This window comes from Syngnathoides biaculeatus, chromosome 19 (genome assembly GCF_019802595.1).
Source record: "Syngnathoides biaculeatus isolate LvHL_M chromosome 19, ASM1980259v1, whole genome shotgun sequence".
Lineage (NCBI taxonomy): Eukaryota > Metazoa > Chordata > Actinopteri > Syngnathiformes > Syngnathidae > Syngnathoides > Syngnathoides biaculeatus.
This window is the reverse complement of record NC_084658.1, coordinates 5,200,550-5,261,939: the sequence shown is the minus strand read 5'-3', so window position 1 is coordinate 5,261,939 and position 61,390 is coordinate 5,200,550. Positions and strand designations below refer to the sequence as shown.

Genomic DNA, 61,390 nt, shown 5'->3' with positions numbered 1-61,390 from the left:
GACTAACAGGTCTTTCTGGGTCTGAATTCCAGCTGATAGGTGTTCAAATACTTATTTGCAGCTGAATCACACAAATAAATAGTTAAAAAAAATCATACATTGTGATTGCTGGATTTTTCTCTGGATTATCACTCTCACAGTGGACATGCACCTACGATGAAAATTTCAGACCCCTCCATGATTTCTAAGTGGGAGAACTTGCAATATAGCAGCGTGTTCAAATACCTTTCTTGACTGTATGGCTGTGTAATATTTCAATTTTCTTTTTTAATCTCCAAATATTTCAACAATTCAAATTTTTTCCATCCATATGAGGTGCTGTGTGTACATTTTATGGGGGGGGTGGGGGGGAACTTGGAGGATTTTAGCAAATATCGACAATATATTAGAGTGAAAATTATAAGGGCTCTGAATACTTTCTGTACCGATTGTTGGCTTCTTCAGCAACATCATATCCACCTCCATCCAAATTTATTCCCATATCCATGTATAGAGTTTGCATTTTAGTTCATTCATTTATTTAATTAATTTATTTGAGTATGTTTTTATTGTACTCCATTTGATGTTTATTTTACTTAATTGAATAGGGAGTTTATTATTGTGATTATTATGAATACAGTATTCACAATGGCAGCATGGTGGACGACTTGTTAGCATGTCTGCCTAACTACGATGTGAATGTATGAATTTTTTTTCCTCCCTGCCCTGAGATTGGCTGGCAACCAGGTCAGCGTGTACCCTGCATCCTGCCAGAGGTTTGCTAGGATAGACTCCTGCACTCCTCGACCCTTTTGAGGATAAGTTGCACGGAAAATGGATGGATTGATGGGTGGATGGAATATCTCACAATTCTGGAAAAAAATGAAATGACCATAAGTATAAGTAACCAACATAGTGGTTCATAATAAAGGAGTGCTATGCCACCGCAAAATACAGCCACAATTGTAAACATATGGGTGACTCTGTCAATCAAAAACCAAACAATATATTTGTGGAAAGGAGTCGTTTTTTTTTTTTTCATTTGTTGGATGTACAGTATCTAACGTACTCAGTGTTAACGCCATGAAGGAGTCTGCAAGTGTGACACAAACAGAGATGGAAGGGTTTGAAAACTGATGACTAGTTTTGGGGGGAAAGACTAACAGTCGACTGCTGACTGGGAACGTGGAGGGGGAGGGAGGACAGACTCTGGCGCCCCGCCAACATTGACAAAGCTGCTTAGCCCACCCTGTTGCCATGGATACAGTGAGGAGTAGCACAGAAGGAGGGAGAGAGAGAGAGAGAGAGAGAGAGAGAGAGAGAGAGAGAAGCTGCAGGCAGCCGATAAAGACAGCCAGAGTGTGAGTGAAAGAGTTGTTGGAAGCAGAGTGGAGAGAGGGAGAGTGGTTGTGCGGTGAGAGAAAGCCCAAAGTGAGTAAGCAAAGTGCTAGTGGGAGACCATAGAGCGGGACGCGATAAAGCAACACAATGGAGGTGCAGATGGAGTGTGCAGATCCCGCTGCGGCCCCTCTGTGCGACCCCCAGCCCACCGGGAAGATCAACAAAGCTGCCTTCAAGCTCTTCGGAAAGCGACGTGCTGGCTCTGGAATGGCCAGCTTCTTCTCCTTCAGAAACAAAGGGGCCACGCTGAGCAGGACCAATGGGCACTCTGACACTGGGAATTCTCTGAATGGGAATGGTTCAATGTCATCAGTTGAGCTGGTGAGAAGCAAAACACATGATGGACTCACTGGATCCATCAATGATGCTGATGGACAGAGAACGGAGGGGTTGTTTGCTCTGGAGACAGGAACTGTGATGTCTCTGAGTAAATCGCTAAGTTTCTTCTCTCTACTGCGACGTGGGAGTATTAAGTCAAGTGAAAATGGTGCGGGACTTGTTCGAAGAGGGAGGGGCTTGAAGGGGTTTTTCAGTAGCATCCGCTGGCGACGTAAGGACAAAACAAACGAGCGAGATGGGGATGTGTTGGAACCCCAGAAGGAGAAGGACGTGGATGTTGCAGATCCTGTAATGGCAAAGGATGTCACCGTTACCCTTGACCCAACACCACATTACCACCAGGAGGATCATGGGAAGACAGAGGCAGAATGTAACCTGCAAGCAACCGAGGCTCATGCTACTCGTGTTTCATTGACACCCACACAGTGTGGGACCATTCCAGGCCCTTCTGGTGAGCCCGATTCTCTCTCTCCTTACACACCTAATGACTCCCCTTTGTACCCTGCCACCAGCAAAGCCAAAGCCTCTGTGTCTAGCCTCACTCCCTCACTCGCCACACCGCCTTTGGAGTGTTACAGCACAGCCGACCCCCCCTCGGAACCCTCGGTAGACCGTTTGTGCTCTCTTCTGTTCAATGACGTCACATCCCTCAAGAGCTTTGATTCTCTCACCGGCTGCGGGGACATCATTGCAGATCCAGATGAGGAGACAGCGGGTAATGGGGGCAGTGGTACTAGTAGTAGTAGCAGCGGTGGTGGTGGTGGGGGAGGGGTGAGTGTAGGAGGATCAGGTGTTGGGCGGCCACTCGGGGCCACCTGCGCCACAACTCGTGGCTCCCCTTCGAAGGCCCCTCTGTCTTCCACGCTGACACAACCCTTGTTTACCGCATCTTCTGGCCCGGCTTCATTTCCTGTTTGTTCAGCAGTGCCATCCTCCCCTCAGCCACCCCCAGTAGGCAGTGGGGTGGTGGCCTATATGGGTGGCGGGGAGGAAATGGCGAGTCCAGAGGGAGTTGATGATGCTGACATGCAAGGTCTTTGGCATATGCTGCCTTCGACTGGGGACAACTCCCCTGCTATACCCCGAGCACACCAACCCACCTGCACCACTCTCACTTCCACCTACCCCCTTCGCACCCCCAACTCCGCCAGCTGCCACCAACATTCAAGCAATGTATGTGTGGATCGTAAGACACTGCAGGTGAAATCTTTGGGCCTCAGTAAGATTCCAGTTGTTGGTGGAGCAGGAAGTCGGGTGACAAAGCCCCTGTTGCCTCATAGTCGTCATCCAATGTCACCTGGAGACAAAGAGCCACTCAGTGACGAAGGCTACTGGGATACACCCTCTGCAACTCCTACAGCAACACCTGAGGAAAGCGGGCTCCGGCAAAGGCATAATATGTCTCGTGATAGTTGCTCTGGTGACCACCTGTACGACCTCTACAATGACCCAGACGGTCCAGAAGGTGATGAAGACCAAAACAGTTCTTCCTCCGTGTCAACCGAATACAAACTCAGTCCTCCTTCCTCCTCCTCCTCTTCCTCATTCCGGTCAATAAAAGGCAGCGCCAGCCTTCCCCGGGAATCTAAGATCCCAGTCAGCGCCAGACAAACGACACCACCACAGTCAGCCAGCCAATCAGCGCTGTCGTCTGTCCTGGAGTGTGAATCGTCTGCGTCAAAGACCCAACCGCCTCCTCTGGCTCGCACCAGAATCCCCGTATCCAAGGTACCTGTGCGTCGTTCCACAAACAAACCGGGCACCATGACCAAGACCCCGAAGAAGTAGTCCCTCCTTATTCTCAGGCCTCTATGAACTTCAGAGGCTGACCCCTCTGTGCTGTTTTTTACAGAGCCAAAGGTTTTCCTAAGCCAAGAAAAATATTGCGCTGTCCAGTTAATGGTCCAAGAATTCCTTTTGAATCTTAACAGCTCTCCTTCCCAAAAGGCTACAATTGTGTAATGCGGGCTTCTTCACCTGAGAAAAGTCACAAGGAGCCTCCAAAAAAGCCTGGATTAACCTCTTGTAGTTCTCACTAGATCTTTGAATCTTGACCCTTGACAATCCATGAACTCTGAAAAGTCTACTTTTCAACTACCTGCAAAAAGGCCCGACTGCGAGTTGGAATTCGACGCTTCTATTCATGAGTGCATACAGCAAAAATAAGCTGCTTTTCTAAAATCTTTTGTGACCTTACACATTTAAATCAATTTCCTCTTGAAGATCACTTATTTCATCTCTAACCTTTGAATCTTCCCATTTTTGAGCCAAAGTATCATTCCTTACATGATTTAGAATAGACGAATGCCTTTTTTTAATCACCGATTTTGCACTCTGATTAAACATCTGCATGTGAAACAACAAGTAATTTCCCACATAGATCTGAAGGCTGTTGTTACATCTCTATTTTGAATCCCATACATGGGTCACTTAAAGTCACGCTTTAGCACATTCCATGCAAAGACTTTGATTGTGGATGGCTCCAATTCGACTTCTGCGTCACACCTTTCCTTAAACTGATTGCATCATGGGAAGTTCAAACAGACCAATCATTTTCCAAAACTAAAACACAAAATCACTGTACATTACTGGAAATGCCAGTGACTATTGCAATACTGTATATTGTTCAAACACTAGCATTACATTTTACTCCCTCTGCATTCAGGGCTGCACATGTGAAGCACAAAGTTCAGGGAACACACATGCATATAAATACATTCAAAATTTGTACTTAAATTCCACTGGATGTCTTTCTACACTAAGAGCACATGCTAAAGCTAATTTCTGCATGGAGTGCTTTTCTTTTAAACAGCTTTTTATATACTAACATATGGCACAGACTCAAACTATGACTTCTCCAGCTTTCCAATGTATCTCTTCTTTCTAATTAAAAAAAATCCAGAGACTGTTGTGAATGGTTTAAGGTTGGGAAAAATTGCTTCTGGAATATATGTCTACCAATGTTTTTTTTTTTTTTTTTTTTTTTAATGAGCTGCGACCCCCGAAAAGCAAAAATTAAAGGGTTTCAAATGAAGATGTACCGTATGTAATTACTGTACTTCTATGATTGGACTGATTTATTTTTAAGAAAAGCCATAGTGTATTGCTGAAAATGTAAACGCTGTAGAAATGAGGAGCTATTTCAGGTGTTAATGAAAACTGAATGTAGCTTGGCATCTTTGTAGATCAAGGATTAGTATATATTTTTGTGTGTCTGCAGCATTTTATAGGAGGAAGACAAATGACTGTACAGTTTTTAATCGCTCCCCCGTATCTTCAGTTGCTCAGCAAAGTTGTTCTCAACATGAACAATCCCCAAATGTATTTTAATAGTGAACACAGTGAAACACAGACCAGGTATTTCCAAGGCCTCTGTTCAAAAGAGGGACTTTTATATGCTAAGTCATTTGGGACTGTGCACATTTACTAACCTCAAAACAACAAGGCGGTCTTTCCCGGTAATAATAGCGCTTCCATCTCACTTGTGATTATTGATCCATGACACAGCTCTGGGTTCACATATCATTTACCTGGATGGTTAAATGTAACCTTATTCCAAGTTCACTAAAAGAGTTTGTTTTGTTGAGCTGAGGATAAAGAGGCTTAGTTTGCAAGCATTTTTCTTTTATGTGTTATTTGAGGGATGGTTAGGAAAGAAAGGGTGGTGATAACTTTGATTGATGCCAGTTGCCTGCTTTTTTTTTTTAATTTGTACTGAGATCAAACTACATATACACAAAAGAGACAAACATTTAATTTCCCTTCAAAGATGCCACATTAAACTGTGACTTTACAATGAGTACACTGTGGTATATATATTCATCTCCTCTCATTCTGGTATCACCTGGTTCTCTGTTTCCACTATGATACAGTATATGAAATACGGTGAAAGAACTGTTCAATGGAGTCTATTTTCTGTCCTCTTTCTTTACAAATGTGGTGATTATCCATTGCAATGAAAACCACATTAAGTTTCCCCTTTTTGTTTGTTTGACCATCTGTCAGCCAAGAGTCTGAATCTTTCCATTTTCATAGTTAACAAATAAACATGTGTTCTAATGCACAGGTTCCCTTTGCTCTTTACATTAGTGTTACTTTCAAGGCCCTCATTGTTTATAGTAGTAGTAATATCTCCTGCAGCATTTGTTCACAGTTCCTCAAGTGACTTTGTTGTTGTTGACATCATGCTTCCTGCTTGGCCTGTCAACATTAGGTTAACAATGTTTTTTATTGATCACTCCAATGAAGGTTTAACATTGGACATGTGACTCATGAATAATAATCAGATGGTGTGTGCTATCGTGAAAAAGTTTTTTGTTGTGGTGTAGCTGCAGCAGGAGTAAGAATTGGTGCAGTGCAAATCCCTTTTGTAATGGTGCAGCAATTCCTCATTCTCTGGCTCCCTCCCGCACTCGCTCTGTCTCAGCACACTGGGGTTTATGTAAAAAGCTTACTTACGTAAGACCATAACACTCACTTGTATAAGGACCATCAGATCAAAACTGATGTGAAGCTGACAGAGAGGACAGTGTGTGCGACACATTTGCCCACCAGCTACATCTCAATTGTTTTTTCCACAACTGCTTCCACTCTTGTTCTAGGTTGTGTTTGGGTCCGGAAGCTTTTAGGAACTATATATATATATATACACATACGTATATGAGATGCCATTAGATAAACAAACAAACAAATATGGAGACAGGAAAGGAAAGAAAATGTATTTGCATCGTGCATTTCATATACAAGGTAACTCAATGCACATTACATAATTAAAAGCATTCAAATACATAAATAAAAACATTAGAAAGTACAATTAAACCACATTTCTGTGCAAGAAATATCACTTAAAAGTGGAAGTACTTTAAAACGCCTGAGAAAAATGAACTTTTTCATCTGGATTTGAAAACACTCACGTGGGGCTGACGTCACCTCTGTTGGCAACTCATCCCATTTATTTTAAATTTTTTTTGCAGCATCATAGCTAAATGTTGCTTTTCCATGTTTGCTTTGGACTCTGCACTCCATTATTAGCCCTGAGTCAGTCGATCCATAAGCATTTCTTTCATGTATCCAGGGCCGAAACCATTTAGTGATTTACAATATAGAAAAGTAGCATTTGAAGACTGACTGGAAGCCAGTGTAAATACTTTAGAATTTGAGTTATAAAATACCAATAAAAGATTTGTAAATTGCTTAAAGTTGACATTTTCACTTTATTTTGTTCTTAATTGATGGTAATACTTTTTGAAGTACAAATCACCACCACTGTTGGATGAAAATTATAATTTTCATGTGAGATGGGTTTTATAAGCAGTGGTACTACCATTTCTCACGACATTCATTGTATCAAAGTGTAGAGTACGTAATAAATTTGATGACTTATTTGTAACTTTTAATCCTTTTTCCAATGAGTGAATCCTTTTTTTTTTAAAAGCCTTTGATAAGAATGAAAGATCTCTGAGTTGCTACTTGATACTGGGCTATCATCATTATGAAGAATTTACAATATTATTCAGTAAAGAGATGATGTAGATGCATCAGTAAACTACAATTCAACCCACCATCTGGTCTTGCTTGTTTTGAATTATGTTTTTAATCTCAATGTATAAAGGCAATGCTGATACAACAACAATGTCACAGTAGGTGTTGGGGTGTCCTTCCTCTAAGCTACTAGTGTGACGTCTGTCTGTGTGTGTACCATTCAAAATCTCTAGACCACATCTTGGACGGCAGTCCTTGCACATTGGTTCCCATAGTAACTGCACTAGGTCAACCAATGAAAAGCGAGGGCTGGGCAGGAAGAGGGCTGCAAGTGCTCATGCTGTGTGACAGTTGTTACTGGAGAGGCTTTCGGGTGTTGTTTTGTAACACACCCACCTGTCAATAATTCATTGACAGACGCGCTTGTGAACTTGAAACCTTGTCCTCACTGCCAGTGATGGTGTGATGCTAAATAAAACCCAAAGATACCGATAAATGGCACACATTTGCATCACGAGTACATTTAAAAGGTTTGTATGGTGCTTTAAAAATAAATAAATAAAAAAAGTAATAGGAGGTCAAATTATATGAATCTTATGTTACCAATAAATTACAATTTCCTGTTGATGTACAATCCTAATATCAATATCAATAATATGGACATCAACAATGTTAAGCAACGTGAGACCATCCCTCTTGCACAACAGATTGTCTTGCTGCTCTTTTAGTGGCGCAACACAACCTAAGGAGGGTTGGGCCATCCAGAAGGGGACTTGTGCACTCATGCTCATGTTGGCACCTTTTGAAATGTGATGAAGTAGTCAGGTATTTATTTCAGCCTCTATTATTCTAAACCTCACCAGTCCAGTGTATACTTTTCAAATGGGGAGATACAGAGACATCAAGGTCAAATCGTGCAGAAACAAAACAATTCAATAATTGAAATGTGACCATTTTCACAGGTTTTTGGACACTCACATCTAACGTGCAATTTGTGGTGTAGTAGTTACACATTTTATCTTGAAAGCATAGATGTCATTTACATGATTATGTTATATTATACTTCTGATGGACTCTATACTGAGTACTTTCAAGAATATTAACTTCCTGACTCAAAAGTAGACAAATGGATCTCTACATTTCATCTTCATTTAACTGATGGAGCATCAATGTCAACAGTGATAAAAGTATAGCCTGCATGCCTCTCAACGCCGCTGACTTGGTAATTAAGAGAGCTTAAACCATCTTGATTCATTGTCTTTTGGGTTTGTCCCACTTTGGCAGGATTCACTGGATTGACCTCATTGTGCAGGTCCCTGTCATGTTTAATCATCTTATACTTCCCTATCAGCATGTTTGGCCGAGAAATGGACATCCCTCGGTAGACGATTCGGTTATAGATATCGTCATCCTCGCCGCCCCAGCCCCAGAAAGTGTTTGGGAAGCCGTTAATCCGCAAGTATTGCTCCTTGGACAATGAGCAGACACCTCCAAAGTAGGTGTAGTAGGGTAAACTGTACTGGAATTTATCCATAGCCACCGCCAAATGCCTAGGATTGTCAAAGCATCTGTACAGGTTGCGATCATCCAGAGGCACCAGGTCCACATCGGAGAAGACAAAACAATTATAGTCGTAATACTTTAGGGCCTCTACAAAGCCTGCATTCAGCAGCTTGGCCCGGTTAAACACGCCCTCTCCGGCTTGGTTGATGACATACACGCCGTAGTCCAATTGCTGCCGCATCAGAATGGGATGCAGGTAATAAAGCCACTGTTTCAGGTGCTCGTCTCGGTTGCGGAAAGGGATGATTATTGCCACCTGTGTCGAAATAAGTAAGGAAACAATGTGAGCCATTAGGATGTGACGCTCTCAAATCTGCGATATTTCATGGATGAAAATTATGTAGTTATGACTGGGAGCATCTAAACTTTGAGGATGCAATTACTTCAATGGTACGTTCCAACTGTACAACAACAAAGCTGTCTTTTACATGCTTAATTGGTCGATTTAACCATGCAGTATTTTTCGTTCCCTACATTGGCTTACCTTGTGCTTGGCGATGCAATTGGGAGGCTTATATTGTCCCCCCATCCCAAGGGAAGGAGCGCTGAACTTCTCTGCAACCTTATCCAGCGAACCTCCACGAGTAAACTCAAGACGCAGAGAACCTACAAGACCCGGAGGGGTGTCAGGACAGACTCCCAAAATCTTGTTCAGAGCCTTCAAGGTCACGTTATCCCCTTGTCTGGATTTTCTCAGTGTAGGTTCAATTTCTTGTAGCTCCTTCAGGTGTGGTTTTGCTCTCCAGGAAACTGCTCCATCTGATATGGTAAAACCTCTCGTCCTGTTTGGTTTACTGAAAAACCAAAATGCTAAGCACGCCACAATAATAACAAGAAGCAACGAGTAAAACACCCTTTTCAGGATCTTAGATATCATTTTGGCTCAGAAACGGTTTGTATACAGCGGCCGTACAGGTGTGACACCTGTGTGCTTCTTTGCAAGTCAACAGTGGTGTAAAATAAGCTGCCAGACAGGTTTTCCTTAAGTTGCTTCCTTATTTATCACCTCATCTGATTGGCCCCTTTCACAGTTATTAAATGTTTTAAGTTATTAATCAGACCTTTTCCCCCCATTTTTTTTCTAGCTCATACTCACAAAGATTTATTTAACGTAGCAATAAATAGTATACCGGAGTACAATAAACATACCCATTACAATAATCAAGTATGATCATAACACTCAGCTAGAAATTGATGTTAACTTCCAAGGGGAGAAAAAACGTCACTGTTTAATACAGACAAAATTATAATATGAATACTTCCATCCATCCATATTCTTGGGTCTTGACAAGGGAGCCTATCCCAGCTGTCAACGGGCAGGAGGCAGGGTACACCCGGAACTGGTTGCCAGCCAATCGCAGGGCACATAGAGACAAACAATCGCACTCACAATCACACCTAGGGGCAATTTAGATTGTCCAATTAATGTTACATGTTTTGGGGATGTGGGAGGAAACCAGAGTGCCCGGAGAAAACCCACACAGGCACGGGGAGAACATGCAAACTACACACAGGTGGGTTTGGGATTGAACCCGGGTACTCAGCTGATCCACCGTACTGCCCATGAATCTTCAAAATTAAAAAATCCAAAAAATATTGCAAATCGCCTTTTAGTTTGTCAAATGGCGTTCTCTAGCGGTACAAATGTGAAAGTGCATATGCATATGTGGGGCGGCACAGTGTCGGAACTGTTTAGAGTATGGCCTCACAGTTAAGGTGAGTGACCAGTTAAGGGTGTACCCCGCCTCCTGCCTGATGATAGCTGGGATAGAATCCAGCACTCCCGCGACCCTTCTGAGGATAAGTGGCTAAGAAAATGGATGGATGTTCTATAAGTTTGTTTTTGAGAGGAAGAAGTGGCTTGTTTTAAGTGCTGCTGTAGGACTAAACTGTATGCAGTTTGTTTTAAGTATTTTATGCTGAATAATAATAATCATATGCATTTGGTAGGAAAAGCTGTTTTTGCATATCCTGTAGGTGTCATCAAGTTTAATAACTGTAGGCCTGCAGACAATTTTTTGTATAAATGTACAAATTTTAACTAAGCTCGCGTACACTGAGCATCAAGATATTTGAATGTCACCCTGACTGGTTGCCAGCCAATTATAGGGCACATGGAGACAGACAACAGTCGCACTCACAATCACACCTATGTGCAATTTAGTCTCCAATTAATACATGTTTTTGAAATGTGGGAGGAAAGCGGAGTGCCTGGAGAAAATCCACGCAGCCACAGGGAAAACATGCAAACTCCATAGCGGAGTGGCTGGGATTTGAACCCCTGTCCTCAGAACTGTGAGGCCCACACTTTTCAGCTGTTCCACCCTGCCTCCAATATTTGAATAATAAAACTAAATAGCTATAAAGACATGAGAGGAAACAGGCTGTTAGTTGAGCAATACTGTCAATTAGTAGTGCTTTATTTTAATGATCGCCTTTTGCAAGAATTAATAAGCGGTGTGTCAGGTCTCATTCTCAAGTATTAATTTATGTTAACAGTGACTAAAGTTTAGTAAAATACACGTCCGCTTTACTTTTCAGTGGAAAAGAGTAACGTGGCATTAAATTCTTTTAGATTCGAAATGAAGAACTCTTGTTCAATTTTCTCACTTCCTCCATAATGTCACATGGGATGATGGTTTAGTAAAGTTCGAGATTCATTGGAATTTTAAGATTGTTTTAAGTGGGCGACAGTGAAAAATGTTGACTGTGAAACCACTAAAGTTCAATGACCATTTTATGAAGTAAATTCCACGATACCATATCAGGGTAAAAAAAAAAAGAAGGACTCAGGAATCCAAGCTTGAAATAATGCTTGTTTATGTACAGCACTTCAGTTTCAGGTCCAACGGTTAACTGGACAATATTGCCATGTCATCACAAAGGGACACAAATTACACGTTTTCCCAGAACCAAATATGCTCTGCACATGCTGATTCTGCAGGAAGAAAACAAGGTTTATTATGTTGACATGCTCGCTGTTTTGGTGGATTTAACGTTAACGCTGGAATGCAATTGAAACTGAAAAATCTTGGTCGCTGAACTTTGACCTGCTCTCATCTCATCTATCATAGAAGGTTTGCTGAAATTCTTTAAACTGATAACCATTGTAGGTTGACATTAAACAAATTGAAAATTCCTACTGCTAACACTTATCCATTCAAACCGATTATACTTGTATTAATAAGAAAAACCTGGAGGTGAAGGATAACGATCAATAATGAGTGGCATACAGTACCTGACCGGAGGCCTCGTAGCTCAGTAGTTAGAGCACTGGTTAGGTAAACCAGGGGTTGTGGGTTCGTATCTCACTGGGGCCTCCACTCCCCGAGCAGGGTTGCTTCAGGAAGGGCATCCGGACATATATGTGCGTTTCATCTGAGATCACACGCTGTGGCGACCCTGAAAGGGACAAGCCGAAAAAGAAACTTGTTGATGCATTACTTGACCCGTTGGCTGCAATCTGATATTTTACCACTAGAGCACACTCATGCATCATTAATCAAGATTTAGCGGTGAATCCCCACCCCCCAACTTCACCCCTTCGACACACACAAACCTTCCTATTTTTAACCACACACTTTTGCATAAATGCACTGCTATTTGTACAAGAACTTGATCCGGGAGGCCTCTATGCATGGAATTGGACTGAAAACTGTAATTTCATTTGTTAGACCCCCTTTGCTTTTATGTTCATTTCTCGTACTCTGCTATAAAGGGCTGGAGAGGCATAAGCTGATTGAGACACATTTGCAAGCAAAGATACAGTGCTCAACAAGAATGAATGTGCACCTTTTGAATAGTGAGCTTTTTCTCAAACTCTCAGCACTAAGACAATATTCAGAAATTTGATGAGCAATAGACTCATTTGTAGTTCAGTACATTTTAGCTTACTTATTTTTGAAATATCTAAATATTTTGTCACCCAAATAATACAGTTGCACATGTCATTTTTTGAAATGTTTGTAAAATGAAAAAAAAAAAAAAAGCATACCCTGCGATTAGCTGGCAACCAGTTCAGGGTGTACCCCACTGACAGAATAAAAACTAGACTGCGCACTCGGCATCCAACATTAATTCCGCCACGGTCAACAGGCTCTGACTTCTGGTCAGGGCCAAAAACATGGGAAACAATGGACACATTGTTATGGAAAACGATGCGATAAATCTATATACTTGGGATGTTTTGGATCCTGAGAGACATATATAATCTAAACATTTGCAGCATACCCAGGAAGGTTTAAAAGATAAATTGACACACACATATGTAATAGGAGGTACAGACCTTCATAATATTGTAATGATATATTTTCCACATTCATAATTATAATTAATTAAACATGTTAAACTGAAACAAACTTACCAGAATGAACTATATGGACACCAAAAAAGCTAAACCTAATGTATTCCAATATTATGTTTCACAATGTACAATTGAGCGCCACAGTGGATCAGCATTGGTAAAGCGTTGGCCTCACAGTTCTGAGGTCCCGGGTTCAATCCCGGACCCGCCTGTGCGGAGTTTGCATGTTTAACCGTACCTGCGTGGGTTTTCTCCGGCCACTCCTGTTTACTCCCACATTCCAAACACACGCAACATTAATTGGACACTCTTAGTTGCTGCTAGCAGTGATTGTGAGTGCGCCTGTTTGTCTCGATGTGCCCTGCGATTGGCTGGCAACCAGTTCAGGGTGTACGCAGCCTCCTGCCCATTGACAGCTGGGATAGGCTCCAGCACTTCCTGTGACCCTTGTGAGGATAAGTGGCAAAGAAAAGGGATGGATGGATGAATGTGCAATTGTAAGGATATCAAAGGATGTCAATGATCATGTGAAATGGTACCCAAAGCAATGTTTTGCCCTGACCGGAAGATGAAGCCCAATTACCATGTGAAAGAGGTCTGTGCTCAGTCTAGTTTTTATTGTACGTTATTGGTGTACCCGACCTCCTGCCTGATGATGGCCGTGATAGGCTCCAGCACTCCCGTGATCCTTGTGAGGATAAGCGTCTCACAAAATGGATGGATGGAAAACCAAACATATTGGTAATTGTTTTTTTTATTTCAGCAATCAGTTAAAAATGTAAGGCAAATATGCTATGAGGTGAAAAAAAATATAAATTATTTATGCATAGACCTACGCGCAGTACATTGACAAAGACAAATATCATTTGCAATTGGTGGTACACCTTGTATGAGGTTCTTTAAAATCCAAACTTGGCTGGAAACAGATAACCCCCATTGGCCTAGCTACCCCAGTTCTTACAGTTAGCACTGCCAATAGGTGAGGCTGGTGTTTTTCCACCCACATTTTACCAAACATGCATACTTGTGGAATTACTGTGACATTTATGCTTTTCAAACACAATGTACCTTAGTATTAGCAAGCATTCCGTTTAAATAATTGCAGTCGAACATTATTCCACATAATATCAGACCATTGTAACACAACAGAATTCAACGCGTCACATGAAAACATTTTGATTAAAAACAGATCAGGTCAAAGAAGGGATACATAGATCACAAAACTGTAAATGCCAAAGCATGGATTTGTAGTTTTTCGTACATCAAAATGTCTCACATTTTCAGATCACTATTTCATGTAAATTAGAAACAGGGCTCATCAAAGTATGCACACCCACGTGCAGTTCTCAAAAATATGAAAAATTTTTGGTACATTCACAACCACAGCAGTCAGAGAATAATGTGAACATGCAAATGGACACACACACACACACACACACACACACACACACACACACACACACACACACACACACACACACACACACACACACACACACACCTATCCTCGACCACTGCTCTTAAAACATATACACAGTCTGCAGAACTCAGCAGTTTTGAGAAACACTATGCTCTCACCATAAAAGAGCGTGTGTGTGCGCGTGTACGCGTGCTTGTGTGTGTGTGTGTGTGTGTGTGTGCGCGTGTGCATGTGTAGTTTTGAGTGGTCTCAGCTGCACAGGCCATGCTGCAAATGACAGCCAATCAGTGCTAATTCAAAATCAGAGTGCTTTTGACGGCTTTACCTGGGGGAGTAAAGCAGTGTGTGTGTGTGTGTGTGTGTGTGTGTGTGTGTTGTGTGTGTGTGTGTGTGTGTGTGTGTGTGTTGTGTGTGTGTGTGTGTGTGTGTGTGTGTGTGTGTGTGTTGTGTGTGTGTGTGTGTGTGTGTGGTGGTGGTGGTGGTGGGGGGTGCATTCACTGTACAATCCACCTGCTTCTCATTGCCAATGTCTGTTTCTGGATATTTTCAGCTTTCATAAACCACATATTGGAGGTGCAACTGATGGATGATATGTATAAACACTATATTGAAGGAAATACGTTTATCAATATCTTCTGTCTTTTATCACTATCTTTTTGTAAAAAGAATATTCCCAAAATGACAAATTTCAAATCATGTGCAGCATCAGCGTATCACGTGAGACGCAGGCAAACCTCAACAGATGTTATTCCAGCCTGTATCCAAGAAGTAACTCTGTCTGCTTTGCTCTTTCATTTGGGATTTTGCCACCCTTTTTATGAAAGTATGACAGTGATGAGAGAAGAATTTCTACTGGAAGTTACTTAAGCAGATAAAGCCCAGCTGTGTACAAATGCATTATATATATAGTACTTTCCAGCATGGTGTGTTTCAGTGCCATGGTAGTCTGAAATGATTGATTGTCACCATGTGGATGACAGAGCAGGCGTTTTTGTCCTACTAAGCAAGGATTTGCGGTGTTACTTCTTGATTTGTATTCCCATTACTGCTGGTTTAAATGTGGCTCTCATATGAAGCCCTGTGACTGGTGTCATGCACATGAGCCCATCTATTTGTTCTGTTTAACAAGAACCAGCACTCATGTTCTATGTAAGCTTTTTGAGCTGGGAAGGGTAGGGCGAGTTAGCGTGTTTTGAATTAGTTGCATCAATGACATGGTGTTTATCACCTTGCCTCATTTATCATTAAGTGAAGGGCTTGATCAAAAAGTGGGAGGCAACATCTGGTACTACTAACCTGCATATAATAATGACAAGATTTTCATTAAAACTTTGTCCTTACTATTCATAAATTCCTTATGACGCAGTTTGTTTTGTTTTTGTCGGGCTTATTATTCATAAAAGATGACAAAACCAATTCTAAAAGAGAAGAAGTTCGGTAGCTGTTGTTAGAAGAAGGCTTGCACTAATACCGGTACCAGCATTGTAGAAATGATCAGGTACCATACAACGATACCACATCATCATCTTGATATACCTTCTGGGTAGGAGCCATGTCAGTCATGTCCATGGGAAGATACTTACAGGACACGCATGGCAGAACTCGTAGACAACTGCAAATGATGCTTTGCAAAATAAATGCTGAACTCTGCAAATTGTGGTGGTGGTCTGGCAAGCACCACATTTCGAAGTGAACCAATTGCCTGCTCTGCTCCACATCAGCAGTGGTGACTCACAATTTCTTTAATGATTTGAAATTGTTGATGATTGATTGTTCATGTTCTGTCCGTGGTTTGTATATTGCCATATAACATGCTCATAACCGATTTTGTTAATTACTCAGACCCAGACTGTGATCTGTGTCACATTCAGAGTGACATTTTCGAAGCCGACTTTTTCCACAGTGAAGTAATTTGTAGATTTTCTTGTGATTTGCAGAAGTAACTCCAAGCATCTCTGCAGGACTTTTGTTACATTTTGTTACTTTCACCGTTATTAGTTTTCACCCATTTGGTTATGTAGTGGCAGTATGGTACCTCAGCTGGGAAAGCGTTCGCCTCACAGTTCTGAGGACTCGGGTTCAATCCCAGACCCACCTGTGTGAAGTTTGCATGTCCTCCCTGTGCCTGTGTGGGTTTCCTCCGGGCACTCCGGTTTCCTCCCACATTCCAAGAACATGCAACATTAATTGGAAACTCTAAATTGCTGCTAGGTGTGATTGTGAGTGCGGCTGTTTGTCTCGATATGCCCTGGGATTGGCTGTCAACCAGTTCAGGGTGTACCCCACCTCCTGCCCATTGACAGCTGGGATAGGCTCCAGCACTTCCTGTGACTCTCGTGAGGATAAGTGGCGAAGAAAATGGATGGATGGATGGATGGTTGTGTAATTAATGGAGGCTTTCTATTCAATGCAGCTGTCGTTCATGTTTACATTCGGAGTCATTTGACAGCTGCATGAAGTGCGTTCATGGACACTTTCACGCACATTTTCTGGACAGTATTATAAAATGGATTACGAAGGAATTACGGCTACTAAGGATTTTGCATTGGATGGCTTTTGTGATCATTATCATCATCGTTAGTATAATCATAATCATGCAGTTGTAACAATTAATTTTGCCTGAATTGTAATATGGTATTAACCCATTCATGGGCAGGGTGGCAGGTTTTTGCCTTATTGAGATAAAAGTCTCCTCACAGGCCACAATCAAGGAAATAACACTTCTTTTTCGTTTAACGCATAAACGCTACATTGTGTCTTTGTAGACCTAGAAAAAGCCCATGACAGAGTAGAAAGAGAGGAAGGAACTGTGGTACTGCATGCGCAAGTCTGGTGTGGCAGAGAAATGTTAGAATAGTCCAGGACATGCATGAGGGCAGCAGAACAGCGGTGAGGTGTACCGTTGGTGTGTCAGAAGAATTTAAGGTGGAGGTGGGACTGCATCAGGGATCTGTGCTGTGCCCCTACCTGTTTGCGGTCGTAATGGATAGGCTGACAGATGAGATTAGACTGGAATCCCCTTGGACTATGACGTTCGCAGATGATATTGTGATCTGCAGTGAAAGCAGAGAGCTGGCGGAGGAACAATTACAAAGATGGAGGCACACACTGGAAAGGAGAGGAATGAAGATTAGCTGAAGTAAAACGCAATATATGTGGATGACTGTGAGGGGCCTAGGAGGAGGAGGAGTGAAGCTCCGGGGAGAAGAGATAGTGAAGGTGGATGACTTCAAATACTTGGGGCCAACAATACAGAGCAATGGAGAGTGTAGTAACGAAGGGAAGAAACTGGTCCAAGTGGAGTGGAACAGTTGGCGGAAAGGTGTCTGATGTTCTATGTTACAAAAGAGTATCCCCCAGGATGAAGGGCAAAGTTTATAAAACAGTGGTGAGGCCGGCCATGATGTACGGATTAGAGACGATGTATTGCACGGGTGCAAAGGACGAGAGCTTTGTGGTTTCCAAATGACAGGTAGGTGTGTATACAGCGACTAAAAAAAAAATAATAGTTTGGGGCAGACCACGTAATCAGTCTCCCAGATCTGCTTGTGTATGACAGGCGTGTTAAATGTGTCGATGTGCGCGTTGGACAGCGTTGGGCTCGCAGGCGAAGGCTGCTGCGTCGTCTCGCTGGTGAAGGCTGCTGCGTCGCCTCGCGGATGCCAGCGGCTATGAACAACCCTCCCGACAATGGCGCACTCAGCCACGTGCGACGACAATGCCATAAAGCAGCCCGGCTCGGCTTCATGATAAGCCACCTCAGTGCTGAAAATGACCCACCCCGGCCAAGGCGCCGTGTCTGCCGGCCACGGCTTCGGCGAAGGCTACCGCGTCGGGCTTGCGGACGGCGGTGGCTCTGAACATCGCTACTGACAATGGTGCATTCAGCTGCGTGTGTCGACAGCGCTGTAAAGTAGCCCGCCTCGGCTCCATGAAAAGCCACCTTGGCGCCGAAAATGAGTCACCCTGGCCGAGATGCCGTGTCCGCAGGTCACGGCTTCGGCAAAGGCTGCGCAGACGGTGGCGGCTCTGAACAACCCTGCTGACAATGGTGCACTCAGCCACGTGCGATGACAACGCCGTAAAGCGCCCCGGCTTGGCGGTGTTGTTCATTGCGGAAGACGGCTATGAACAACACCGTTAAGCGGCCCAGCTCGCCGCCATGATAAGCCACCACGGCGCCGAAAATGGGCCACCCCGGCCGCCAGCCTTGTCGGCCCAGTGCCGCGACGGATAATCTCTGCCACATAAGTGGATCGGACGGGGAGGTGGTCTGGCACTGATCGCATATCATCTTAATATGGTTCGAAACAATAGGGTAATGTTGCCCGGTAACTTCGAAAAGAGCTTCCGTGTCAGAAGGGGCGTGTTCGTCTCCCATAGTAGGGTCCACCGCGTGTTTTCAGTGGCGAATATCCGGGGTGACGTCATGGACGGGATGCAGCCAATATGGCGACCACTTGGATGATGCCAAATGACACTTCCGCAACTTTCCGAATTGGGTGATGCGCTCTCCGCTCATATTTATTTTTCGTATAGACACTGAAGTGAATAATGTTATATGTATTTTTCATTACAACATCTATTTTAGAATATTTTTTGGGATGACACTTTACCTTTAAATAGTGCTGTGCATAAGATAAAATAATAAACCACCAAATAATGTAGCAATACATAAAGTCAGTAAAAACTACTACTACAATTACCACAAATAATACTATTCATAAATGAATACATATTTTTTTCCCATTAAAATATATCAGAAGAGCTCCCTTCACATTGGCTTTTTTTGGCATACAGGAGGTCCTGAGTTGGATTTCTTTTGGGTATTTTTCAGCAAGACAAGAAAGAGAGAGTCGAATATAATTCTTGATCCTTGGGGTGCTTTAATGAAAGCATGTCACAAAGCCTGGCAACAGTTTTAAACTGTGAAAAGAAATCAAAATAAACTCTGTCTACTCAATATTGGAGGTCTTCTTGTGAGTTTTTTTTTTTTTTTTTTTTTTAGTTGCAGTGTTTATTGGTATGTAGTAGGTAAGAAGGCAATTTTGAACAAGCTGGGTCTCATACCTGCATCACTCTTCTTCTTCTCATCCACTTGTTCTTCTTCTCCCCCTCCCTGCCTCCTTCCTTTTGACATGTGTCACATTTTGGCTTCTGCTCTCGAGGGATAAATGCCAGATTACATGGTGTAGTATTTTTATCCCTAGTACATTAACTCACGAAGCTTACTGCATCAAAGCTTGGAGGGCGTACGCGCTCGCACACACACGTATGGATGTGTGTTCACACACACACGCACGCACGCACACGACTGTAATGGAAAGAAGTGTGCAAAGTGCCTCCTTTGATCACTCTCACCCAGCCTCTTTCTAATTACCCCACACACACACATTTACACTGTACCCATCCATCCCCCTGCATGTGCTCACTCATGTACACAAAGAAATGAAAGCATCATGGGACTTAGTGTACATGAAATCTAAATTGAGGAAGAAATAGTGAATTGGATGTCACACGTTTATCTGCTTCTCAAAAGCACCTCGCTGTCGGTGTGGTACAACTAATACCAAAATGATCACTTCAATATCATACCTGCTTAAAATATCTTATATTAGCAGTATGAAAGCAGAAGACAACTTACACTAAAGAAGTACACCATTTAGTGTCATGATCCTTCCGCTCCAGCCTGGGCTGGGCGGGTGTCCGCGGTTGCTCTGATTGGGAAGTGCACACCTGCGCCTCATGCAGCCTGATTATGCTGTGTATTTATATGACCGCGATGACAACTGGCCGGCGCCAGTTCGCATGATCTTCACGTCCCGTTCGTGTGCTCCGGTATCTCTGATCGAACCTGTGTGTACCGACCTTTGCCTGTTCTCTGACCAACCTCGTAAGCCTGACTCCTTCGTTACTTCTGCCTGCTTTGATTGTTCCCCTGTGTACCGACTCCTGCCTGTCTGCTCATCTGCTCTCTTCGCCCGACGTCCCAACTACCGCTGCTGCACCGGACTGCCTGCTCGATCCCCGACCTCTGCATACAATAAACGTGTCTCTTCTTGAACTACCTTGCGTCTTCCGAGTTCCTGCATTTGGGTCCTACTCTCGTTCCGATGGGACGTGACATTTAGTGACGTACTGGATAACATTTCATTCATTAATTTGATCAATCAAGGTAAAGACCACCAAATTTCCTTTTGAAAATCTGTTAATTTTACTGATATGAGTATTTGATGCCCGAAGATAGTTGGTGTAGGCCCCAGCACATCCAAGACCTTAAAGCAGTACAGGAAATGCATGCATGAATGGATTGATGAATATTTGTATGATTTGCAGTTGTTAAGGGTTGCGTCAGGAAGGGGATCCGGCGTAAAAATTGTGCCAAACATATATGTGCGTTCATCTGAGATGACACGCTGTGGCGACCCCGAAAGGGACAAGCCGAAAGAAACCACATACATCAAAAGACATAATTGTCTGAGAAAAATAAGCATTATCAAGTTATATTTTTCAAATATTGAATACTTTGGTGGCAGCACGGTCACTCAGCTGGAAAGTGTTGGCCTCACAGTTCGGAGGACTCGGGTTCGATCCCGGCCCCGCCTGTGTGGAGTTTTCATGTTCTCCCCGTGCCTGTGTGGGTTTTCTCCAGGCACTCCGGTTTCCTCCCACATCCCCAAAACATACAACATTAATTGGACACTCTAAAATTACCCCAGAATGTGATTGTGAGTGTGGCTGTTTATCTCCTGATAGGATAGGCTCCATCACTCCCCCGTGACGCTTGTGAGGATAAGCGGTGAAGAAAATAGATGGGAGGGTGGATGAATATTTTGGTTTTCAAATTAAATATTGACTGTTAAGTGTCAAAAACTAAATCTAGTGATTTGCAACGTGTTTTCTAAAGATGCTCATTCCATTTCTGGATCTACAATACAGCCTTTTTCTCCTATTGCTTATTATGGCTTTTCTATTAAAAAAAAAAAAAAAAAGGCAAATGCATCACAGTGTCTTCAGAGTACTTTTTTTGTCACTCATGCTGTCTTTAGCGTTAATACCACTGGGGAGAATCTCATTATTACACCAGAAGGATCTGTAAGCTAAAGTTCCAGGGTGATGCATGTTGAACTGGGACAACAGCCAAGGGCAAAAATAAATTGGTGTTAATACTGAGATTGAATGAATATATATGAATTTGCAAAAGTGCCAGAAAAAATGTCATGTCTGTGCTGTTATTTAGATTATATAAAGACAACATTGTAAGATCTAATGTGTCTTTAGGATAATTAATGCACTTTGTCGTTTGAAGGGAAGCATTTATGCAATTGACATAATTTTTATGAGGCTTTTTATGTCTTTACTGTTTTGTACTCATGTCTTTATTATTATTATTATAAAGGTATTGTCAACAATAAGGTATATTTCAATGAGCCACCACCATTTGCTCTGTCAATATTGATTATTTTTAACTATGAATGCCAACATTTTAAATTAATATCTTTTTTAAAATAGGACTTTAAGGAGGTCGCACGGTGGAGCAGATGTAGAGGGCTGGCCTCACAATTATGAGGACCGGAGTTCAAATCCCTGCCCCACCTGTCTGGAGTTTGCATGTTCTCCCCGTTCCTGTGAGAGTTTTTTCCGGGCACTCCGCTTTCCTCCCACATCCCAAAAACATGCATTAATTGGAGACTCTGAATTGCCTTTGGGTATGATTGTGAGTGCAACTGTTGTTGTCTTCTTGTGCCCTGCGATTGGCTGGTAACCAGTTCAGAGTGTACCCAGCCTCCTGCCCGATGACAGCTGGGATAGGCTCTAGCACTCCCGCGACTCTTTGGGATGATATGTGGATGGATGGACTTAAAGCATGGGTGTTTTGGCATGGGAGACATTTACCCATAAAGAACCAAGGCAGTATACATCCATTGTCAAAAGTTGATTTTCTTTCAACAAATCCAGTCTAAAAGCATGGTTATAAATTTGATATTTGAAGAAGTAGAGCTGGTGCAAGATGATCAAGGGTGTCTTGCTAGCTCATCACAGGCCATCCTGCTAAGAACGCCCTCTTGTTGACATTTGGGTGTTGTCGGCCCGTCACTGAGGAGATGTTGTGCTCTGTTTCCACCTTCTTGTTGTGTGAAGAGCGTCACTTTACTCCATGAGGTCATTTAGCAGAGCTTCAAGTGGCTGGGATTGTGCGTTTGTGAGTATGTGTACATGTCTTGGCTTTAAAGATGAAAATATCTGTGTTGTGTTCGAGGTGATGAGTGGCTTGGCAGCACTCATCATTTAGGAGAAATCAATACACATCTTTTCTTTGAGTTTCTCACTTCAACACTTTTATATAATATGCAATCACACATGGAGAAAGTTGTGCATTTTTGCAGTTTTACCCCATTTTAGAGGTGTATTAGACACTTCATAGTTGCATGGTATTAACTAAAAAGGAGCAAGTGCCAGTCCCCCGCTGTTTTTGTGCTATATTTTCTTTCCTTGAGTAAGTGAGTGTGGTTCTGAGGTGGATGGGGCATCAGTGACTGTCTGTTTCTCTGTGTGGGGCATAGAGTCCCACCATGGGTGGCTGACAAGAGATGACTCCCGCTTACCACATACTGAGAATGCTACTCTTCTTTAATCTAGCGCCCCCTCTTTCTCTTTTACCCACCATCTAAATTTTTCTTAACTATGACATGCAAGAGCTCTCCCGCCCATCCGAATGACTAATCCTTCAGCAGCTCTTTTGGGGTGTCGTGCTGTTTTGGGGTTTTTTTTTGACACAAGGATTTAGCATCATAATGGCATCCAAACACCTGTCCAATTAGCCTGATTGTGACACACCTCACACTACAAGACGTATCCTGTAGTGTGGCGTGGAGATTTAACACAACTTCCGAAATACCTCTCCTCGTGTAGGATGTTGTTGCAGTTTGGTGTCTTTCCGTAAATCCAGCATTAGTGAAAAGTAATTTAGAGAAATTTAAGAGTCAGCTGTCAGCAAAGGACAAAAGTCTAAAAAAAAGTGCTGACAATTATAGGCAGTACGTAATTTATGTAGAATTGAAGTAAAACGTATGAACTAAAGTATAACATGCTGGCTTTAGGGGTATTTTTTGTTTTCTTTTAAGACTAGTTAATGGAGATGTCACGTAAAGAAATGACAATCTTCACAAGCTAACAAACCATGGCAAATGACAAAATGACACATCCTTAAATGGTTTTGAACAACCCAGGCGAGCCAGTCGTTGCATACCTACAGTACAACTTGGTTTTAGATACTTTTTTGAATGCGGCCTTTTCAAAATCATATAGTAATGTTGACACTATGATTGTATTACACAGGAATACATTGAATTTGTAGTTGTCAGTGAAATTGATCTTTTCATGTGTGCCGAGTATTATTGTTTAGTGTGTAAACAATAGTACTTAGGATCTCAGCATGAACCAAAATCTTATCTACAGTGCCTTGAGAAAGTATTCGGTCCCCTTGAACGTTTGAACCTTTCGCCACATTTCAGGTTTCAAACATAAGGATATAAAATCTTTTTTTTTGGTCAAGAATCAACAACAAGTGGGACACAATCATGAAGTGGAACGAAGTTTATTGGATATTTTGTACTTTTTTAACAAATAAAAAAACTGAAAACTGGGGCGTGCAATATTATTCGGCCCTTTACTTTCAGTGCAGCAAACTAAGCCCAGAAGTACAAATAGAATCCAGCTATGTGAAATCAAGTCTCCGTATAAATGTACTTGCTCTGTGATAGTCTCAGGGTTCTGTTTAAAGTGCAGAGAGCATCATGAAGACCAAGGAATACACCAGGCAGGTCCGAGATAGTGTTGTGGAGAACTTTAAAGCCGGATTTAGATACAAAAAGATTTCCCAAGCTTGAAACATCTCAAGGAGCACTGTGAAAGCAATCATATTGAAATGGAAGGAGTATCAGACCATTGCAGATCTAACAAGACACGGCCGTCCCTCGAAACATTCACCTCGAACAAGGAGAAGACTGACCAGAGATACAGCCAAGAGGCCCATCATCACTCTGGATGAACTGCAGAGATCAAAAGCTGAGGTGTGAGAGTCTTTCCAGAGGACAAAAATCATCTTACACTGCACAAATATGGCCTTTATGGAAGAGTGTCAAGAAGAAAGATATGGGAAACGGTGGCTCACATGTGTCTGTACTGTCATTCATTGTATCTAAGCATGAAGCTAGCATAAGCTATGTAGTTATTTTAAATATGTTGTAAATAGTGTAATTTTCTTTGTTTTATGTTTAAATTGATTGTGACCTTCAGGTGATAATGGCCATAAACAGCCTGAAGCCTCTTGAAGTTTGCGCTCAAAATTCAGAGCAAAAAAAAAAAACCAAGCCAATCTGCAGCTCACATCCTGGAAAAACTGATGAGTCAGGTCGCTCGTTTTTCAAGGCACAACTCATATTGGGACAGTATATGCCAAGATTGATAAATACAGGTTTTGAAGAAAAACACAACAACCAGTTTTGTCTTGCTAGGGACAAGGTTTGTTTCTCTGTGTGGTGTGGTGACTTAACCCTGCTCTCTGTGAACCTAAAAAAGAAACAAATTGAGAAACTCTTGTGTAGTTATTTTAAATAGCAGTTTTGCCATTGTTGTAGTACATAATTACTGTATTAGACAACTTCCAGAGATGCCAATTCATATACATGGCAATGTCACAGGATGCCACACAATTGCATAGGTTAAAGCAAAGTCCTTAAATGTCAAGCAGTTAAAAGCACTTCTGTATGAACTTTATCAATCATCAGTCAATCTAAGATTCGACTTGCTGCTGAATTAAAATACCTTTCTAATTTGCAAGTTCTCTCCACACTATAGCTTTATTAATGGCCTCTCCCAGAATGCCCAGAACCTTGTTACCATCTCCACAATTGTCACAGTGTGCCACAAATGAATGCAGATCCTAGATTATCAAGCTGAGACAGTTTTAATTGTCTGTGGGACTGTGCAAGTGTGTGTGTGTGTATACATTTGCAATAAAATATGAGATATGCATTATCGCATTCAGGCTGCCTCCCGGCGCTGCTGTCGGGAGACATTGCTCTCCAAGTTGGACAGATAATGAAGCATAGTGAGGCAGCTAAGACAACAGTCTTATCAACATCTCTCTCTCCAATTACTTTCTCCAGTTGATGTTCTTTTGTTACATTCTCGTCCTTTCCACACAATGCCGTACTCTGACTTCCTGAGCTTGATCAGAATAAATGGTGGTGTCTAAAAAGGACATGTCCCACCGTTTGCAAAGCAGTGGGCCTGATGGGAAACCCTCAGGACGTAGAGTGCTTTTCAAGTAAAGCCCAGATGGAGGTGGCACCATGCTGTCAGGAGCTCTACAGTTAATTAGAAGACACTGTCACTGTGGTATGGTGAGGCCCGTAGGACATCACGGTCAATTATGGCGAGGTTGTAATGTGAATTTGTCTCAGCTCACATGATACTGACCAGAATAGCATCTTACAATTTGCTCGGACTATTTGTACAATGATGTTAAAGAAAAAATAGTTAATTAAAATCCCAGCGTTTGTCTAAACAGCAATATCCATCCATTATCTGAGCCGCTCATCATCACAAGGGTCCCAGGAGTGCTGGAGGTTATTCCAGCTCACTTTCGGTAGGAGGCGGGGTGCGGGCAAGCTGTGTGAACAGGTTGGATCTGCTGGAAGGAAGTTGACAGGGCGGACTCATTTCATGGTGCTACTGTATGTTTTAGAGATCGTGGTCTACAAGCCTAGCCCCAAAGTTTATCGGCAAATTTGGAAGCATTTGCAGGCATTTAGTTGTGAATGTATTACAAAGCATCCCTCACACAACCAAGAAGCCGGAATGCTTAAGAAATAATTGCTTTGAGGCCATTAGGGAAGTTAAAGGCAGGCAGGGTAATCATACGAGGGAGCAGTTGAGGAGAAAACTGGGGGTTGATGTTCTTGTATCCCTGTCACCTGCTAAATGCAGGCAAGTTCTTGTCTTTGGTAGATGTTTTTCTATTTCCCCATCTTTTTCTGCAAAACCCTATTATGAGAAAAGCACTCTAACATGAGCTCATATTAAAAGGAAAGTGCTTCTTGTTTTCATGTAGCACATTTGCCTCTCTGTGTCTCTTTCTGATTGTACGAAAACCTAAATGGAGAACCCAGCTTTTACTGCTGGCGATAGCAGTCAAGAGTCTTGCTTGTTTTAACATCGCTGCACTTAATATCCATAAGAAGCGCATGAAATTCTGAGGCTCGCATTTTTTTTAGGTTGACCTCATCTGGTGATATTCTTCCCTCAAAAGCACTCCAAGCCAAATGAAATCACTTGCTGGAAGGATAAGTGAGGCTTGCAAATGACCAGAGAGAACTGAAAGATCACAGACCTCACACGTATTCCTGTGCACCCACAATCCAAGCCGAGGGAGGAATAGAATGAGTCAATTAGTATCAGCAACCTGCAATTCTCTGATGCCCCCTTTTAATTTCGAAAGGTAGATCTTTTTATAGATTTTCCACCAATTTGCTTGCCTCATATATATGATTGCCTTCAACTGAAAGGGTGTAGAATCGCTCACCATTTGCTGCTAATGCAGTGTGGTTCTTGAAATGCTTATGGTGCTGGTGCTGGATTTCCATTTGGGCTCTGAACTCGCCCAGTCTCATTGATTGAAACAAAATGGAGAGAGTCTTTTTGGAATTATTAATGTAGACAAACTTTCCAACCTGTTGTCTTGGTCAAAAAAACTTGCATCACATTAGGATTTTCTTATTTTAGAAATGGTGTCCTATTATCTCTCTCATTTGATTGTGCCATTTCACACTCAAATGTTGAGTGTTCAATTGGTCTGAGATGATGTCCAATAATCTCACATGCATGGATGCATGCACGCACGCAACCACATACGCACCCACGCCAGTCAAATTGAACAGACTAAAAGATGGACGATCAGGGCTTAAAATACCATTAGCATGTAATTAGAGACATATTTAGGCCACATTAGCTGCCCATGCAGCAATCTCCAATGTAAATGTACATTAGCATATATTATGACTTGGTGAGCTATGCAAATATGCTGCTTTAATTAGGGATAAAAAGTAATCTTTCTCGCGCCAGGAAGTTTTTCCGGGCAAGTGGAGCAATTCGCTGTCAACTGGGAATTAACTAAACAAAAGCGCTGTGAAAAATCACAACTTTTCCTTCTTGTGACTAACTCCAAGTGTTTTTCTAGTTAATTGTGTCATGGTTGGTGGCTCATTCCGTAGTCTCAAAGCTGCTCAGCTGTGGACACTGTGGAAACGTTAAATTTGATTGGACGTTTCTGGGTTGGCTAGATGGCATGTTGGATTAGCTGCTGTATTAATTATGCTCTTAGACAATCAACAGCTAAGAATAAGGCTCCACTTTGATGCCAAGATTCATTCCAGTGCATATCTGAAAAACTTTTTTCTTTATTTAAATATAGTACATATTTTGCATACCAAAGAGACGTAAAACTTGTCAAATTAGTAGTATAGCCTTATATCATGGCTTTCTGTTTATTTTTTCTTGAAACAAATTCTCTTCATGCACAAGTCCTATAATAAGGACTCATCCAATCTAAGTGACATTTTCTATTTTTTTTTTTTTTTTGGGCTAAAGTAGTTCGGGTGATCAAGTGTGGTGATTTCAGATTGTTCATCATTCTCACTGTGAACATTGTTGAAGCCAACATTGTCTTTTCTGCAAATCTGTTGTATGTATCGCTCACAAATGGCTGCTAAAGTGTTTTTTTTAAATATTTTTTTAAAGAACAACAACTAAATGTATACAACTCAGGTTTAGTTATGCTCACTTACATGTGGAGCTGTTCTTTTGCATTAAATTACATTTATGTTATCATGTTTGATAAATCTATGACATTTGAACTACAATTGAATGCCCAGAGGTAAAACACTTTTTATCAAATATCAAAATTCCTCCAGTAATTTGGATTAAGCAACAGCTCGCACTACTAAAGAGACTAACTAAATAAATGGCAAGAGAAGAAAGAAATAAATTTTAAAACTTCCAGTCAGCCATTTTCCAAGTTGATGGATAAGATAATATCAAATGAACTCCAGTTGTGTACAGTGTAGTTAACTGCTGAATGTCAATTACGGGTCAGACATTTTTCAATGTCACCCTGTCACTCTCGTGAGGGATGACTGTCACTCATAAACCGTGTGTTCAGCTTTGAGTTGGGTGGAGCGGGGTTCGGTCTGCTGAGCTTCTTTTGACAGGATCTGTCAATAATTCAATCTGGTTTAAAGAAACACACCTTGCTATTTGTGAGGGTTCCATATGCATCTTCCATCCGGAATGGTGGGCATGCTTGGCAGGTCATTGATACCCTGAACCTGATGGCAAAGGTTGCCGTTATAGCGTCCACATAATATTTTGTCCTTGTCGCACTATTCGCATTTCAACTTGTGACAAGAGTTATATGTACTGTATATATTTTGTATATTGTATTAACTTTGGCAAAAAAAGGCTGACTCCATTTGTTGATTTGTTTAAAAAAAAAAAAAAGTTGTCATCTTCTATTTGGCTGAGATCCGGTCAAGGGTGTGCTCTGGAACACAGTTAGCTGGGACAGACGTTAGCCCACCCAGGACCTAAATGAGGTCAAGCAAATAGGAAATGATTGATTGAATGAAAAGTCAAATCTCTCTGTAATAAACAATATAACTCATGTCCTTTTTTTACCCACCGAACTAGTTGTGACTGCATCACCAAAAGATGCTCGTAGTGCTGTGCAATGTAGAAATATCCAATATATTTTCTCCATATATTTATTGAACATTTCGCATAGTAAACAATAAAATCCAAACAAAGGTGGCCAGATAACTGCGTAGTGGTACACATGCCTGCCATTTCGAGCTCAGTGATGGTGTTGATATGTGCCCTGTGACTGACTGGAGACCAGTTCAGGGTTTAGTCCACCTTTTGCCCAATGTTAGATGGAATAGGCTCTTGCAGTCCCGTGACCCTTGTGGGGATAAGGAGCTTGGTAATTTGATAGATGGATATCCAGTGGTAAATAAATACCAATCAAAATATCTGGTGTACAACTGGTTGCAATAAATGCAGACAGGCTGGTTAGTTAAGATTTTCAAGGTTGTCTCGTCAATGTAATTATGTGGGAGAGAGTGAGTTAAGTCGAGCCACTTTTCTTTTTGAGGATCATTACAGGAAGGTAGTTAATATTATGGGGCAAAGTAAGGTATGAATGTGTATTTCAGCATGTTGCGCCTAAGCATAACAGTTCCGGTGTTAAAGCTTGGCCAAAAAAATTACTTTTGTGACACAACCTATCCCATGCACCAGCTCCCAAGTGACAGCATGATATCGTTGCCTCTTTATCATGTCTTCCCTGTGCCCAACTATCTAGGCCTGACCAATTACCCCACACTTAATCCAACTTTAAAATTGACCTTTGACTCTTCAATAATTTTAAAGACTCGTATGATAAAAAGCCATAGTGACTCTTGGCAATATATGTCCCATATTCATTAAAATTTGGTGACAAAGTTGTGCACTTGACCACCTCAACAGCATCAGAGACCCCCAGCTGGACCCACTGCAGTTTGCCTATCGAGTAAACAGGTCTGCGGATGATGCCATCAACATGGGAATGCATTTCATTCTTGAAAATCTTGACAGCGAGGGTCCCTATGCAAGGATCCTGTTCGTGGACTTCAGCTCTGCATTTAACACCATCATCCCTGAACTCCTTTCCTCCAAACTTCTCCGGCTCAGCATCTTGCCTGCCATCTTCCGGTGGATCTAAACCTTCCTGATGGGCAGGACACAGCAGGTGAGGCTGGGGGGCACCACCTCATCCACACGCACTATCAGCACCGGAGCACCCCAAGGTTGTGTCCTCTCCCCTCTGCTCTTCTCGCTCTACACTAAGGACTAAACCTCGTGGCATCCGACTGTCAAACTCCTGAAGTTCGCAGATGACACCACGGTCATTGGCCTCATCAAAGACGGCAATGAGTCTGCATATCGACAGGACGTGGCGACACTGGAGCTTTGGAGTGGTCAACACAATCTGGCGTTGAATACTCTAAAGACTGCAGAGATGAATGTGGACTTCAGGAGACATCCTTCACTATATCTGCCCCTGACGATGTCCAACTGCCTTGTGTCAACTGTCAAGACCTTCAAGTTCTTGGGAATTACAGTCTCAAATGACCTGAAGTGGAAGACTAACATCAAGTCCATCCTCAAAAAAGCCCAGCAAAGGATGTACTGTACTTCTTGTGGCTTCTGAGGAAGCACGGCCTGTCACATGAGCTGCTGAGACAGTTCTACACAGCGGTCATCCAATCAGTACTGTGTCATCACAGTCTGGTTTGGGGCCGCCACAAAAAAGGACAAACTCCGACTGCAACCGGCAATTAAAACAGGCGAACGGATTATCGGCACGACTCTACCCACTTTTGAGGACTAACATACAACGTGAACTAGGTCCAAAGCACGCAGGATCCTTTCGGATCCTCCACATCCTCTTCCAGCTCCTTCTGTCGGGTAAGTGCTACAGATCAACGCAAGTCAAAACTAGCAGGCACTTGAACAGTTTTTTCCCTCTGGCAATTAAGTCATTAATTTCTTGATCAGCAAATGTACTATTTTCTGCCTTGTGCTATTGTTGATACTCACTCATATCCTGCTGGTCAAATCAATATTAGTATTCGTAATATATTTTGGAGACTATCACACGATTCGTCACTTTAAACTGTTCCCTTTGCACAATGGCCATTGCACTATAACTATAACAGGAACCGCGTAGGGGTAAAGGGACTCTGTACAAGCTTTACATAATGTTGGACGTTGAAACACTTATCTCTTACTTGTTCTAAATGAAGAAGATTTTACATCTTGTATGACTCTTATAAGGAGTAGTTCCTATAAATAGAAAGGTCTCTTGTTATTTGTTGTTGTTGCTTTGTTGTTTTTGTTCTGTTTGTTCTACCAGGGCAGCACCGACTCCCGGAGAAAAATTCCATGTGTGTTTTTACACACTTGGCCAATAAAGCTGATTCTGATTTTTCTTTGCACTGAGTTCACTCATTTTTGGGGTTTGGTCAATGAATACTTTTCTTGTTCTTAAGACTGTCTGCACATATTGTCATGACCTGAAAATAGGGAGCTTTATGTTTAGACATCAGGGAGTTGTTAGAGTCGTAGGAGTTCAGTGTACTAAGCAGGCTTGGCTGGCATGCATAAATATACCGTACGTGCTTGTGTACACATGCACACAAAAACACAGACATACTGTCACTGGTGCCGATTGTTTCACATGATAGATGTCGCACACTCCCCCGTCAGCCCAGCACCCCTGCTGTTTTTAATTGCCCAATCAGAGAGCAGGCACATTTGTTACTGCAGGGCAGTTAGCTCAGGTTAGCTAGATGAGAGGCCATTCCCTCTTGCTCACGCACACTGGCAATCATGCACTCACTTGAAACACACACTTCCTTTCTGCAATCATACCATCCACAGTTTATTTATTTGTTTTTTCTCCATGGTGGGGGTGGGGGGTGAATGTGGAGCAAAATGTTGCAAAAACACTTCTCTAAAGGTTGTGTTGTTGGGGTATACACACACAAACACACACACTGATATATATATATCGATATATATATATCGATATATATATATACATATATATATATATATGTATATATATATATATATATATATATATATATATATATATATATATATATATATCCATCCATAAACTGTCTGACCCCCTTATCGGGGTCATGCTGGAGCCTAACCTACTCTTCCAACCCAATCTTTGGGTGAGAGGCAAGGTATACCTTGAACTGGTCTTGAATTGCCCAGTAACTAAAGTCCTGTAACAGAACACCATTCGGGTTCTGATTGGAGGTGTCATTGTTCCCAATCATGTCCTTCCAGGTCTCACTGTCATTGAAGTCCCCCAGCAGAATGATGGAGTCCCCAGAGGGAGTGCTCTCCAGCACTCCTTCGATTGACTCCCAAAAGGGTGGGGTACTCTGAACTGATGTTTGGTGCATAGGCACAAAAAACTGCCAGAAATCATCCCCCAACCCAAAGGTGAAGGGAGGCTACCCCACTCGGGTGAACACTAATGTACAGGTGGCGAGCCGGGGGTCAATCAGTATACCCACACCTGCTTGGCGCCTCTCACAATGGGTAAATCCAGAGTGGAATAGAGTCCAACAACTTTCAAGACGACTGGGAGCAGAGCCAGGTGAGTCGGACTATATCTAGTTGGAATTTCTCAACCTCACACACCAGCTCGGATTCCTTCCCTGCAAGAGAGGTGAATTTCCATGTCCACACAACTAGTTTGTGTACCCGGAGGTAGGATTGCCAAGGTCCCTGCCTTCAGCTCCCGCCCAGATCAAATTGCATTTGACCACTATGGTCCCTCTCACAGGTGGTGAGCCCATCATTACTTTTTTGGGCTGTGCCAAGCCGAGCCCCATGGGTGCAGGCCCGGCCACCAGGTGCTCTCCTTTGAGCCCCACACCCAGGCCTAGCTCCTGAGAGGGGCCCTGATGACCCACGTCTGGGCAAGGGAAACCTGAATCCATTTCTGTATACCATCATGGAAGTCTTTTGGCCATGCTTTGTCTGGTCCCTCACATAGAACTTGTTTGCCATGGGTGACCCGACCAGGGCTGTGAAGCCCCAGACATCTTAACTCAGAGGATAATCGGGACACAAAAACCCCTCTGCCGCGATAAGGAGATGGCTTAAGGAGGGGTTAATAATAGATAAAAATTAATAATAACTCAGGCTTTCCATTTGGATTTCTATTTTTCGTGTTCCTGTTACGAATGACTTCTGAATCAGAATCGAATAATTACTCCTTGTAATTTTCTGAAATAAAGATGTCAAAGTGCAACAAATGAAAAAAATATAATGGAATTATTTATTGAAACCATCTATTGAACTGGAAAGAGAGTACACTGGTGCATTTTGATACTTCTCATTCACGAGAAGTGTTTTTTTTTTGTTTCGTTTCTTTTTACTTGTTTTAACCAGGATTCACTCCCATCCTGTGCATCTCTTGGGGGCTATGCGCCTCTGTCCATGAAACCTAGTGATGCACCTGGTGACGGTTGTCAAACTTCAATCCTGTGTTTATCCTTTCTGACATTCCCTTATATGGCGCTCTGGCAGCTCTCTTCCTTGACTGCTCATACTAACTCAGAATGCAGATTATGATGATGATGCCCCCATCCCTTTCATACAGAAGAACACATAAATGCTGGGTTTTACAGGCAGTGTTAAGGGGCTTATGAAGGTGTAAAATCTGGCACAGATCCAATTGTCGGGCCTTGCTGGAGTTCTGCGCTCTCTTGAGCATCATTCTTAGCTAAAGCTTTGATTGTGCACTTGATCATATGGGGAACAGTGTTCAACCTCAGTGTTGATGGCAGTGTTGTCACAACAGATAATAACACTGACACCTGTAAGTACGCACTCTTTGTCACGCTCCGCTCTAATCTCAGCAACTACAATTGACGTTTTGCAAAAGAACTGTTGTGCTGACATGCATGCATGACAAAACAACACATTTTTTTATGACAGATAAAACAGCAAGAGATAAATAGATTGGAAACATCAAGTCAATTTTGCTTCAGCTTCACTCGTTTCTCTTCAGTGACAACACTTGTCTTTGCTGTTGAACTCACTGCCAAAATCTGTCTCAGGGGATGTGAGTAAAGTCAGATAAATCTAGGTAGAACTATCTAACTATGAACTTAAATCAAAGTAGTGCATGTCGTCTTGATGCAGTTTACTTGTTTGGGTTTGTGTAAATGTAGTTTCTTTGAAAGTTTTGGGACAAAAGGCATAATATTAAATAAACTCAGCCCAATGAGCATTAAGGTAGGTTCGTATATGACCATAAGGGGGCAGTGTAATACCACACAAGAATGCATTGCGCTATACCGTCCCTCACTTTTACTTTCTGCCTATTTTTCCATCCATCTTTGCATGCCTGTCTCTGTTCATTCACACATTCACATACAGTGCAACAATGCACACGCATGGACATACAGACACGCACACACGCACACACCTACAGTACTGACACACAAATACGCACTAATCTCTGTTCCCGCCGCTCAATTATGAGCTACAATGCGTGTAATTAGAAAAGAATAAAATGCATTTCAGCTTTCATTAATGAATTTCATTGATTGGCTCCATCTCTTTGTTTCTTGCTTTGATGAAGTTAACTTTGTGGGGAATAAACAGCTAAACTTGCAGCTGCGGACGTGCGTTGCACCAACGATGCAATGTTGTCTTTGGCAAGCTGACTTTATGGTGCGTTCTAAACAGAAATAGGCCCTGCCACAAAGCTAACAATGGTAATGGAAAAGGGAGATCTGAAATCCAAAGAAAGAAGTAATAAATCAAGGGACACTATTATGGTAAAAAGCAATAGGCGGCATTTAAAAAAAGATTGTGAGAGCAGGCGGTAAGAATAGATGAGGTGAGGGGAAAGAACATAATTGCTACTCTTTTTGGGGACATCTTGTCGGAATAAACCACACAACTGTGACTAGGAATAAGGGAGAATCCGTGCCAAGTGTGTGTATGTGTGCATTATTCCAGCGACTGTGACATGGATGGGAGCACTTGATGCCCAAACCTTTTGTCTTCATGCATTTAGAGTTTGTATGTATTTGTGTGTGTATGTGTGTGGTGGAACTGAGGCTCTGTGTCAGCAGTGCTGTGCCCTCAGTGAGCCAGTCTCTAATTACAGTCTACGGTTACGGCGTCCATCTCCCTGTTTAAACCTGGCTCAGGCAGCCCGGCCCCACTGAGCCAAGGTAAACCACACGGCTAATTAGACAGACCAGCTTCCATCCCTGCACCAACAGTTGAGGTGGGCGGGGGCACACGTGGTATGGAGAGAGGTAGGAATGGCGAGAAAGTGGAGGATAGGATGTCGAGAATTCGCTGCGAGTTTCTCATTTACATTTGGAGGGTTAAGTTGTTATCAGAAGTTAAGAGCACAGGAGTGTCTGCGGTGCTGTTTTGGCCCGTGTTCACTCTTGTGTGTGAGTAATGGGTGAGGCATTTGTGTGGTTTTTACAGTGTTACTCCAAAGCTATTTTGACACCCCTGAGTGCATTTTCTTTAACCCAGAGGTAATTTGCATTTTGTATGCAATTGCAAATGGTGGAGAAGGTCATTGGTCAATCTGGGGCAAGATAATCTGCATAATTGGCTCTGGTGGTTCAAATTATAGCCTCCTGCTGCTCTGCTCAGAGATGGAAACCAAGGGTGAGAAATAGGAGAGGTGCAATTATGGTCATATGCACCCAATGAAAGAAAATGATTTTTTTTCTTCTTTCTGTTTCTCAAGATTTTGCCTCTGACCAATGAGAGTTTAGGTTGCTACCCGGCAGCAATCAGGAATCCATCTCTCTCCACAGCAACTAAACCCCACCCTCCCCACAAGTGCAAAGTGAGGGAGAGAGGAAACAACTGAATGAGAGAGAAACATGGAAGAGAAGGAAAGACTGAGAAAGGAGATGGCATCCATCCTCACCAGTGTGGCTTCCATCAAGACGTGTGAGGGGAAGGCAAGGATGAGGGTGAGAGGTAGAATATTGGAGATGGAGCTAAAATGAGCAGCGAATTGAAGGGGAAAATAAGATGCCGCAACACGGCAAGATGGAGTGATAGATCTCTTCGCCTTGTACCACGCGACATTCTCTCCTGCCTGTCCTCTTTTTTCCCCAAGTCAGAAAAAAAAGTTCTTTATTTTTGCACTTTCTCCCTCATCTCTTAAACATTTGATTATTGAATGTGTATGTGCAAGGAAAACTTAGATAAGGGGACAGTAAATAAATCATGGTGGGGTGGGGGTGGGGGTCAATGGAAGAAGGTCACCGCCTAGACCCTTTCTGCTGCACACACAGCACACACACACATGGACACACATCCTTGCTTGCTGACAGGCCCCTGCCCCTCATTTCGGGGTGCTCTGGGTGATTCTCCCAGCGTAATGGCTTCTACCCCATTTCCAGTCTCCCGTCTGAAAGAAATGGCACACAGAAGCTCACATACACTGACATACACACACCTGGCCAGACGGGCACTTGGGAGAGGCAAACGGAGGGAATCAGTGCGGTAAATACGTTCTTTTGTATATATTTGCTGTTTGTCTGCCTTGACGTGCCTTATAAGGTATTATTTGATGTCTTTTTTAGTATTGGTTTTTAAGTTGGTTTCTGACTGCAAAAGCAATGTAATTCTGGGATACTTCGCCACTGCTTGCGCACGGGCCTCTTACCCGTATTTCTTCGTGTCTCTTCATTGCGCGCCGCAGTCCAATGCAAACGTGGAGGTGAGATCTCTGTCAATCAGCACAATGCACAGGCTGTTGGTTAGCTGGAATTTTCTGCAGGCGCTTGTCACACGCCGAGGCTGGGAAGTGGAGATGAGCTGACACCTCGAGGAATGTAAAATGGCTGAAGTAACTTATTGGAAATGGAACGGTCCTCTTGAATTGATGTATTCGTGCAGCCCGGGTCACCTTTGGTCCATCAGGTAGCTTGGTGTCATCAAGGATTTACATCTTAATAGCAAGAACAGAACAAAACACAATTCCAACATTTGAGGAGATTATTAATCTGATGTACTGAAATCTTAAATTTAAGGCCCTTAAATTTTCTGTTTTTTGTTTTTGTTATTTATTGGGTTCCATAATCAACCACTGATTAGATTTAACAGGGATGGTGGGTGTGCAAACGAGGTAGACAAAAAGAAATGTATGAAGAAAAGGGACGCATTTGTCTGTCTGAATCTCAATCTGTCTAGCAGGGCGGCAAGTGGGAGGGTCTATCAATCACCCCCACCCCCATCATTTATATTCAGCAATTCATATCACTTCAGGAGGAGGAGAGAGTCAGCTCGTTTGCATAGGGAAGAGTAACTCCTCAAAAGCTGTCAGCGCAAACCAAATAAATGACTGCGTTGATGTATACGTTTGATGTTTTTTTTTTTTCAGTGACGATAGATGTGTGTGCATGTGGGATGACAGATGCAATCTCACTGCTTTGCTTGCACAAAAAGCTGCTTTTTTTGTACGTGAAAAATTTTGAAAGTGTAAGAAGATGATAGAATATTTAAGTGTTTAAAAGCACCAACTCAAATCATTTCAGCTTCATGCACAATTTTGTAATTTACCCGATGTGACGATGAATTTAACCAACGCTATTCTACTTCACTTCGGTGAACAGTTTTTTGTTTACTTGATTCATTTCTATCTTTTGCTTGTTAAAGGTCTACTTTGTCTATTTTATTTGTATTATTCATTTAAAGATGGCCTTCTATTCTGTGTATAGAAGAGAGCTAGGCAACCTCGGGCCCGTGGGCCGTACACAGCCTTTGCAAACAAGTCATGTGTTTTTTAATTAAATAGCTGCAAGAACATTTTTAGAAACGTATAACCCTTAAATGCACCTCATATATATAATAAACGATTGAATCATTGTGTCACTTTTTTTTTTGGCTTATAAACTTTGGTATGCCTCAGCCAAGAATATTATAACAACTGAAACAGATCTTTGTTACCCACCCCCGCTCTTGACAATGTAACAAAATGTGGTTATGCTGTCTAAATTCCTCCATCCCTCACTATGTCCTCCATTTTACCGTTCCTCTGTGTGACCTTGTGCTAGTGTGTGGAAATTGAATGCAGCTAACTCCAGGGGCTTAAGTATAATCATGTATTTAGCTGCAAAAATGTACCAATGTGCTGTTTCTCCCTGGAAAAAGAAAACTCACAACATTAATTGAGGGATATTACTGTTGAGGTCAATTTCCATGTTTCTGACAGGGGATATTCATATCCTCAGACCTGAACAAATGTTTCTGTCTGGATTTCTCCCACCCTTCACCCCAAACAAAAAAAGACATAATGCTGAATAAGTGAGAAACTAAATCAAAACAATTCCAGCACTTATGGAACTCTTAACACCTCTTAATGGAAAAAATGCATATTTATGAAGAACTCTGCAACAACAATACTTTTGTTGTGTTTGCTCATCATTTTATGTCATTTTCTTTTTGACATGGACTTTGACAGGGGAAAAAAAAGTTTCAATACATAGATATTTTTTACAGTATATCTGTAAATAATCCTTTCTAAAATGTTACATTACGCCGAATTTATTTGTAGAAATTCAATTGTGCATCCTTAGTTGACCGAGTGACAAGTTGGCCAATAGGGGCCAGTGTGTAACAAAGTATTAAGGCGCTCTGAGGCTGCTGTTTATTGGAGGAGCAACGAGACAGGTCCGGGGGAGCAGGTGGGGAGGCTGGAAAGAGGAGGGTGGCTCTGAGTATTGTCAGATGGGTTATTGTGGAATAGCATTGGCAAACAAGGTGTTTAACTCTGCTTATAGAATATGTTAAATTGATGTCTGTGATGTGTGCTGTGAATTATTTGCCTTATCATAAAGTGCATTTGTGACGCAGGCTCATACATATGCATCACTATGAGTGTTTTCCAAATGGAACCTGTCCTCCTTCCTTTCTATGCGCACTAACAATACACACACAGACACACAAACAATTTTAAAATTCAACACATCAGTGCATGTTTTGGAAACATTTCTAATTTTGTCCCGTCTAACTCATCCGCCTCAGACCATCTACTGGTAAATCTCATTACTGTTACGATGTTGCGCAAGAGATGGTTTGAAGTCATAAAGTAATTAGAAAATTCCAGGAATTTGTCAGAATTTAGTGACCAGTGTGTAAACATGCACAGTATACTCTCTTTTTCCTCTCATTTTAGTATTAAAAAAATCCCATTTATAATTTTGGCGGATATCCAGAGACATGACCCATTTAACTTCGTCATATAATGTTCTTAATATCCAGAGATTAAAATTTCTTTCTCTAAACCCTTTTCAACATGTGAAATTATTTGAGCAATCAAGCACAAAGACAGCTCCGCCCACTACCTCTGCCCTCCCCTTTGCCTGCGATTGTAGGCTGGCCTCCACAAACACAACTTCTAATACAAAATGCATGGACCCCCCCCCCCCCACACACACACACAAACACACCTGCAAACACTCACACATACCTCCCTGGTGCTTGTCTCTGTGCAAATTAGAAAGTGAAAGACTGCAATAAAGGTGGCGCTGTACAAGGAGGGCAGTTAATGAAAGAAAGGATTATGGGTAAAAGCAGCATCAAGGGGAGATTAGGAAAGGACGAACAGGCTTCCTGAGACAAAAGATCCAACTGACAAGAGCAGCTTAGCACACATTTTTTTTAAAACACACTCACACACACATACCAAATGTAAATCCATTATGATTTGCAAATGTGGACTCGCATCTGTAAAATCGCTGAGCCATACCCTCCTAAAAGTCATGCATCAAAACAATCTTAAAATAGTCCAGATGTGCCCTTGAATTAGCACTCTTCAGGAAAACTTTAGTGACATAAAGCAGCATACAGATACTACAGTCAAGGATTTAGCCAAGATGTTGTCACATAATCCTTCTGCGTGTTTGAGCTACTAACTGTATGTATTTAAGTTCCGCATGCTAAAAGCTGTTTTGTAGAAGGAGGGATGTACACAAATGCTAAATTTACGGCCATCCTTTTTTTTCTTTCAGGAAACAGCTCTGCAGCGTCTTTTCCCCATAAACATGCAGTATTTTGATGCCCATGACAGATAGATGTGCATGAGTTCTAAAAGCTGGAATTTCACTATATAGCACAAGTGACACAATCATTTTTTTGTTGTTGCATGGAACAATAAAAATAAAACTAACAACATATGGAATCTAAAATACTCAGAAGCAGGTCTCTTTCAAATGTGGATCCTAATCAGGTATGAATGGATATCTGCAAAAAAAAAAAAAAAAAAAAACTGCAGTTAGAGTATATGCCATCAGTGTCATCAAAGTCTAAAACAGTGGTATAGGCTGATTATTGATTTTAATTAATAAAAAATGTATCATATTGATTATAGTACCTCAAGGGTAGATTTAGTTTATACAGTATATTCTACGTTGTACATAGGTACGCGAGTTGTCCAACCACTCCTGCACCTCTTGATTTCGGGTTGGAGTGGATGTCATTGCTTTTGACAAGGGCACCTTGACAGTAGTCAGAAAGCACATTTACAACTCTTGAACAACTTCTCTGCAGTGGGTCTCTAACTTTGACTTTCCTGCATTTTGTAATGTAACAGCGTGCAAATCCTTTCTTTTTTTTAAACTGGACTTGAATAGAATTCTCACCTATCTGCACTTTACTTGTATGCATCCGGTGACTTTCACTTTTATTCAACTACTTTTTTTTTTTAATTCTGTCATACACCCGGTGACGTGTCTGAAGGTGACCTAACTGGACAACCCTGTAAACTCCCATGCACACCAAGCAATTGACCCTCACACATATAGTACTGTACATATACTCGCTGCAATGGAAAAACTGCCGGCCTTGGTGCGCTTATCCGGAAATGACGTTTTGAGGTGCCACATAATTGTATTGTACTTATTATTTTCAACTGAGTCACAAATTGTGATTTTCAAGATTACCCTTTACCACGATAGATATTTTAACAATGATACAAAGAGCGGTGCGGTACAGTAGAACATCTGGTTAGATCACTTGCCTAAGAATTCTGAGGCCTGGCGTTCAAATCCTGTCTCCGCCTGTGTGGATTTTTATATGTTCTCCGTATGCCTGTATGGGTTTTCTCCCGAAACTCCGGTTTCACACACACACACACACACACACACACACACACACACACACACACCACACACACACACACACACACACACACACACACTCCAACAGTTCAATGGATTTTGATTGCATTGATTGCCGCGTGACAAGCCAAAATAAAATTGATACTTTTACTCTGATACATTTTCCCGAACCATCTCCATTACTCATCCATTTGCAATAAAATCTGAATAAATTATTCACTAACACAATGCCTGAATCGTGGAGTATGAAGCACACTGTAAATACTCCTGCTTGACTGTTAAAAAAAAAAAAAAACCTTGATGTACAGTATTTGGATGGTGCTTGGGCTGTTTGCTAACTTCTATTGGGTTTGATTGCTTTCATTCAAGAGGCCAGTGAGAAGCCATCAGCCCGTGCCCCTCTCAAGCATTTCTCCTATTCTTTTTCTGCAGTGAGACAAGTTGAGAGTGAGGCATTCCAGAGTTTATTTAAAAGTGTTTTGTGGGCATTCAAGTCGGGACTTACATTATTTGTCACCAGACATTAGCGGTGTGCTGTTCTGTTAATGCAGTAATGTTTTGTTAATATTGAGTGAAACATTTATGTTTGGACTGTTACTACTTTTTATATTTACCAGATAGGTCTCGTGAAGATTTGTTGTAGTGTTTCCCACCACTTGCGATTTGTTACTGAAACGGGTAATAAGATTTGGAAGTTGCTTGTAATTTGTGTAACCTTTTTTAATTTATAATACTTGTAGGAGGGTGGGTTAATATTCCACAGGGTGATGTTAATGTTTACCAGTGTTATTTTCTGTTCAGGTACATTCACTCACTTATCATTTTCAGGTAAACAAATTGGCACAGATGTAATGGTTACTATAAATCTTCAAACAACAGCTAATTTAGCATACCTGGACTGTCGCCACATAAAAACAGAGCATGCATAAATACTCACAGGCATGTATTCTATCTGCTCTTTGAGGAAAATGAGTATTAAGATTACAACACATGGTACTGCTTTACACTGACAGTGCATCCTCTTCTTTCTCTGAATCATGCTACATCTCTTGCAGTCCTGAGATTGCTTAAAAGCCACGATGTAGTGAGAGTGTGATCGATGAACCGATGTATTGGTGGTTCCTTTTATTCCTAAAAAAGAAGTTTTCATATTATTTATTTCTATGTTGTCGCTGCCCACTTGTGTAATTTATTTCCATTGTTTCCCTCTGTGTGCATACGGGGGCTTTGTTAAACATAAAGTATATACTGTATCAATACAAAAATTTGGAAAAACACACAAAACTGAACTTGAGCACTTAAACCTGCAGTATAAATCCAAGCAAAGAAAGCTAGGCCTGCATCAGACAACCATACGGAATTTTTAAGTAGAGTGATAAGCACTCTGGCCTCAATGCTGAGCAGGGAGCAAATTGAAAGTGAAGATTGCCTTCCCGTAGACTTTATCTTTTCCCACTAAAACAGGGAGAGGATGGCTGCGACTACACCTATTGATTTTGCAATTTCAGCAAATTAAGAAGAAGACAGCCAAGCCTATTAGAGAGCTGTCTGGGGCCAGGACTTGCATGGGAGTAGTGGTCAGTGTTAGGGATGCTGGCAGAGAGAAAGTTGGAAAGTCTATTAATTTTGGATTGTCATCTGTTTTTTTGAAACTTAATTAGCTAGTGTATTGCCGCTTATCCTTTGAGTAAGGCTGGAAGTTGAAAAAGCCATCAGGATGAATGTACGTAATACAAGAAGTCTATATTATATGGGATTTAATACAAATACTAAGAGTGGTAAAGATATCAATAAGATAAATTTTACATAATGTAATTTTCCATCCCGCGTAGTTACTATCTGACATGGCTTTGAAGCAACAGGAGCAAGTGCAAGGTTGCTTGCAGGAGGTTAAAAAAGCATTTTCTCACCAGAGGGGGCAAGCATCCAAGTGCACTAATCCATGATATACATTTATCGGCAGGAAGAGAATTTTTTTCTCATTTTTCAATCTGATTGTGTTATCACCCTATATATGACTTCCATATTGGAGGTTTAATATGGAAAATTCAATAGGAGCAGTGATGGATGATTTCTCTGCTAAAGGGTGTACAGTTTTCATTTATTCCGCTAACTTTTCTTTTTTTTTTGTGGGGGTGGTGGTGGTGGTCTTTCCCATGAAAATGATGAAATATGAGATTTTTTTATTGATCATTAGTCTCAGCACTGCACCTGCTTTACCAATTTGTTTCCAATCAAAATTGGCATCAAGATTTATATTTTGTATCACAGTAGGTGAGAATTATCATTATTCATTCAATAACAAGCGAGAATTACAAAGACAAAGAGAGGTACAAGACACACACTTTGTTCAATTTCTGCTAGCATGATTATATTTTTAATACTTCCCCTTAGCCTATTTTGCATTGTATTTCAAATGGCTGCCCTGAGGATTAAGGGAAAATTAAATTCTTTACCTCGCTGTTTCCTAAAAGTGTGAAACAGTCAACCTTGCGATTATAAAACAAGCTTGTTGGGGCGAAGTTTGAAATAATCCACTTCTTTTGTATGCATTACTCATGTTCTGTAGATGTACAGTATGTGTGCGTTGAGTGCTGGAGTGTTACTGGAAGGGCTCAACTGCCAACTCAACACGGGACTCGCTAGTCCATTGATTGGCCCTTTTGTAAAGACAACTCCTAATTGTTAGGTAATTAACATGGCACGCTGTAATTTTGTTTGCCTAAGGACCTGATTAGTGTTGCTGCATGTCTTATGAGTACTGTGGGGGCTGTATCCGAGCGTGTGTCTAAGCCTATCTCCTGGCTCGGGGACAGATGGCACATTGTCAAAAGCTGACATGTTTTGTTTCCTCTTGATGTGTGTCGAGGGGCTGCGCGCGGGAGACGAGCTGCGCCCAGGGACGTGTCCTTTTGTTTCAGCCTCGTTAATTAAGTGCTAATTGAGTGTAATTATTTCCATCATCAAACATGGCAAATGAAGATGTCAAGTGGCAGAGGCACAAAGGCAGTTGGTTGTAGGCTGGCAGCTGAGAGGCCGCAATCTGTTGATGGCTGCTGCATGCTGACAAGCCACCTGCAACATATGGAGGAGTAATTAGCAACAAGCGTACTATCCTGTTTAACTTATATATCGGTTTCCTCTTTATTTTATCACATTTCCAAGCATTAAGTAGCTCAATATATCACATGTGAAATTAGGAGACAAAGAGTGGTGGGGGACGGGTGAGAAAAAGAAGCACTAAGAGACACAGAGTGACATTGATCAGCCATGGAGGGAATGAGATGAGGCAGTATCGAGTGTGTTAACACCTCCAGCTAATCAACATGACAGAGTTTAGACTAGCCCCCCGAACAACACATTTGCACACTGATCCACATTAACACAGACATCTCCTCAGTCTGGGTGGAAACTGTGAAGTCATTTGCAACAATGATAAAATCATGAGAAAGGAATTAAAATGCGCTTAGAAGAACATCAGCTGTGATACATCATAATATCAACGGAAGTAGATCAGTGAAAATGGCAGTGGTCGAAGAATTTCAATAATGTAATTAAAAAAAGGTGGCTCGTGGCGAAGCTGTACACTGTTGTCCTCACAGTTCTAAGGACCGGGGTTAAAATCCTGGCCCTGCCTGTATGGAGTTTGCATTTTATCCCCCAAGCCTGTGTGGGTTTTGTCCGGGCCCTCCGGTTTCCTCCCACATCCCAAAATCATGCATTCATTGTAGACTGTAGATTGGCTCGAGCACTCGAGTGACCCTTGTGAGGATAAGCGGCTCAGAAAATGGAGGGATGGATAATTCAGAAAATGTGCCTTTATTTCAAAATATTTCCATAATAATAGTCAGTGTCCAAAGCAAGTTATCTTGCAGATTAAGCAGATGATAATTTTATCTATCTTTACACAATCATGTTGAATGTGCATGCTGAATGTTTTAAAAGCACATATAGAACAAATGTTTCTTATAATTACATCATGAGTTTACAGAACAGTTTCTCTTACTGTATGCACCTTTGGCACACAACAACTACTTAACTGATACTCGCTTGGAGTACATGCAAAATGGCACGGACTCCGTTACAAGACTGCAAAGGCTGGCTTGACCTTTAATTGATTAGTCATAACTAGAGGCACAAAGATGAAGTAATAGAAAGACATCTTTTGTTGTGGTACCATCCAGGAAGCTACATTAGCGTAAACAGAGCTAACCCAATACCTAAATTGGTCCTTGTAGTGATTTTGAGTGTGACTGTTTTCTGTCTCAATGTGCCCTGCGATTGGTTGGCTACCAGTTCAGGGTGTACCCCGCCTCCTGCTCGATGACAGCTGGGATAGGCTCCAGCACTCCCATGACCCTTCCGAGTATAAGCTGCTCAGAAAATAGACTGATGGTTGGATTTAAAGTGCCTTAAAAAGTGTTCATACCCCTTGAACTTTTTCACATTTTGTGACCTTACAGTCACAAACTTGAAATATATTTTTTTTTTTACCAAGCACACATACTTGTGAACTGAATGAAAATTATATGTATTTTTTAACATTTCAATCAAATATATATATGTATGTATGTTGTAATCGGCCCTTTGTAGTCTGTTGTTTTCCTTTCGGCTTGTCCCTTTCAGGGTTGCCACAGAGTATTATCTCAGATGAATGCACATATATGTTTGGCACAATTTTTACATTGGATGCCCTTCCTGACTACGACGCAACCCTTCTCAGGGAGTGGAGGCCCCAGTGGGATACGAACCCACAACTCCTGGCTTACCAAACCAGTGCTCTAACCACTGAGATACGGGGCCTCTCCTTTGTACTCTGATACTGCTAAATAAAATTCAGTGCAATCAGTTGTCTTCAGAAGTCATCCAATTAGTAAATAGAGTCCACTTATGCATAATTTACTCTCAGTTTAAATACACATGTTCTGTGAAGGCCACAGTGGCTGGTTAGAGAACACTAGTGAACAACAGCATCATGAAGGCCAAGGAACTCACCAGACAGGTCAGGGATAAACTTGTGGCGGAGTTTAAAGCACTATTGCATTGGAAAAAAAACCTGAAAAATCACAAGCTTTGAACATTTCAAGTAGCGCTGTTTAGTCAATCAACAAACAATAAAAAAGTATGGCACAACTGCAAACCTACCAAGATGTCCACCTCAACTGATAAGAGTGACCAAAGAGAGCATTGGTCAGAGAAGGACCCAAGAGGCCCATGGTCACTCAGGAGGATCTGCAGAAATCCATTACTCAGGTGGAAGAATCTGTCGACAGGACAACCAGAAGTCAAACGCTACACAAATCTGACCTTTATAGAAGAGGGACAAGAAGAAAGACATTGTTGAAAGGCATAAAAAGGCCTATTTGCAGTTTGCCACAAGCCATGGAGGATGCACCACAAACGTATTGCAGAAACCTAAAGGTTGCTCATCATCCTGAACATACCACCCCTTCTATGGAACATGGTAGTGTTAGAAAGTGACCCCCCTTCCCCAAAAAAAAAAAAACTACTTAACATTAGGCAAAAAATTTCACCACAATACCAACTTTACATCACACTGAATTGGGGCAAAATTCACATAAACAGTGTCTCACAGTATCACAAACACGAACCTTGTGCCTCATCGGTGGGAAGGGAAAGGAATCAACGTGTCATAGAATTTGGTTCTATCCATAAAAAGAAAGAAGAAAAAAACACTAGTGCCGTGTGAGGTTGGTTTTTGTGCCAAAATTCTGAGTTGTTGTGCGTATCCTTCAAAATAAAAGGCTACAGCTTTAAAAATGGGAATTAAAGTTTAAACTTGACATATAAAACATTTCACTTGATAATACAATCCCAAGTAAGAATTTTTACCATTGTATTTAACTTGTAGCTCAAACATGAATTAATCAATATAAATTCAGTTAGTTCCACAGACATTGCCTTTTTGTTCAGAGGTTTCATATTGATACTAGTTATAAAGAACCGAGAGTTGAATGTTCATTTTAGTCAGTAAGTCTGACTGCTAAGGGAATGGATGTTCATAATTTGAACACCCTTTATTAAAACCATGCAAAGTTTTTTTAGACCCAGCCCCCTAAGAAAGAGGCAGAATCGAGAATCGTTGAGAACTGGAATCGGCCACGGAATCAAATTGAGCTACTCTCTAGCTTCTTCAGTTTTCAGTACAGATAATGAAAATGTCATTTTAAACAAGTTAAAAAAAAAATTCAAAATCATAATAATCATGGAAATCGGAGAATGTGAAAAAAATAATCGTTCTTTTTTTGTTTGGAATTGGTTGAGTCTCATGCAGCTGTCTTCTACATGTCACGTTTATGATATACAATGAGTTATATGGAATGCTTCACAACGCTTATATCTTTATCTGAAAAGTTAAAGAGTTAGTCACATTTAGGAACAGTTGGACTATTGACTCGATAAAAATTAATAGAGTACTTGGAATCGTTTAGCTCAATGATCTTGTGAAGCAAGTGGAATGCAGACATTTAAATGGTCAAAATACTAACAAACAAAACAAAACACACCCTGAGACGAAAGAATAAATGTCACTTAAATATAACTTGGCAAAAGGTCACTCACTGTAACTACAAGCCTGAATAAGGCTGAACCCGAGAGTGTTAAAAGACTAAAAGATTATATGTATTTTTTTTTTTAACCCTAGTGCTTACTCTGAAGAATTACAGTCAAGTAGCTCTGACATATTGCTGTTTTTACCTCACTAGCGTACCAAGAGGAAGCCAGGCTGTATTGATGTTGTGTGTTGTGAATCAATATAGCTGGAGTGGGGAACTAATGCTGCGGTACCAAGTGTTGCATTCAAAACTATATATCTGCTCTGTGTGTGTGTGTGTGTATATGTGTGGTAAAATATATATGTATATATATATATATATATATATATATATATATATAGTAAAATACAAAGTGCAAATTTGTTCTTTCAATAAATCATACAGCTCATACAAAGTCATACAACTTACACTTCAGGTCAAACAAAACTTGGACTTCAAATCATCCTCCTGTGTGTGATATGACCAAATCCTCTGTCATGAGAATCTCAAGGACAAAGACTGTTTGCGTTTTGGTTACTCCAAAAGGGAACGATGGAAGATAGAAAAAGTCTGGTAATAACCACAGAACAGAAAAAGAAAATGACTCAAAGTAAAACGTCTAGGTACTAAAAAAAAAAAAAAATCAAAATCAGTTAAATGGATATCAATTACATACACAAGTTTTTAAATAGATGGTAACAGAGAATGTAGCCACAACCTTAACGGCTTATAACTTGCAAAAATATGATGCGAGAAGCTTGGCAGTAAATGTGGGCCTTCTTGTTCTTGTTCACATTCAGTGATGTTGAAAACTGCTGGTCCTTTGACAGTACATGCTGACAAAGCAACCTCAAGCTTCTATGTGTGTTTTCAGGGTGGCTTATTAGTAATAAATGTGTAAAATGCACTAAATCAGGGGTGGCCAACCAGTCACAGATGAAGATCCACGTTTTTTATTGTGTTACGGCAGAGAGCCACATCAAGCACATCAAAGAGCCATATCATCCATCCATCCATTTTCTGAGACGCTTTTTATCATGAGCATTGCGTGAGTGCTGGAGCCCAATCCCAGCTGACATTGAGCAGGAGGCAGGGTACACCCTGAACTGGTTGCCAGCCAATTGTAAGGCACATGGAGACAGACAGCAGTCGCTCTCACAATCATACCTAGGGGCAATTTCGAGTCTCCAATTAATCCATGTTTTGGGGATGTGGGAGGAAACTGGAGTGCCCGAAGAAAAGCCACGCCAGCACGGGGAGAATGTGCAAATTCCACACAGGCTGGGCCAGGATTTGAACCCTGGTCCCCAGAACTGTGAGGCCAATGCTACAGCTCCGCTCCTTGCTAGAACCATATTATACACATGGATATCATTCCCTCCTCACATACGTTACTTAACTCAGATAGATTTTTTGTAAATGTTACTCACCATCATGATTACAAGAAAAATCGACTCCTACAGAGTACCAAGACCACAAAAATGCTGTCCTCTTTATCGCACAGACAAACTACCAGTTCAACCAAGTCTTGTCTTGTATGTCACAACTGTCATCTAATGCAACACTGAAATACATGATTGGAGGTCTGAGTGCAACTGTGAATCAGTCGCATGCTAATTTCTGGTATTCTCTGTTCAACAGTGTAGCGGGACAGTTGAAGGTCTGATACCATTTGTTTAAGATTTTTGTTTTCAGGACACAAGAATTCAGGGACATCACTGAGGCATTTTTTTAAAATAAATTAACAAGTCACTTGCAAACATTTGTCTCTGGATGCGTCATTATTCATTAAAAAAAAAAACCAGCATCTGCCTTTCTGTGTGATTTTTCAAAGTTTAGTCTCTTTTGGAAATTCCAGGTCAATGTTACCGTGGAGTGAGCTCAAGTGAAGATTTGACGCTGTGAAATGTGATAGACGTTTGACAGAAAAGGCAGAGAGTGGCCTGGTATTGCTCTCAACAACAACAACAATAAAAGACCTCGCCCGGTCTGGTAAAAACATCCCGTGTTCATCCAATCACTCACTCACTGACACGGCAAAGCACAACACACACACACTGAGCTTGTTGTCACAATACCCAGAACAACCGTCTTCAACTCAAGCAAAGCTTGCAGGAAAATACCATAATAAACGCGGGCCACTCTTGCTCCCATCTACAGTAATGAACTCAAGGAAAGCTCACGTGCGCACACACATAAGCAGAACTTCGTTATACTTTCGTGCCTTCACGAGAGCCGCACGAAAAAAATCATAGAGCCACATGCGGCTCGAGAGCCGTGGGTTGGCCACCCCTGCACCAAATAAATATAGCACAGCAAATACCGTAATTTCCAGCCCATAAGCTGTGACTTTTTTCACACGCTTTCAACCCTTTGGTTTATGCGGTGATGCGGCTAATATGTGCATATTTTTCTAACGGCCGCAAGAGGGCACTCGAGCTGAAAAGATAAGAGTGAGACCGGTGTAATATATGTCCCGAGGAAGTGACTTTTACCGGACCGGGCTTGTTAGTGCTGCGCTAGCGTGTTACTGCCGTGTCTCAGTGATTTTTACCAATGTTTTTTAACCGTCCCAGTTAGCGTGGCGCTAGCATTAGTGTTAGTGTTAGTGCGGCATTAGCGTTAGCGCGGCGGTGCTAGCGTTAAACTCTCTGTGTACTATCTTTCTTCGTAAATATCTTTTTTTAATGTGGGTTTCAATGTGGGCACTTGTGGCTTTTACACAGTTGCGGCGTATGTATGTACCAAATGGTATTTCCTTTACTGTATGTACTGGGTGAGGCTTATAACCAGCTGCGCTCTGTAGGCCGGAAATTACGGTACTTTTATTTGCATTACACCTGATAGGTGTTAACAAGGTGTAGTTAGTTTTATTTTACAATGCAGTGTTCAACTTATAATTATATGAAAAGTAGGAATGTTTTACTAAAAAATGTGCATGTATATTTGACAAAGGTTTTATGATAACAGCAGTTTGAGATTCTCTCGACATTATTTGCCATGGGAAAACCACCCAGTGTCCCGAATGGATTGAGCTTAACTTTAGGGTTTCCAAAATACAACACATTTTGTGACTCATGTTCCAATATTCTATGCTGATTTCTTACAGTCAAATATTTCAAGAGAACGTTAGACCAAATGCTGCTGCTTAGTGTCTGATCCAGACTGAATGTTGAGCAGCAAGAGCAAAGAAGGACTACTTCATGCTAAGCATAATGTGTGCATGCATACATGTATCATCCTGTGTGCATATGATAAGGTCCTTTCACACTGTGCTTAGCACAGCGTAGACCACTATCAACCAACTCTCAGCTGTGTATAGGCAGCGATGTGGGTACCTGGTCCTGTTTCAGGTGTGCTCCAATTGAAGATGTTTTATCACGCGACGGGCTGAGACATCAAAAAGTACTGAGTCAAAGTACTACACTTGTGCCCCCCCCCAAAAAAAAAAACCTCTGGTGAAAGTATAAGTAACGGAATCACTCCATTACTTAAATTAAAGTATCAAAGTACACAATTATAAATGAGACACAATTATAAATGAGGAATGCACTTAAGTAAACAAAATTTAAATTATATTTTTCAACCTAATGATAAATGTCTCTGGATTATTGGCATACATTTTCTAAACACATGTTTGTACAGGAATTTTGGTTTCCAACCATGCCACCCCCAAAAATGGAATGCGTCAACACGTCCTTACCAGTTTAGCTACACGGAAGGGCCCAACCCGTTTCCCTCACTAGCTTAGCGTCCTCAAAGATGTGGCTAATCTATTTACATATATGATCAATGAGTTTGACTTCTGGTTTCCAGTTTTTCGTTGTTCTGCTTTTTACATGTAGTATTATTGTCGCTAACTTTATAATGTTTTTGCAAGCTCATTTTTAAGCTGTCAGACCTTGTGTCATGAGCTGTTGGACACAAGACAGATGTAGCAGTGTGACAGGATCAAAAAGGCACAAAGACAGAGGGACATCGCTGCTACAGTGGCTGTATCAGGTTTAGTGAAAGGGGTAGAAACGTGATTTCAGTGTTTTTAACAGTAAAAATGATAGCTAGCATACCACACAGGCTCTCAAACTGCTCAAACGAGCCTAAATTTACCCAGATCCTGCCCTTGCATTCGTATCAGATAGACCTGTATCCTTCTTAAAGCTAATGCTTGTTTCCTCTTACTTATTATGTGAAAAACCAACATACAATATTGGTGTGCTGTAGCCTATTTAGCTGGAAAAACACTTCCTGTTTGGTCACATTGCAACTGACACCAAATTTGGACACCCATGCGGCCTTGTTGCCTGGATTGGATTGCGCTCCGCAAATTAAGTACAATGTGCGTGCACCATTAGTGAGTGTGTTTTGGAGAGGTAGGGGTTAAGCAAAGGAGGATTCTCGCTTTTGGTCAGAGGTGGAATGAATTTGAACCGGCAGTCCCACGCTGCGGTCATTTTATTTTAAAAGGTGTTATTATCCTGATTGGTCGGCCAACTGGCAGCTCCACAACTGGCAGCTCCACAATCTCAATCAAAGACAAATGGTACTATGTGTCCTTGTGTGATTCATTTTTTTAAATAATTTTGACAGGAGAGGATCAGTTACTTTCAGAGGGATAAAAAAAAACTCATTTATATGAAGTTTAATAACCACAGCTTTGTGAGTATTTGTAAGAGTATGATCATTTCTTTGCATCACTTGAGCTTCATTGTTAGGTAACGTTGAAAGATGAATGATTTCCATCTAACATCAATAACTCCACTCAGATACATAACTGCATGTGATTAAACATATTTATGACTGATCAATAAAATACAATAGCTCGAGTGTTGACATGTACAACATGTCGTGAATGAATTCCAGCCTCAATAAAACACACGCAGACTCTCACTGTGACAATACATTATTCTAATTGAAACTGGTATTTGTGGAGCTATTGAATTGCATGTTCTGAAGACAGCCCCCCCAAGACACATTTCATTAAATCAGCGATGTGTCTCATGACAGAAAACCCCCAAATGACCACACACCCCACATTTGAAATGGCAGCCATCTGCCAAAGGAGTGTCTTTTTATTACCCAAATCATTCACATCACCAAAAGATGATTATTTACTCTCATGAAATTATAATTATAATGTAGTGGTTTAGAATGAGGACAAAAACATGCCTTAATGTCAGAGAAGATTGCTGAATAGTCTCAATAATCACTGGTTGGGTTTTCAATGTGAGCGAAATGTGGGCCATAAATTTTTGCCTCTCATGCAAACTTGTGTTTATGTACAGGCACATAACAAATCAAAATTATCTGCAATTTTAAGGGGCTTAATCTCTCTCTCTCTCTCTCTCTCTCTTATATGTTTTTTTTCAGAACTCTGAATTAAAAGTGGTCGGGATATACTTTCACTCATACAAAGTGATGTCAAAATTTCTGAATAACATATCTGCAATTGTCATACAGCTGCCTGAATCTCCAAAATGCGAGCTAGCCAAGCCATTGCATAGAAACGGTATAATATGGCTTTGAGCTTGCAGCTTCTGTGTAATACCTGGAAACCCTCATCTAAATATACTTGAGGAGCGTGTTTATAACTCTCACCGTATTGCATCACTCAGCAATCTCAACTCCAAATACTCTTTTAAATCTTTCAGCTGATCTGTGATGCAGCATTGTCCTGAAAAGAAGAACTCATACATTTATTTAAAATACCTTTCAGCCACACAGTGAAAGATAGTTTTAATATTAGAAAACACCACAGGATTCAGCTGCTAAGATAAGATACTCAGAGCCTGGAAGGGAAAAAAAACTGCTCGCATACAAAAGGTTTATCTTTTGAGCTTCATTCTTGCTCCTCACATGCCAAACACGGCAAAATCCACAACGCCTGCGCTCACCCTCATCCTTAACAAAGCAGCAAAGCCGATCTATTGTACCAGATCCCTCTGTAACAAATTCATACATCCATATCGACACACCAGGAAACAAGACTCCTTAGGAGAGTGAGATGAAGGAATGGGCAAAGAGATGGTGGGATATATTTCTCCTTTGCTCTTTGTTTCATTGGGGGTATTAGCAAACAGAGCAGCTGGAAATTGCTTTGCCACCTCTTCCCCCAGCAGTCTGTCCCGACAAATCTGCCCATGATGTATCATTATCACAACTTTGGGTAGAAATCCATAGAATCAATAAGTTTGTCAGGGAAACTCACGCTTGGGATTGCTTACACGCTGTGAGGCTTGTTCATCCACTAGTCAGGCCTATCCTGCCGAAGGCTACGGAAAGACAATATGCTGAATGCGCATGGAAAAAAAACACAGGCCTTTTGCCCATCTTAAGTCCGAAAATACACTTATATTGTTGAATCTGTCAGTCTGTCCGTCTGTCAGGTTTCCCTGACTTGTCTGCCTGTGCCTTAATTCATTAGCTGGTCAGCAGGAGCTGGACTAACGTCTCTTCCCATGCAATTACTGTCCGGTAAACAGGTCAGAAGGGTAAAGTCCAGCTGCTCCAGCCTTCAACAAATCTCACACACACACGCCATGTGCACGAAACATTGCCGTGCACACACGTAAGGTCCCGAGCTTTCAGAGTAGTATTGATTGTTTAGGCTGTGACATCTCCTAAGCCATGTCACCTCTGTGAAAGAAGCCTCCAAATTGACCAATAATAAAGTGGTGGAAGTTGTAGTGGTACTCTCCTGGGAGCTGTGTGTGTGTACGTCTGTGTGCGTGTGTGTGCTTGTGTGTAAACACACTTCATGTGACCATGAATGTATGATTGTGTCTATTGTAGATTTATGTGTGCACACTCTTCGTTCTTTGCATTAATATGTGACGATACTTACTCAAGCAAAGCGCACACTTACATTTCTGACTCTCTGACTAGTGAATCATGTCAGTTGATCACGAAAGAAGAAAACATGTTTTACTACACTGTGCTCTTGCAAGTGTTTGTTTTTTTTTTTTTGTACTTGGAAGCTTTCCTGTTACCAGTAAGATTGGATTGAAGACCGATAGAAAGAAAAAGCAAATGTATCCATCTTTCATTTTTTCATTGTGGATTTTTGTCCATTTTGATCCATACACATGAAGCGGTTACATTTATAATTTAATGCATTTCATTTTTTATATGTATACATCAAGAGTAGCAGTGCTACTATTTATTCAGAAAATTGGTGGGGCTCATGGCATATCTCCCATTTAGCACTCATATTTAGCATTGTTTGCCTCCATCTGACATGTTTTCTAGTATTAATGCTTAGTTGTTGGCAAATGAGAGATGGGTGTTTTTTTTTAATTTTCCAATAGTGAATATTCTGCCATAGTTCTAGCAAAGCTCCTGAAATCTCAAGATGACAGGTCAGTGTGAGGCCGCATAGGTGTGCCCAGCTTGATTGTACTCGCGAGTGTGTTTAAAACGATTGACACCTAGTTAGTCACCATATGTGTCTGACTGGCTGTTAGATGGCCCACAGATGGTTGATTTTTTTTTCACAACTCATTTTACTCGTTTACTTCTGCTGTCAAGTCTTAATGAGAGTTTTAATTAATCATGCATTGTGACAAAATGTTTTTTGTTTTTTTTTTGGAACATGGAACATCTGAACAGCCAGTTGTCTCATTACCTCGCCCCTTTAAAAGTGGGAGGCACATTAAAAAAAATGGTAATTCCTCCACCTCATCTAATTTGGATGTAATGTAATTTCTCATGTATAATGCACAGCCATGTATAATATGCACCCCCAAAGTTCACCTCCAAGTTCTGGAAAACCCTTATACTCATGTATAATGTATTTTTACAATACATGATTTTGCTTCTGGTGGCACAGTGGCACAGCTGTCGAGCATTGGCTTCACAGTTCTGAGAACTGGGGTGCAAATCCCAGCCCTGCCTGAGTGGACTTTGCATGTTCTCCCCGTGCCAGAGTGGGTTTTCTCCAGGCACTCTGGTTTCTTTCCAAACCCCAAAAAGATGCATTAACTGCAGACTCTAAATTGCACCTAGGTGTGATTATGAGTGTGACTGTTGTCTGTCTCCATGTGGCCTGCGATTGGCTGGCAACCAGTTCAGGGTGTACCCCGCCTCTTGCTCAAGGATAGCTCGGATAGGCTCCAGCACTCCCATGACCCTCGTGAGGATAAGCGTCTCAGGAAATGGATGGATGGTGCTTCTCCCAACATGAAGTATTATATACTATAGCGCCGCTGTCCTTTATGTGCTTTCCTGCTTCTTCTCGAAAACAAATCCCTGAGAGGATTTTCATGACGGGAGTTACAAAAAGCTGTAAACGTCAAAATCATGTTTTGTGGTGAAAAAACACATGGGACCATATTGGCTTTGGGTTTTTCATTAATAATATACCAAAAATAATCCATTTCATGACAGGCCCACTTTAAAGAAACAAAAAAGAAACGTCAGCTTTAATTTGAATGTTTTTTTTAATGTATTTACCATAATATCTCGTGTATAATACACATATTTCCCCCTAAACCGAATGTCCAAAGTCAGTCGTGCTCATTATAAATAGTTATATGAGAAAATGAAAAAAAAAAATCTAATTTTATAAATGTATCCTGTCATCTAGAGGCTATTAAAAAGCTGTTACACAAGGATTCCAATTTGGGGTATGGGTAAGTGGATATATGTATAGTTGTGCTCATAAGTTTACATACCCTGGCAGAATTTGTGAGATATTGTTTTTATAAATATGACTGCACGAAAACCATTATTAACTTCGTGATGGTTTCTTTTTGTTTGATTATAATTCTTTTCTGAAATGCATGATTTGCTTCATGCTTAATTTGAATCTCATTCAAATAAAATGAAATATGTTCCCTAGTCCTTCATGATTTTCTTTAAAGCAATGTACCCATCTTACAAATTCTGCCTGGGTAATAAAACACATGAGCACAACTGTGTGTTTTCTCTTTGGTGAAATAAAAGTCGGGCTGTGAATTTCAAAATAAGAGCACATAAAAAACAAAGTATTGTATTCAAATAAAGTGTTTAACAAAAGATCTGCGTATGAAATGTGTCGATGTGCGCGTCGGCCAGCCAACAATGTCTCACTCAGCCTCATCTTGATAGTGTTCATTGGGTACTGCGGTAACTTTGAACATACCCCTAAACGCAGCAGAGGTCGGCTCCACCTCCTCCTTATATACCAGGGCGCCGAAAATCACCCACACCGGCTGAGGCGCCACATTCGTTGGTCACAGCTCCTGCGAAGGCTGCGTGTCGGGCTTTGTGACGGGGGCGGCTCTGAAGAACCCAGCCGAGAATGCCTTACTCAGTCGCGTGCGCACATCGAGTGCCCCGGCTCGACTGTGAACACGCCCCTAAAGCAGCACCACTCGGCTCTGTCATAAACCACACCGGCCAGCTGCGATGAGCCGCGATGGCTTATCTTCGCCGCGGAAGTGGATCGGACGGGATGCGGTTTGGCCGTGATCAGATATCATCTGAATATGGCTCGAAATAATAGTGTAATATTGCCCTGAGTGCTCGAAACAATAGTGTAATATTGCCCCGGTAACTTCACTTGGTTGTGTGATGTTGTCCTTTTCGAAAAGAGCTTCGGTGTCAGAAGGGGTTTCGGAAAAATCCCAATATCTCTGTTGTTCGGCTTCCATAGTAGCAGGCATTGCGCATTTTCAACGGCGGAAGTGACGATGACGTCAAGGACAGAGGACGCAACTAATACAGCGACCACTTGAATGTCGAGGGACACTCAATTGCGCAACTTTGTGCATGGATGACGCGCTCTCCGCTCACTTTTTTTTTCCGTATAGACATTGAAGTAAATACTCTTATGTATTTTTCATTACAATTTGTATTTTAGAATATTTATAGGAATGACGGTCCCACTTTAAAATCCATTGTGGTGGTGTTTCGGGACAAAATGTTGACAATTGTGTCCATCCAACCATCCATCCATTTTCTGAGTGGCTTATTAACACAAGGGTCGCAGGAGTGCTGGACCCAATCCCAGCTGTCAACGGGCAGGAAGCAGGGTACATCCTAATATGCCAGCCATTCGCAGGGCACATGGAGACAGTTGACTGTCGCACTCACAATCACACAGAGGAGCAATTTGGAGTGCCCAATTAATCCACGTTTTTGGGATGTGGGAGGAGAAAAGCAACGCAGGCACTAAGATAACATGTAAACTCTACACAGGCAGAGATGGGATTTGAATCCCAGTCCTCAGAACTGTGAGGCCAAAACCCTACGGTTGTGCCACCGTGCCAAGAATTTTGTCATTGTGACGATATTTATGGCCCTCGATACCACCTCATTAGTGAAGCATGATAGTGGTAGTGTTATAGTGTGAGCATGTGGGGCTGCCTATGCCTATGGTTCCCTTGTATGTATTGATGTTGTGACCACTGACAAAAGCAGCATGATGAAACCTATAGTGTATATAGAAACGGTTGTAATTCTTACACTGTACAGCTGATTTGTATATAAATACCCTGAAATCTAAAGCCCAAGTGTCATCCCTATAAACATTCTAAAGTAGATATTGTAATGAAAAATACATATCACATTATTCACTTCAATGTCTATGTGAAAAAATAAATGTGAGCGGAGAGGGCGTCATCCCTGCGCAAAGTTGCAGAAGTGTCATTCTACGATATCCAAGTGGTCGCGATATTGGCTGCATCCTCCGTCCGTGACGTCACCCGGAGATTAGCCAATGAAAACACGCGGTGCACCCTAACTATTACAACTAACAAACACGCCTCTTCCGACACGGAAGCTCTTTTCAAAAAGGACAACACCACACAACCGATTGAAGTTACCGGGGCAATATTACACTAATTTTTCGAGCCCTCGGGGCAATATTACAGTATTGTTTCGAGCTATATTCAGATGATATGCGATCACGGCCAAACCGCAGCCCCGTCCGATCCACTTCCGCGGTGGACATGAGCCATTCCGGATGAGCCAGGCGGTGTGGCTTATGACAGAGCCGAGCCGTCCTGCTTTAGGGGGGTCTTCACAGACACCGCAGTACTGAGCAACAGAGTCCCCCCGGGGCGCTTTATGTGCGCACGCGGCTGAGTGAGCCAGTCTCGGCTGGGTTCTTCAGAACTGCCTCTGTCCGCAAAGCCCGACGCGCAGCCTTCTCAGAAGCAGTGACCGCTGAACGCGGCGCCTCAGCCGGTGTGGGTAATTTTCGGCGCCGTGGTGGCATATAATGGAGCCAAGCCGTGCTGCTTTTAGGGGGATGTTCAAAGCCGCCGCAGTACTTGTTGAACACCATCGAGCCGGGGCGCATTACTGCCTACCTGTTATTTGGAACCCACGAAGCTCTCATCCTCTGCACGCGTGCAATCCATTTTTCAGAACGAACCGGGTCTCTTGCAAACTTATGAAGGCTAAATCCATTCTCCCGAGTGTTCAAGCAATGTCCACCAATGCAATGAGCCGGCATTTTGGCTAACAAGAAGAAACAACGAGTTACCTTCCCGGGGGTAAAACTAATGGAAACATACGAGTCCGCTTGGGGGCACCGCTGTCCTTTTCGTCACTTCCTGCTTCTTCTCGCAAACAAATCCCTCGAGAGGATTTTCATTGCGGGAGTTACAAAAAGCTCTATACGTCAAAATCATGTTTTGTGGTGAAAAAAACGCATGGGCCCATATTGGCTGTTTTTTCATTAATAACATACTAAAAATCATCCATTTCATGACAAGAGCCCTTTAAGGTAAAGTCTGCAGTTGAAGCACATCCAGTTTGTTTCAATCTAAAACCATTGTAGGGGTTTAATATTTAGGGACGTGACTTAATAAACCGGTAAGATCAGTTTAGAATTTTTTGGTACCTACGTTACATTAACTCCAAAAAAATGCTGGCAAGATGGTATCACTTATATATAAGCGTAACTGTGGAAGCCCCATTTATGTGAAATGATACTGTAATGTCCTTGGCTTTGTTCACACCTGTCCTGTTTAGCTCGATTAAAATTATGTTGAGATTGGTCTGTATAAACATGATCATCTGAAATCTGGTGCGCCCCATCAAGTGGACCGAGACTGCTTGAAAAGGAGGCCCGTGTCTTCTTGCAAATCAATTCTGGTGCAGTTTGGTTCACTTGAGCTCAAGTGCAAACACTGGGAACACGGACCAACGTTAAAATGACAGGATAAGCAGAAGGAAATCACAAACAGCAGCTCAGCACATGTGTCAGAGGTGTCATCTTTGTGGCACTTGTCCGTGAGTGTTGTGGTGCTTCAAAATCCATTTTAAAAGCTTCTCATAACACCTCACCTCAACAAAATTTTAAAAAATGGTAAATAGCAAAATGTATTCCACACAACAGAAAGCATTTGTTTGCCATTTCCAAGCACACCTTTGGTCATTTGGGAAGTAGACCCTTCATCCACCGTCTCATTAATCCTCACTTTGTGAAAGGTCGGCCTTCTGTAAAAACAAGTGCTGTTATTTTTTTTTTTTTTTTTTTTGCTTGTGTTTTTTCCAACACCAACCTCATTATAGTTTAGCCTTATGCACAAAGACTGTGGGGTCACATTGATTTGACTCCCTGGAGTATTAGCATGGGATTAGAGCAGTCAACAGTCCTTCATTGATGTGCGTGAGTGTGTGTGTGTGTGTGCGTGCAGGTGTGAGTGTGTAAAATAGAGCTGAACTGAGGGTCATTACACCATAGAATAGTGGGCTGCTGCTGAATGTGTGTATGTGCAAGTGTTTTTGCATACCCTCATTAAATCTTTGTGCTAATTCAACCACCACGCTGCGTAAAGTGTTAGACTCTTTGAACACTTCTCATCTTCATGATGTAACACTTTGAGCCGAGAGTTTGATTGGCTGTGGAAGGTGTTAGATGTGTGTGTTAGATGTTTGCGTGTCTTTATCTAAATTATGAGTGCTCCCATCAGAAACACACTCAGCAATTCACAATCATATTGCCACACGCATGTGTTCATGTGCTCATAATGAAACCCATTTGAAACACTTAGTGGATTACGCATCATCAGTATTTGCATAACTTTGAAGTATTCATAGCATTAGCAAGGCAATTACAATAATTAACATGGGAATTCATGTCAATGAGCCACAGCCACCAAGCGAGTGTAATTACAGCTATGCTAATGAAGGTTTGATTAAGCTTTTAAAGAACAATCGGCTTATTTAACCCAACATGTTCAAGAGGCTGTAGAGACATTGAACACTCCCTCAATACCCCCCTTCTTCCACCTGCCTGCTAGTTGGAAATTTGCACATAATTGTGTAATAGCACTAGGTCTCCAACATTCGCAAAACCCAGTCTGTGTCCTGTCATGCACAGTATATACTCTATACAACTGAGCACACTCACCACGTGCACACACACACATTGTCTTCTCTCCTCCCTCGCTTCCTCCTCCTATTGTTTTGCCCGCTGTCTTTCCACCCAGACAAGAAGACATGATTTTTTTTTTCATTGAACAAGAACAATTTGCTGTCTGATGTTGGAAGCCTCATTGCAGTGACGAGGCCTAAATTAAAGTGTGGGCTTATTAAAGGGTGAATGTGTGTT

At 41.6% G+C, this 61,390-nt stretch overlaps 2 protein-coding genes across 2 annotated transcripts; one reads left to right on the top strand and one right to left on the bottom strand.

Moving 5' to 3' along the window:
* The first annotated feature begins 1,448 nt into the window (after nucleotides 1–1,448).
* amer2 (APC membrane recruitment protein 2) lies at nucleotides 1,449–4,674 on the top strand. The gene has a single exon (XM_061805392.1). The coding sequence runs from the start codon at nucleotides 1,468–1,470 to the stop codon at nucleotides 3,505–3,507; it is 2,040 nt and encodes a 679-aa protein (XP_061661376.1). The 5' UTR covers nucleotides 1,449–1,467; the 3' UTR covers nucleotides 3,508–4,674.
* Nucleotides 4,675–8,347: 3,673 nt separating this feature from the next.
* LOC133493033 (beta-1,4-galactosyltransferase 1-like) lies at nucleotides 8,348–33,115 on the bottom strand. The gene is made up of 3 exons (XM_061805954.1): nucleotides 32,877–33,115; nucleotides 9,248–9,557; nucleotides 8,348–9,019 (listed from the first exon to the last, which is right to left on the bottom strand). The coding sequence occupies exons 1-3, from the start codon at nucleotides 33,113–33,115 to the stop codon at nucleotides 8,348–8,350; spliced, it is 1,221 nt and encodes a 406-aa protein (XP_061661938.1).
* Between the last annotated feature and the right edge of the window lie 28,275 nt (nucleotides 33,116–61,390).

Coding starts and splice junctions, on each gene's coding strand:
- amer2 (XM_061805392.1), top strand. CDS start 1,468: ATGGAGGTGCAGATGGAGTGTGCAGATCCCGCTGCGGCCCCTCTGTGC.
- LOC133493033 (XM_061805954.1), bottom strand. CDS start 33,115: ATGGATTCAGGTTTCCCTTGCCCAGACGTGGGTCATCAGGGCCCCTCT. Junction 9,558..32,876: donor CTTGGCAATCCTACCTCCGG/GTACACAAACTA, acceptor TTGGTTTTTCAG/TAAACCAAACAGGACGAGAG. Junction 9,020..9,247: donor ATTGCATCGCCAAGCACAAG/GTAAGCCAATGT, acceptor ATTTCGACACAG/GTGGCAATAATCATCCCTTT.